Source organism: Dipodomys merriami, unplaced genomic scaffold (assembly GCF_024711535.1).
Source record: "Dipodomys merriami isolate MVZ:Mamm:240054 unplaced genomic scaffold, mDipMer1.0.p SCAF_441, whole genome shotgun sequence".
NCBI lineage: Eukaryota > Metazoa > Chordata > Mammalia > Rodentia > Heteromyidae > Dipodomys > Dipodomys merriami.
The window spans coordinates 844,718-907,460 of NW_027206004.1; the positions used below are offsets into that span (position 1 = coordinate 844,718).

General features: G+C 37.8%; 2 non-coding genes across 2 annotated transcripts; both read right to left on the reverse strand.

Moving 5' to 3' along the window:
* Nucleotides 1-50,546: 50,546 nt before the first annotated feature.
* On the reverse strand, nucleotides 50,547-50,650 carry LOC138808143 (U6 spliceosomal RNA). The gene has a single exon (XR_011366400.1). It is a non-coding gene; the product is annotated as a U6 spliceosomal RNA (small nuclear RNA).
* Nucleotides 50,651-55,006: 4,356 nt separating this feature from the next.
* LOC138808146 (U6 spliceosomal RNA) lies at nucleotides 55,007-55,110 on the reverse strand. The gene has a single exon (XR_011366401.1). It is a non-coding gene; the product is annotated as a U6 spliceosomal RNA (small nuclear RNA).
* Between the last annotated feature and the right edge of the window lie 7,633 nt (nucleotides 55,111-62,743).

The following is a 62,743-nucleotide window of genomic DNA, read 5'->3' on the forward strand; positions in this document are numbered from 1 at the left end:
CACAGAGCCATTTCTTAATGGAGATGTGGAAGAAATTAAGGAAAAATAGGTCTCCGAATATATTTTAGAGAAGATATTCTATGTATTTTAACAGTAGTAAAGAATTACATTTCTGTTTTTTATTGTGTAAATATTTACAGAGTATGTGCAAAGAACCAAAGTTCATTCCAGAGCATATCAACGAATAGAATGTAGCAAATTTTCTCTATATTGTTTGTATATTTATAGAATTCAGTCTGACTTCTCTCCCATTTTGATAAACAGAGCAACTCTTTGAAATAAGGAAAACAAACATTATTTTTCTACCTAGAGGATTCTACACACTTTGCGGCCTACAAAATATAGAAAAGATTCATGCACAACCCTCATCTTCAAGGAGCAATTGTCAGTATCCCAAGTAGCTTGTTTATATCTCCTACCCCTTTGCTCCCAGCTGTCAAACTAGGTGAGTGATGACTGAATTCTATAAGACAGAAAAGCTCAGATAATTCACAGGCATGTAGTTAGTATCCAATTGAACCTTCTTCACTTGGATTATGTTTTATCACCACTATTGTGAGAACTTCAACTTCCTTATTTGAAAACTACTCTACTACGCTGTCTAGTTAACACAGTAGATGAATGTCATTATTTCAAATTTCATTTAACTGAAATTGGAAGGATTAATTTCTCAGATACTATTCACATTTGAAATTCAGTAGCCACATATATCCAGTGGCTAGTCTGTTAGACAACGCATATATAGAATATTTGCATTATCATAGATGTTTTTGTTACAATTGTTTTAGAGTGTGTTTCTGCTTGTTAAGGAATGGTCCATGTTCATAAACTACATATGCTCCATAGTTGGTACTCAGATGGAAGATCAGACCAGAAAGACCAGGCACCCATGAGGTTAAGATATAGATATAAATTGTTCTACATGGCGCATTTATTTGTGAGGAGAAAGAGGATCAAACAGTCAATGTCAGTAAAATCAACCCTCTCAATTCTAGGAATGAATAGGTGAAAATTTTAGCAATTCTTTGCAGCTTTGCTTCTGTGATTGGAACTGGCTGTGGTATTCTCAATGGTGATTTTGTTGGAAAGTATAAATGTGTAATCATCACATTAGCTCACAGAAGAATTATGGTTTGTGCTTTGTAAATGTCATTTGGTATTTACAAATGACATTTTAATTTTTCCTGGTATCAATACACCACAAATACCTTTATATGGTTTCTGAGTTTTTTTTTTTTACATTTTTTATTGTGAAAATACCGTACAGAGGGTTTAAAATTATATGAGCAAGGTAATGAGTGCATTTCTTATCAAGCATTGCTGCCTCATCCTTTGTTTCCCCTTATGATCCTTTCTCATCTCCCCCCTCTCAGCCCCTTTGCCACCCCCCACGCCAAAACTGTAAAGTCGTTTTTCGACATAACGACTGTACATCTCATTGTTGCCTATTAAACATTTTTTCCCTTCCCCTCCACAGATTATACCAACATCAAATACATGAAAATAGGGATTATACCATGGGGAAGGAACATACAAAGCAACAAAGAAATCATCTTATACGTATGTCACAAACAATAGCATGAAAGCAAAAAGTATTTGAATACTTATTTTGGGTTCATTTCACCTAACATCAACTTATTTGAGCGTTTCAGCTTGTCTGAGACTTATACTAGTTATTGCAAATAAGGGAAACCATGGGACCTATGTTTCTTTGGTCCTGGCTTACTTCACTTAATATAATTTTTTTCCAAGTCTTTCCATTTACTAACAAATGGGACAATATTATTCAATCAACTCCAAATTTATCAAAGAACTTGGAGTCAAAGTAGACATTCTGAAAACATTACAGGACGGAATAGGGTATACCCTTGGTCTGAGTTGTTTCTTTCGTTAATTTTGATTCTTCTTACAGAAGACATTTTAAAAATTAGTAGAAAACTTATGACGTTCTCATGTTTTATAGTCCCATTAGTACTCACTAAGTTAGAATGAAAATCCAAGAGCTATGTAAAGAAATTGTATCTCCAAGCACCTGTACCCTTTCATTAATTTCTGGAACTAAGAGAACTGGCTCCCCAGAGTCTGACCTTCAGAATTCAAGAATGAGGTGGGAATAAGACAAGGAAAGAGAGACAAAGTAATTCGCACTGGTGTTGCTGTGCTGTCACAATGAACACCTGTTCTCAGGCAATCGTTTTGAATCTCACAGTTAGCTTTTTTTGTGCTTTTTTATTAGTATGACAAAGATAACTGGCTTAACCAGATTTAGAGGGGAAACAAAGGAGGAGGCTACAATGCTTGATAAGAAATGTACTCATTATGTTGCCCATGTAATTGCAACCCCTCTGTACAGTATTTTCACAATAAAAAAATAAAAAAAATGGGTGGGACACATTCTTTTATGTGTGGAATCTTCCTCAAAATTGTGTGTCATTAACTTTGGGTCTCGGTGCCTTTTCCATCCTTGTTGCAAGTATGTATTTCTACAAATGGAGAAGTTGATTCACCATTTGCCTTTAAATGATTAATTATTTGGATTTGGGGGATTGTGTGATTTGCTGTAGAAGTAAGGTATTATGGTTAGGACCCTTTGGTTCATGTTGACATTTATTTGTGGAATTTTTATTGGTGTCCTTGCTCATGGACTCATGTCTAAGTAATTCTTCCTATATTCCAGTATAATCCAGTAGAGTGGGACAATGCATTAGAAATTTAAAACATGATTATAATTTTTAAATATACTTTTAAATATAACATCATAAATAAAACCATTGTTTTCTGTAATTTTAATATTATTTTCCAGGTTATGTACAGAGGAGTTCCAGTTACATAAGTAAGGCAGTGATAACATTTCTTGTGTAACTTGTTACACCCTCCCTCATTTTTCTTCTTCTTTCCCTGGCTCTCCCAATCCAGCCGCCCAAGTTGTACAGATCATTTCCAACATATTTTCACTTTTGATTTCCTTTAAGTAAATGTTTGCGCAGTTCCCATCCTAGAGCTCCACAATGTGAATATTGAAACACCACGGTTTTATCCCTCTGCCTTGCATATATGCATATATATGCATATATATATATATATTTATATATATATTTGCCTACAATTTGGGTACATATATTTGTATGATTATTGATTTGTTTATTGCCAAAATTGGAGTTTGAATTCAGGGCTTGCACATTATTCTCTGCTTTTTGTCCTTCAATGCTATTAACATCTCCATTTCCGGCATTTTGGTGGTTAAATGGATTTTCCCCCAGGGGCTGACTTTGAACCATGATCCTCAAATCTCACCCTTGTGAGTAGGTATGATTACAGGTGTGAGCCTACTTTATACTTTGACTTTTCATCTCATTGCATCATACATATATTTTCTAACCAATATCATCTTTGAAATTTCATACTGTTCTAAGAACATCACTTATAATGATTATAGGGGAATCCAATGCTTATAAATTCCATAATTAATTGAACTATCTCTATCACTGAAAATATTTGTTGTCTTCAAAATATTAAATGTATCATCAAAGTTCTTTTGGATTTTTCATTATGGTATTCATTTTTTTATAAATAGATAAGTATCTGCTAGTTAGAACTAAATAAAAATTTCTTCTTACATAATGATCCATCTTAACGTGGCTCATCTAAAACAGTGTTACTCCTCCCTGTGAAGTTATTCTTTTTCCAGCATTCAGTTCCAGTTGTGAAACTTTTACACACCTTACCCACTATAATGCCTTTGTCAGAAATCCCTCTTGCTATCATACAGTTTTTGTAAAAACCTTTTCCATGGTATTTCATTAATAGGAAGGCATATGTAAATAATACTAACTTAATGACATCATTTCCACGGGTATTTGCATTTTAGCCTGGATCAGAACTTGATTCTAACAAGATTTTATTTTAATGGTAGAATCAGAGCATCAATCGGGAGGCTGCGATTACCCTTATGAACAAATTTTTTCTTTCATTGCTTATTTTTGTTTTGGAATTTGAAGACTAAAGATTACCAACTCATATATCCTCTGTTGTTACTGTATTTGATTCCAGGTTCCTGCATCTTCTAAAAACATTTTTCTAATTTGGGGAGGGGAAGGCTAACAAAAAGGTGAAACAACGATAGTAGTTGACCAACTGTAACAATGAAATGTACAATACACTATGTTGAAAATGAACTTCACAACTTTTGGGTATGGAGAAGAAAGAGTTGGGGAATTAAGGAGGGAAGGAAATGTAGTAGGAAAACCAAGGATGGGGTAACAATGCTCAACAGGAAATGTACTAATTACCTTCCTCATTTAACTGTAACCCCTTTATACAGTATTTTTACAATAAAATATTTTTTAATGATAACAAGCTCACACTACCACAGTGAACTTGCTATACACCTTAAATGTTTCATAGGGCTGAAAATGGGAGACCTAAAAGAAAGCAACTTTCAATATAGATTGTCTATTTTTGTAGCACCAAGGTTCCAAATGCAGTACCAAGTGCACAGGAACCCAGAGTACAGTCATTAACCTCTAGAATTCTGAGTTCTTTTCTTTGGCTGGAAATCTCTTGATTTTATTATACAAAATATGCAGAAATGTCCTGAAAATTATTCATGCAGAAAAAACAAGTCTACAAAATCTGGAAAATTTGAACCGAGTCCAAAAGAGTAAAATAAGACAAGAAAAAGTCTATTCCTGTTTATATGAAAGCTAGGATTGAACATGGATCTACTAATAGTCTGAAGAAGAGAAACAATTATTTAAGTGAATTGTTATTATAAATGTAATATTATAATGATATGCATGGTAAAATAAAACCTGTTGATGAACCATGAACTTTGCCTGGGGAGTTGAAAAAAATCCTTCTTGCACAGTGTCTTGATACATAGGAAGGGAGAAAACAAATATTCTGTAAAATGATGAAAAGCTTGGGAATTTCGGTAATCTCGAAATACTATGACTAAGGAATGTAAAGTATCAGGAACAAAGTAGAAGTGAGTTGGGGAGTGAAATTGAAGAGATGGAAATGGCCATATAGCTTGGTATTATGGCACTTTCTTAATATGCATAGGGCTCTCGGTTCATCCCCAGCACTAAAAATGAAGGAAGGAAAGAGACCAAGAAAGATTTGTTAGGTGGTCTTAGCATCATCATAGAAGTTTTATTCTCTCTCTCTCTCTTTTCTTTTTTGGTCGGTCATGGAGTTGAACTCTGGGCTTGGGCGCTGTCCCTGAGCTCTTGAGCTCAAGGCAAGTGCTGTACCGCTTGAGCCACAGTGCCACTTCTGTTTTCTAGTGGCTTATTGGAGATAAGAATCTCATGGACTTGCCTGCTCAGGCTGGCTTTGATTCATGATCCTCAGATCTCAGCCTCCTGAATAGCTAATATTACTGTCTTGAGCCACTGGTGCCCGGCTAGAAGTTTTATTTTCTAGCCCAGGATTTCATAATGTTAATTACACATTATAACTGCATGGGAGATTTTAAAAGTACATTTGCCAAAGTGTCAGCTGTTTTTAGTTGAGTGGGTACAGATGTATCAACTTCAGCTGATATGACTTGGAGGCAGCAGTAAAGTAATCAGGATAGAGATATCATGGTAGCATATAAGAGTCTAGAAATTTAAACAAAGTTCTGTGACCCTTTTATTGCTGCAGAAAAATAAATGCGCATGGTATGTTAGCCTAAGTATGGATATAGGTTACTCTGAATTTCAATGAACCAATATACCAGTTTTGCAATCTCTCTTTTATCCTCAGTTTCCTATTTTGGACATGGCATCCCATGAGACTACAGTGAAAGAATGTTCATAACGTGTTTTCTGGCTACGCATTTTCAAATTTATTTTAACTACCATTAGTTGATTTGTTTATATAGTGTAAATTTGCACTAGGTGCTGATGAGCAAAGTGTAAGATGATGAAATATCCTGTCTTAGTTCTCTAGGGTACTTGATGTCATTCCTTACACTCCAAAATTTGTGAAGTCACAGTTGGACAAAAGGGCAGTTTTAAAACATTTCTCTATGGAGCTTTAACGTTTTTCAATATCAGAGAAACTCTGGAAAGATGGAAAAATAAAATAGAAAAACTGGCGCTGGGAAGGTGGCTCAGTGGTAGAGTGCTTGCCCTGCATGCATGAGGCCCTGGGTTCGATTCCTCAGCACAACATAAGCAGAAAAAGCCGGAAGTGGGGCTTAGGCTCAAGTGTTAAAGCGTTGGTCTACAGATGAAGAACTGGGGGACAGTGTCCAGGTCCAGATTTTAGGCCCCAGAACAAAAGAAAGAAAGAAAGAAAGAAAGAAAGAAAGAAAAAAAGAAAGAAAGAAAGAAAGAAAGAAAGAAAGAAAGAAAGAAAGAAAGAAAGAAAGAAAGAAAGAAGGAAGGAAGGAAGGAAGGAAGGAAGGAAGGAAGGAAGGAAGGAAGGAAGGAAGGAAGGAAAAAAAGAAAGAAAGAAAGAAAGAAAGAAAGAAAGAAAGAAAGAAAGAAAGAAAGAAAGAAAGAAGGAAAGAAAGAAAGAAGGAAAGAAGGGAGGGAGGGAGAGAGGGAGGGAGGGAAGGAGGAAGGAAGGAAGGAAAGAAAGGAAGGAAGGAAGGAAGAAAAGAAAAGAAAAGAAAGAAGCCACAACAGTCCTTTTCAGCTGGCTTACTGTCAGTCCTTTTGACTATGTTGACAAATTTCCAGAAACTGAATTGCTTATAAACAACAAATTTATTTCTGCATTCTGGAGCCTGTAGGTCCAAGATTACAATGCCAGCATAGTCAGGATATTTTATTTCTGAGTAATGCCTTATATTAAAGATCAGGAGTGAAATTTATTTGGTTTTGTTTATTTAATTCCCATTCATGAAGTTTTGCTTCCATGACTTAATTACCATCCACGTACACACAACTTCTGTAACATTACATTTGAGATAGAATTTCGATATGTGAAACTGGATGAAGGGTGTAAATAAATGTATTGTACTTATACATTCTTTTTTCTTTTTCCATAAGATTGTGGATCTAAGAACAGTAAGATCCAGACATTGAATGATCGGAACGCTGACATCTTAGCCATTCTATGATTCTCGAGTTTTATATTGATCTGGCTTATTTAATTCTCTGCCTTCACTACAAGATTATTTGGAGAATACATATGATAATTACACTAAGTGAGTAGTTATTTTGAGAATTATTTCAGATTGTTTACTTTTATTTTTTTTGGTAAGTACTTGGATTCAAATTCAGACCCTGGCATTTGCCAGGGAGGCACCTTACCACTTGAATCACGGTACATCCAGCAATCTTTGCTTTGATTGTTTTTGAGACAGAATTTTGCATTGGTTTATTTCCAGGATACCTGGATAGTGAACTTCATAGTTTTATGTCCAACGTAGGTAGGATGACAGCCACACATTGGCACACCCAGCTTTTATTGATTGAAATGGAGGTCTCTTGTATGATTTCCAGCTTGACGTTGAACTGTGACTATGCACACTTTCATTTTCAGAGTAGCTAGGACTATAGGTATAAACCACTTCATTTGGCTTCTATTATTTATGTTTATGAAAAGTCTGAAAGTATGAGAAAATTCTCTAGAGTTTACTAATCATACCCAGATTCTAGGTGATATACTTATGTTTATTCTGTCACAAACTATGCTTTGTGACAAACTATTTTATATTAAGATATTTCATATCAAGAATACAACTATGTATTGCTAATGCCAATTCAAAGAGTTGTGATGATCTAATTTCTATGTGTGGATTTGTTTCCTGGCAAAGCATCATGAGTACCTAGGCCAAAAATTTGATAGTCCTAACAAGCAAAAATTTGCTTCTAGTATCATCGGCAGTTTGCAAACAGGGGTTCGATGCTGTAGAGGAGACAGGTCACAGGGCAATTCCATGCTGAGACCCTAAAATAAATCTACCCTTTTCAAAATAGCAGAATGGTAAAAATTTGTCAAAATTATTATATGGGAACTTTGTCGACCTGATAAAGAGTACTGCATAAGAATGAAAGTTATCCCAGTTGCTCTGAAATCAGGTAAAGATGTCATCCATTTGTATTCAAACATATAGCAGGCATATTTGCTAATATAATGAAAAAAATATAAAGTTCTTGAGAAATAGCTTTTATTCATAATATATAAAGAACTCTTTAACACACGAATATGCCAATAAATAACCCAATTAAGAAGAAACAGAGAGAAGGCAAATAAGCACATCCAAAACTCATACATTAAAAGACTGTTGTAGAAATTCTTCTCAAATGTGTTCAGATAATGCTTTCTGGAATGGAAGGAATGTAAATAATTTCACTATCATGATGCTTCCAATAATAATTTTAAGAAAAATGCATAATGAACTTCAGAATTCATGGAATTCTTGTTTCATGTTCTATTGAATAACACCTTACAAAAGGTATATTCTTTAATTCTAGAAAACACCAATATTATTAACTCTTCACAGAAAAAAAGCAACACATGACAACTCTAAAAAATATGTCCAATGTCACCTAGTTAGCACAAAAGTTTTAGGTATTAGTATAGTCACGGGCTTTGTAAGTCATGAATTGAATTTGAGCCATGGATTCTAGTTTCTGCTTAGTCTTAATTGTCATCTACACATCAGCCTTCAGAAACACATCAAGTCTCCTCTTGCCTTCATTTCTGTATTTGGAAAATGAAGATAATATTCTCCTAACCCTACATGATGAAATATGTAACACCATCAGATGATACAGAACATACATTGGCATTCTTGGGATTTATCCAACAATTGTTGAATAGCTTCTATAAAAAGCTATGAAACAGTTGTCTTATAGCTTTTATAAAAATCTCAACCATAATTTTATTTGCTTAAAACCTTGCTTAAAAGTATATCCCAAATACCAAAGTATTTTACCCTAATTTTAAAAATGAATATAAAATCAACAAAATCCTTCTTCACATTCTGACACAGCTATGAAGTGCATTTTCATGAAACCATTACCTCTCATTTTCAGGTCATTGAACTTGGATTTAGAGAGTTGTTCTGTTACAAAACTCGTTGCAAAGAATTTCCTGTGATTTCCCCAAATGATGGTATTCATTTGTGTAAATGACTTCACAAAAGCTTTAAGGCAATTGAAGAAGGAAATTGTAGCCCGAAAATTGCATAGAAAATATCTTGAAAATTGTATCATAATCTTTTTCCTTTTTCTTGTCTCTTTTTCTCAGGAGAAGGGATTGAACTCAGGACCTCAAACTTCCTGGATAATTGCTCTTGATCCATACACCTAGCACTTCGTTGAGTTTTAGATTGCTTTTCAGATAGTTTCATGTTAACTATCTAGACTGGCCTCAAACCTTGATCCCCCAACTTCTGTGGCACCAGTTTGTTTTAAATATTGAAGTCCCAGTATTATATTTTTACCATACCAACAGCAAACCTCTGATATTTTCCAGTTTCTAGCTCTTAAGTAGTTAAAATTGTAGGCATGTACCACTACATCAAGCTGAATTTTTTAAACGAAATCTTCCGCAGCTATGCTAACAAAGAAATATTCACTAACTTCTCTTTAGTCTCTGATTGTCTGCCTCTATAACTTCTTTCTCATTTTTCTCCTCACTGAAGCCGGCAAATTTGTAAGTTCAGCTTTGTTAATGTTTTCAAAATATTCCATTTTAGTCTACATTCTTCATGACTCATGTTCCATATCACAGTGATTTTCCTTACCAAAAACATTTGTCTCAGCCAGGAAAGGTGACTGATTCCTACAATCCTAGGTACTCTGGAGGCTGAGATGTAAAGATTTTAGTTGGAGGCCAGCCAAATATTTTCTATCTAAAAGGAAACTGGGTGCCTACTAGTAACCTAAAAATCATTATTTCATATTTGTTATAATAACATCTTACAAATTTAATCTATTCATTTAATAACCTTAATATAAACAAGAAATAAACATGAATTTCTCTCAGGAAATCCAAGTCATTCGTTACAACCCTAACTTATTTCGGGAGAGAGATGAAATCTCGTGCAGAAAAATAACTAGGTGCCATTGTAACATTCTCCTTTCTGTCATTATCAAAGATGCTTCAGAGGAAACAGACATAAACAGATATGAGTCCTGGAACATATTGTAAATGCCAGCATTGAATGATCTCTCCATGGTAAGAAAGACAATGTTCATAAATTTTCACGCACCTGAAGAACCCATCCTGTTGCTTTGCTCTGAGCCTGGATGAGTTTTCTCATTTGTCCTTCTGTGGCACTGCTTCTGTGGCAGATGTGTATCTTTTTCTTTATTTGGCCTATATGAAGTCATGTTTCCTCTTGCAAACAGTCTGAGAAGCTATTGCCAGGCCACAAGAAGTACAGATAAAATTTGTATCCCATATTCTCCCGTCACAGTTCTCCTGTCCTGAAAAACTGTTTACTAAACAAATGGAACAATAATTGCACAGTGATATAAACCTGAGTGAGCATTATCACACTAGTCATAACACCAGAGAGGAACAAGGCTGTTTTCTCATAAGATCAAAATATGCTAGTTTTATATGCATGTTTTATGTGTTCAAAATTCAATTAAGTAATTCACTATCTTGGAAATGATTGGCCAGACCTGAGAGCTAAGTGTCTTAGGAGCTAGAGACAGTGTTTTTGTAAGCTTTATCCAAAGGGAGGGAAGAAAGTTAAAATCTATTGTTTATTTTATAGAATCAAAGTGATATTACAAAATGAGAATCACAAAAACATCTCTGCCCAGTCTATATCTCCAGTCCTTCCCTCAGCATGGCACTTTCTGTCTTTTCTGGCTGTGGTTAGGTCCACCTTCCCAGTGGTTCAGGTGTCTTCAAGGCATCTTGTTCCTAAAATTGCACTTGGATTACCCAGTGGTGGTTGTGACCTGGCCAAAAACAGGACACAGGCCACTTGCATGGCATGACTTCTTTGTTGGCCGTGCAAGTAGGATTACAAGTGGAATTTCTGTGAATTTGACTCCAGAATGCAATCACTGAACCAAAAGGCCACCAAACTCTTTCTCCCCTCCTCCATTCCTACCTTCCTCCCTCCTTGAGAAAAAACAAAATAATTTTGCAGCTTTTGATACACACACAAACCACCCACCATCTCCCCTGGTAAACTAGGCTGCAAGTGACTAAACCATGTAATTGCATAATGCTGCACTCATTATTCTTGACAACATCTTCAGGTTGTTTGATACTTTCAGTTTTTTTTTCTTTTTATTGGTCGTTGGACTTGAACTTCAGCTCAAGCCAACCTCTCAACCACTTGAGCCACAGTGCCACTTTCCTGTTTTTTGGTGATTAGTTGGACATCAGTGTCTGAAAGACTTCCCTGCTAGGGCTTGCTTTGGAACATGAGTTATTTTTTGTAAGTTTTTTATTGCAAAAATGTTGTACATAGGGGGTACAGTTACATGAGCAAGGTAGTGACTACATTTCCTATTGAGCATTGTTGTCTCATCCTTTGTTTTCCCCCTACCACCTCTTCCCTCCAACCTTCACAACTACACCCCCTCCCCCATCAAAGTTGTGAGGTTCATTTTCTTTAATATATATATATATGAATATATATGCATATGCATATATATGGTAAAAATGTACAGAGGTGTTACAATTACATAAATAGGGTAATGTGTACATTCCCTAGCAAGCATTGTTACCTCCTCCTTTGTTTTCCCTCTACTATCACTTCCCTCCCCACCTCCCCAACACCTCTTGCCTACCCCCCCACACATTGTAAAGTTCATTTTTAACATATTGTCTTGTACAACTTGTCATCACAATGGGTCAGCCTGCATCCTCATTTCCGCATTCCCCAATATCACTTCCACTCCCCCAGAACACCAGCATCAAATCCAGTGAAAAAAGGGGTTATGCCATGGGGCAAGAACATACAAAAGAAACAAAAGTTTCACATAGTGCATTTTAAGTACATTAAAAAACACTAGCAAGAAAGATTTTAAAAAACACTGTGTTCCTGTCTTGGGGTACATTTTGCTTAACATTTTCTTATGTGGTCTTATGTACATAGCCTTTGAACTTCTCTGCTTTTAATGGACATGTACTAGTCATTGTAAACAAAGGAAAGCATGGGAACTATGTTTCATTGGGCCTGGCTTACTTCACTTGAGATAATTTTTTGCAAGTTTTTCCAGTTCGTAACAACTGAGACAATGTCATTCTATCTGAGGGAGGCATTGCATTCAATTATATATATTTATACGGCATTTTCTTTTTCTTTTTTTCTTTTTTGGGTCCGGCGTGGGGCCTGAACTCTGAGCCTGGGTGCTCTCCCTCAGCTCTTCAGCTCCAGGCTAGTGCTCGCTCTACTACTTGAGCCACAGCGCCACTTCTGGCTTTTTTTCTTTCTGCTTATGTGGGGCTGAGGAATCAAACCCAAGGCCTCATGCATGCAAGGCAAGCGCTCTACCACTGAGCCACCTTCCCAGCCCACCATATTTTCTTGATATATTCATCTACTGAGGGGCATCTGGGTTGGTTCCCTATTTTAGATGTGGTAAATAATGCTGTGATAAACATGATTGTGCTGGTAGATTTGGTATTATCTTGTCTGTGATCATTTGGGTAAATGCCCAAAAGTGGTATTTCTGGATCATAATAGAGCTCTAGGTGGAGTTGTTTTTTTGGTTTTTTTTTTTTGTTTGTTTTATTTTTTCGGTTGTGGGGCTTGAACTCTGGGCCTGGACGCTGTCCCTCAGCTCTTCAGCTCCAGGTGAGCGCTCTACCACTTGAGCTACAGTGCCACTTCCAGTTTTCTAATGGTTTATTGGAGGTAGGAGTCTCATGTTCTTTCCTGCCTAGTCTGGCTTTGAACCGCGATACTCAGATCTCAGCCTCCTGAGTAGCTAGTATTACAGGCGTGAGCCACCAGCTCGTGGCAATGTGGAGTCATTTGAGGAACCTCCATACTGCTTTCCAGCGTGGTTCAACAAGATTACACTCCCACCAATTATACATTAGGGTTCCCTTCAAGCCATATTGCCTCCAGCATCTGTGACTAGATTTTCTGATTATAGCCATTCTAACTGGTGTGAAGTGGAATCTCAGCTTTGTCTTGATTTGCAATTCATTTATGGCTAGGGAAGCTGAGCATTTCATCATGTGTCTATTGGCTATTCTTATTTCTTCTTCAGAGAAGTCTCTCTGTGAGTCTTTAGCCCATTTTTTAATTGGGCTAATTTGTTAATTGTTTGAGGATTTGTCATTAGGAGATTTATTTTTTTAGTTCTAAGTATATTTTAGACATGAGACCCTTGTCTATTGTTTGTTTAGTGAAGATTTTCCCCCAATCCATGGGCTTTCTGTTGATCTTGCTAGCTATGTCCTTTGCTTTGCAGAAGCTCTGCTGTTACATGCAATACCATTTTCCCAACCTTTCTTTGATTTGTTTTGCTTCTGGGTCTCTATTAAGAAACATTTGGCCTGTGCCAAGGAACCCTAGAGTTTCTCCTATTCCTTCCTGTCATGTTTCCATGGAATCTGCTTTTCTTTCCAGGTCTTTGATCCATTTGGAGTTGATTCTGGTGCAGGGTGTTATATACAGTCCTAGCTTTAGTTTTCTGCAAGTTTTTAAACAATTTTGCAAACACCATTTACTGAAGTCTCTTTTTTCTTTCCATTGCATTTCTTTAGCACCTTATCAAAAATTAGGTAGCCATCGGTATGTGGGTTCATTTCTGGGACTTTAGTCCTAAACTATACGTCCTCGGTTCTGTTCTTGTGCCAGTACCAAGCTGTTTTGATTACTATAGCTTTGTAGTAGAGTTTTGAAATTTGGAATTGATATTCCTCCAGTGCTGCTTTTTCAATTAAGGATTGTTTTTGCTATTCAGTGTCTTTTTTTTTTAGCTTAGAATTTATTTATTTTTTTTTAATTTAATTTAATTTTTTTGTGTGAACATACTGTACAGAGGGGTTACAATTACATGGGCAGGATAATGCGTACATTTCTTATCAAGCATTGCAGCCTCCTTTGTTTACCCTTCACATCCCTTCCCAGCCTCCCCCCTACCCCTCCACAAAATCCTCCCCTTCCCCTCCCCCCCACCAACGTTTTAAAGCTCATTTCGACATGACAACTTGTACTTCTCATTGTTGCAACAGGTCCACCTGTATCCTTAAACGACTTGTTTTTCCCCATCTCCTCCACTAGTTATACTGACATCAAATATAGTGAAAGCAGGGGTTATACTGTGGGAGAGGGACATACAAAGCAACAAAGAGATAATCTTATAAATGCATTAGAAACAAATGCATGAAATAAAAAAGCATTAAAATACATATCTAAGGGTTCATTTTCCTAATATCACATTATCTGACCTCTTCCGCTTGACTCATACATATACTAGATATTGCAAATAAGGGAAACAATTTTTGGGTTTCTTCTTCTATTTCATTGAAGAATAAAGCTGGGATATTGATAGGTATCGCATTGAATTTGTAGATAGCCTTTGGCAGTATTGCCATTTTCACGATGTTAATCCTCCCAATCCAGGAGCATGGGAGATTTTCCCACTTGCTTAGTTCTCATTTAATTTCTTTTTTCAGGTTTTTAAAGTTTTTCTCATACAGATCCTTCATCTCTTTTGTTAACTTAACTCCTAAGTATTTTTTTTGTGGGGCTATTGCAAAAGCGGTTGTTTACCTAATTTCAGCTGTGCTATTCTCATTATTGTAATACAGGAAAGCTATTGACTTCTGAGGGTTAATTTTATACCTTGCTTTTTTGCAAACATTTCCGATCAGCTCAAGTAATTGGAAGTTGAATCTATTAGTTTTTTTTCTATTAGTTTCTTTAAATAGAAGATCATGTCTTCTGCAAAGAGGGAGAGTTTTATTTCATTTTTCCCTATTTGGATCCCCTTTATATCAGCATCTTCTCTTATTGCCCTAGCTAAGCATTCTAATACTAGGTTGAAGATTACTGGAGAAAGTAGACATCCTTGTATTGTTCCCTGAATTTAGAGGAAATGGTTTTAACCTTTCACCATTAAGTGTAATTCTGGCTGTAGGTTTGTCAAATACAGCCTTTATTGTATTGAGGAATGTTCCATGAATTCCTAGTTTTACCAGAGCCTTCATCATAAATGTGTGTTGGATCTTGTCAAAGTATTTTCCTTATCTATTGAGATAATCATGTGGTTCTTATTCTTGCTCTTGTTGATATGATGAATTATATTAATTATTTTGTTTATATTGAACCAGCTTTGCATCACTGAAATGAATTCTGTTTGATCTTGGTGTATGACTTTTTGATGAGTTGTTGAAATCGATTGGCCAAGATTTTATTGAGAAGTTTTGCATTGAAATTCATCAAAGAAAGGGGTCTATAGTGCTCTTTCTTTGATGAGTCCCTGCCGGGTTTTGGGATGAGGATGATGCTGAATTCATAAAAAGAGTGTGATAGGGATGTTTTGCTTTTAATGTCATTGAAAAGATCGAGGAGTATTGGTGTGAGTTCTCCTTTGAAGGCCTTGTAGAATCCAGATGTAAATACATCCAGTCCTGGACTTTTCTTTGGTGGGAGGTCTTTTTCTTGTCGGTCATGGGGCTTGAACTCTGGGCCTGGGCGCTGTCCCTGCCCTCTTCAGCTCAAGGCAAGAGTTCTACCACTTGAGCCACAGTGCTACTTCTGTTTTTTTTCTAGTGTTTTATTGGAGATAAAAGTCTGACGGACTTTTATGGAGGGGCTGACTTTGAACTGTGATCCTCAGATCTCAGCCTCCTCAGTAGCTAGGATTATAGGTGTGAGCCACTGGTGCCTGGCAAAGGTTGGGGGTCTTTTATTGCTGCTTCTATTTCGATGCTTGATATGGGTCTGTTATGTTGGCTTAAATCATCTTGGTTTAGTTAGGGCATGTCAATATTTGCTAGAAATTTGTCCATACCTTTCAGATTCTCAAACTTACTAGCCTAAAATTTTGAGAAATATGCCCTTAGTATATTCTGAATCTTAGCTGTTTCTGTAGTGTTGTTTCCATTCTCATCTTTGAGTTTGTTTATTTGGGTGTGTGCTCCTTTTTTCTCATAAGATTTGCTAAGGGTCTGTCAATTCTCTTAATTTTTTCGAAGAACCAAATCTTTGTTTTGTCAATTCTTTCTATAGTTTTTAAAAATATAATTTATTTAATTTGGATTTAATTTTAATTATTTGTTCCCATCTACTGGATTTGGGTTTAGCTTCTTGTTTTTATTTTTCAAGGAGCTTTAGGTGCCTCATTAAGTTGTTAGTTTCAGATCTTTTCAATTTGTTAATGCAGGAACTCAGAGCTATAAACTTGCCTCTGAGTACTGCCTTTGCTGTGTCCCAGAGGAGCTGGTAATATGTGTGTTCATTTTTGTTGAATATCATGAACAGTTGAGTTACCTTTCTAATCTCTTCCAATACCCTCTGGTGGTTCAAGAGTGTGTCGTTCAGCCTTCAGTTTTTACTGTTTTTCCTTTGGTGGTTTTTGATGTTGAATTCTAATTTTATTCCCTTGTGGTCTGATAGAATGCAGGGCATAATTTCAATGTTTTTAAATTTGGACAGATTTGCTTTTTGGCCTAGAATATGGTCTATTTTGGAGAATGTCCCATGTGCTGCTGAGAAGAAGGTTTAATCTGATGCTGCTGGGTGACATATTTGTTAAATATCTGTTAAGTCTTGTTGATCTATACAGATTTTAAGATCCGATGTTCTTCTCTTGAGTTTTTGACGGGTTGATCTCTCTAGTGAGGAGAGATAAAGTCCCCCAAAATTAATGTCTTTGGATCTATGTGAGATTGGAATAAAAGTAGTGTTTCTTGGATAAGTTTTGGTGCTCTGTTATTTGGTGAGTAGATATTTAGGATCATAATATCCTCCTGAAGGAGAGATCCCTTAATTAGTATGTAGTGACCTTCTTTATCAGTTCTCATTGATTTTAATTTGAAGTCTATTTATCTGATATTAGGATTGCAAGTCCTGCCTGTTTATGGGGTCCATTTGCTTGATATATTTTATTCCAGCCTTTCAGTTTCTGAATATGTTTATTTTTGTGGGCCAGGTGTGTCTCTTGAAGACAGCAGATAGAAGGATCTTGCTTTTTAATCCAACTGGACAATATATGTTGCTTCATTAGAGTTAAGACCATTCATTAGTATTGAGGGTTAGGACTGAGAGGTGTTTGTCCTTACCATTTTATTCATTTGGTGGGGGGGAAGCTGTGCCTTGGCTGGTCTTGTTGTGATTTCATATTTCTCTGTGGACTGCTTCATTGCATATATTCTGTTCTTGTTGGTTTTCTATATTTAGAATGTCTTTGAGGATTTTTGAAGAGCTGGTTTGGTAGCTATATATTGGGTCAGATATTCCTTGCTGTGGAAGGTTTTTATTTGTCCTGTTGTGAATGAGAGGTTAGCTGTGTAGATTATTCTTGGTTGGTAGTTATTTGACTTTAACGCATGGCAGACCTCTTTCCAGGACATTCTTGCTTTTATAGTATCTTCTGTGAAATCTGAGGTAATTCTGATTGGGTTACCTTTATATGTGATTGTTCTCTTCTCCCTGGCAGCTTTAAGAATTCTTTCTTTAGTGGCTAATGAGCGGTTATGGATTATAATGTGGGGGTAGGATGACTTGTTCTGTTCTGGTCTATTTGGTTTTCTAAAAGCTTCTTGTATGTGGACAGGCCTGTCCTTTTTATATTTTGGAAGTTATCTGCTAGGATACTGCTGAATGCATTTCCTAATCCATTGGCCTCTCCAAGCCCTCTTGTAATCCTATTATTATCATATTAGGCTTTCTGAATGTATCCTGTATTTCCTGCAGTGATCTGTCATGATTCTTAATTTTGTTATGAATAATTGTGTGCTCTTTCTCTATGGAGTCCAAACTGTCTTCAGCTACTGATATTCTTTCTTTGTCCTCTTCCATTCTATGTTGAAGACATTTTACTTTGGTGTTTAACTACTTTCCTTCTTGCTGGTCTTTCTTAATGGTGCCCAGCTTCTAATTAAGATTTTCTTTCAAGCCTTGAATAGATTACCTTAACTCCTGGAGTTGATTATCTGACTTCTTTTTCCACTCCTTAATCTGAGTTCCTACCTTTTAATTAGATTCTTTCTCCCTCTGCTGGAGTTCCTCTATCTTTTTATTTGTGGAGGCCATGAAGTCATCTACTAACTTCTGTTTGGCCTCTTCGCATTCACTGATAACCCCATGTAGGGTGTCCAATTTTTTATTCAGCAGGTTTACCAGCCATGCATTTAATATATTTTGATCATTATCTTCTAAGTCATTCTGGGACTGCTATGTAGCTTGTTTATGTGGAGATGGTGGTGTGATTTGTTTATTTGCTCTTTTCCTTGTGTTTCTGCAGTTAGTTCTACCCATTTGGAGACAAGAACCACACTGGTACAACAGGACAGTCTTTTAGGACCAGAGCCAACCTGGTGTCGTGTAGATTTGTAGATCTTAGGGTTTCAGAGGTAAGGTTAGATGTTTTCCTGTTTAACTCTTTTTCCTTTCCTGCAGAGGGATATTTTAGCTTTGGGGTCGAGATTTCATATAGTTGTAACTTTTGAGACAATATAGGTTTGACTAATAAGTAGTTTGCTCCTTAAAGTTAACAAAATGGGCCCCTTGTACTCAAAGTTGGCAAATGGAACCAATTTTGTATTCAAATATAGAACCAACTGTAAGTTGGGTCAGATATAAATCATTAGGGATCAATGGGCTGGATCAGATGGAGAAGTGAAGGATTAGGATGGGAGAGATACAAATTTAAGTTCAGGAGAGAACTTGGGTATAATGATAGTAGAGGGGTAAGAACAGCTTTGGGAAGGGTATATGTACTAGGAGGAGAATAAATACTTGTTACTGAGTGTAAAAAGTTTAAATAATTCCAAGAAAGCTTATGTAGCAACTAGCTTAGAGATCAAGATGAAGATAAGAAAAAGAATATATATATATATATATATATATATATATATATATATATATATATATATATATATATATATTCTTTTTCTTATATATAGAGGAGACTTGCTGAGATAAGAAAAAGATCATCCAGATATTATTGGAAAGTGGCTTAATCTAAGTTAACTCCTGTAATTATTTTTTACTCTCATAGAAGGAGGCCTTATTTGTGTATAGAACTAGACAGGGTAGCCTTGATGGAGTAGTAGTATAAGGTAGAGAAAAAGAGGTGAAGTGGGAGTGAGAAGAAAAGAAAGGAAAAAAACTTAAAAATTAGCAAGATGGAAAGTTGAAGAGGAAACCAAATAATAATGAAAAATAGAAACTTTAAGTGGAATAGCAAATCCTAACTCACAATACACATAAGTAACACATAGAAATACAAATGAACAACAAATGATCAGGCATAACAACTAACAAAGCAAAACCAAAGCAAGAAGATAATACTAAAGAATGGATTTTTCAGGTTCTTTGGGGGAGCTCTAATCTCCATGTAGTCCTCAGAGCAGATTCCTGATGGAACCTCCTATGCCTTGCTGTAGTCCACTTTCATTGTGGCTTAGTTGGGACCAGATGTCTTTTTTCTTTTATTTAATTTTATTTTATTTGTGAACATATTGTACAGAGGAGTTACAATTACATGGGCAGGATAATGCATATATTTCTTACCAAGCATTGCAGCCTCCTCCTTTGTTTACCCTTCACATCCCTTCCCAGCCTCCCCCCTCCCCCCATCCCAATCTTTCTCCTTGCCCCCCCTTCTCCCCCCCCCCCGCACCGACTTTGTAAAGCTCTTTTTGGACATGACAACTTGTACTTCTCATTGTTGCAACAGGTTCACCTGTATCCTTAAACAACTGGTTTTTCCCCATCTCCTCCACAAGTTATACTGACATCAAATATATTGAAAGCAAGGGTTATACTGTGGGAGAGGGACATACAAAGCAACAAAGAGATAATCTTATAAGTGCGTTAGAAACACATGCATGAAAGAAAAAACATTAAAATACACATCTAAGGGTTCATTTTCCTGACATCACATTATCTGACCTTTTCCGATTGACTCATACATATACTAGATATTACAAATAAGGGAAACCATGGGACCTAGGTTTCTTTGGGCCTGGCTTACTTCACTTAATATAATTTTTCCAAGTATTTGAATTTCCTAACAAATGGGGCAATGTAATTATTTCTGATGGAGGCATAGAATTCCATTGTGTATATATACCACATTTTCTTGATCCATTCATCTACTGAGGGGCATCTGGGTTGGTTCCATATCTTAGCTATGGTAAATAATGCTTCAATAAACATAGTAGTGCTGGTAGCTTTAATGTGGTCTTGTTTGTAAACATTTGGGTAAATGCCCAAAAGTGGGATTGCTGTGTCATAGGGGAGTTCTATGTGAACTCTTTGGAGAAACCTCCATACTGCTGTCCAAAGTGGTTGAACAAGTTTACATTCCCACCAACAATGAAGTAAGGTTCCTTTCTGTCCACATCCCCTCCAGCAACTGTTGTTGTTAGAGTTCTTGATTTTTGCCGTTTAACTGGAGTGAGGTGATATCTCAATGTTGTTTTGATTTGCATTTCTTTTATGGCTAGCAATGTTGAACATTTCTTCATGTGTCTATTGGACATCCTTTTTTCTTCTTCATAGAAGTTTCTCTTTAAATCTTTCGCCCACTTATTTATTGGGCAGTTGTTTCTTTGAGGATTTGTTGTTGGGTGGTTTAATTTTTGAGTTCCAAGTATATTTTAGATAAGAGACCCTTGTCCGTTGTATGGCTAGTAAAGATCTTCTCCCAATCCATGGGCTTTCTATTGATCTTGCTAGCTATGTCATTTGCCATGCAGAAGCTCTGCAACGTTATGCAATCCCATTTGTCCAGCTTTTCTTTGATTTGTTGTGTTTCCGGGTCTCTATTCAGAAAATTTCGGCCTGAGCCAAGGAGACCTAGGGTTTCTCCTATTCCATCCCGTAATGTCTGCTTTGAATTCAAGGTCTTTGATCCATTTGGAGTTGATTCTGGTGCAGGGTGATATATAAGGATCTAGCTTAAGTTTTCTACATGTAGTTAACCAATTTTGCCAGCACCATTTAATGAAGAGGTTGTCTTTCTTCCATTTTATTGTTTTAGCTCCCTTATTGAAGATTAGATGGCTATAGGTCTGTAGGTTCATTTCTGGGTTTTCAATTCTATTCCATTGTTCCTGAGGTCTGTTCTTCTGCCAATACCAAGCTTTTTTGATTACTATGGCTTTATAGTAGAGTTTGAAATTTGGTATTGATATTCCTCCAGCAGTGTTCTTTCCATTGAGGAGCGTTTTGGATATTCCAGGTCTTTTATTGTTCCATAGGAATTTTTGGATTGCCTCTTCTATTTCCTTGAAGAATGAGGTTGGAATTTTGATAGGTATTGCCTTGAATTTGTAGATAGCCTTGGGAAGTATTGCCATTTTCACGATGTTAATCTTTCCAATCCAGGAGCATGGTCGGTTTTGACATTTTTTTAAGTTCTGTGTTGATTTCCTTTTTTAAGATTTTAAAGTTTTCATCATAGAGGTCCTTCACTTCTTTAGTTAAGTTAATTCCTAGGTATTTTATTTTTGGGGGGCTATTACAAATGGAGTTGCTTTCATAATTCAGCCACTCTTTCCTCATTGTTGGCATATAGAAAATCCATTGATTTTGGGGGGTTAATTTTTTAACCTGCTACTTTGCCAAAGTTTTGAATGAGCTTGAGTAATTTGGGAGTGGAGTCTATGGGATTCTTTAAATACAAGATCATGTCATCTCAAAGAGGAAGAGTTTTATTTCTTCTTTCCCTATTTGGATCCCCTTTATGTCTGCATCTTGTCTTATTTCTGTAGCTAGGTATTCTAATACTAGATTGAAGAGAAGTGAAGAGAGTGGGCATCCTTGTCTTCTTCCTGAGTTAAGAGGAAATGGCTTTAGTTTTTCACCATTGAGTATAATGCTGGCTGTAGGTTTGTCATATACAGCGTTTATTGTATTGAGGAATGTTCCATGGATTCCTAATTTTTCCAAAACCTTCAACATAAAGGGGTGTTGGATCTTGTCAAATGCTTTTTCTGCATCTATTGAGATAACCATGTGGTTCTTATTCTTGCTCCTGTTGATGTGATGAATAATATTAATTGATTTGCGTATATTGAACCAGCTTTGCATCCCTGAAATAAATCCTGTTTGATCATGGTGTATGATTTTTTGGATGAATTGTTGAAGTCGATTGGCCAAAATTTTGTTGAGAAGTTTTGCATCAATGTTCATCAAAGAAATGGGTCTATAGTTCTCTTTCTTTGATGAGTCCCTGCCTGGTTTTGGGATGAGGGTTATGATGGCTTCATAGAATGTGTTCGGTAGTGAGCTTTCTCTTTCAATTTCATTGAAGAGTTGGAGGAGTATTGGTGTAAGCTATGCTTTGAAGGCCTTATAAAATTCCGTTGTAAAACCATCTGGTCCTGGACTTTTCTTAGCTGGGAGGTCTCTTTCTTATTGCTGTTTCTATTTCAATGCTTGATATGGGCCTGTTAAGCTGGTTTAACTCATCTTGGTTTAGTTTTGGCATGTCAATGTTTGCTAGGAAAAGGTCCATTTCTGTCAAGTTCTCAAAGTTATTAGCATAAAGTTTTGAGAAGTATTCCCTTATAATGTTCTGAATCTTGGTTGTTTCCGTGGTAATGTTTCCATTCTCATCTCTGAGTTTATTAATTTGTGTGTTTTCTCTTCTTTTTCTGATGAGATTTGCTAAGGGTCTGTCAATTTTGTTAAGTTTTTCGAAGAACCAACTCTTTGTTTTGTTGATTCTTTCTATAGTTTTTTGCATTCTAATTCATTTAATTCTGATTTAATTTTGATTATTTCTTTCCATCTACTGGATTGGGGTTTATCTTGCTGCTCTTTTTCAAGGAGGTTTAGATGTGTCATTAAATTGTTAGTTTTAGATCTCTCCAATTTGTTGATGTAGGAGCTCAGAGCTATAAATTTGCCTCTGAGTACTGCCTTTGCTGTGTCCCAGATGAGCTGGTAATTTGTGTGTTCATTTTTGTTGAATAGCATGAACATTTGAATTTCCTTTCTAATCTCTTCCATGACCCACTCATGATTCAGCATTGTGTTGTTCAGCCTCCATGTGATACCGGAATTTCTTTGGTGGTTTTTGGTGTTGAGTTCTAATTTTATTCCCTTGTGGTCAGAGAGGATGCAAGGTATAACTTCAATGTTTCTGAATTTAGACAAGTTTGCTTTGTGGCCTAAAATGTGGTCTATTTTAGAATACGTTCCATGTGCTGCTGAGAAAAACGTGTATTCTGATGCTGCTGGGTGAAATGTTCGGTAGATGTCTGTTAAGTCTAGTTCATCTATGCAGCTGTTTAGATCTGCGGTTTCTCTGTTGAGTTTTTGCCGAGTTGGTCTATTTAGTGGGGAGAGTTGTGTGTTAAAATCCCCAACAATTAATGTCTTTATATCTATATGGGATTTGAGGGAAAGTAGTGTTTCTTTGATAAATTTGGGTGCTCCATTGTTTGGCGAATAGATATTTAGAATTGTAATATCCTCCTGAAGGAGAGATCCTTTAATTAGTGTGTAGAGACCTCTTTATCTCTTCTCACGAATTTGAATTTGAAGTATATTTTATCTGATATTAGGATTGTAACTCCCGCCTGTTTATGGGGGCCGTTTGCTGGGTACATTTTGTTCCAGCCTTCAACATTGAAAATGTTTTAGTTTTTACAGGCAAGATGTGACTCCTGCAGGCAGCAGATAGAAGGGTCTTGTTTTTTAATCCAACTAGACAGTCTATGTCGCTTAATTGGAGAGTTCAGTCCGATAACGTTAAGAGATAGTACTAAGAGGTATTTGGGAGTAACTGCCATGTTATCCACCTTCTTGGAGGCTGCGAAAACTGGGTTTTTCCAATTGTTCTTGGATTCTCAGTTTGGGTGCAGTTTCTTGGCCTTTGTTGCAGTCTTGTTGGTTTTCTATGTGTAGGACATCTTTAAGAATCTTTTTTAGGGCTGGTTTGGTGGAGATGTATTGTTTTAATTTTTCTTTGCTATGGAAGTTTTTCATTTGGCCTTCAGTTATGAAGGAGAGTTTAGCTGGGTACAGTATTCTTGGTTGATAATTGTTTGTTTTTAGGGCATGGCATACATCATTCCAGCCTCTTCTTGCTTTGATTGTCTCTGCTGAGAAATCTGAGGTGATTCTAATTGGTTTCCCTTTATAGGTGATTAACCTTTTCTCCTTGACAGCTTTAAGGATCTTTTCCTTGGTCTGAGTTGATCCTGGGTGGATTATAATGTGACGGTGTGATGTCCTATTCTGGTCTGGTCTATTTGGGGTTCTAAAAGCTTCTTGTATCTGAATAGGCCTATATTTTGTATGTTTGAGAAGTTCTCTGCAAGGATCCTGTTAAACAAATTTCCTATACCATTAACTTCTGTTTCTAGGTGCTCCTCTACAGCCATTGTCCTTAGATTAGGCCTTCTTATGATGTCTTCTAAGTGTTGGATATATCTATCATATTTCTTGGGCTTGTCTTGGATGGTTGTATGTTCTTTCTCTATAATATCTAGGCTTTCTTCAATCCCTGAGATTCAATCTTCTGCATGGTCTAACCTGCTGTCAAGGCTCTCTACTTTGTTTTTTATCTCTTTTCCTTCTAATTGGTCAGCTTTGATGGCTTCAAGTTCTTTGTTGAAGCTCTGTTTTAGGTCTTGTATGAATTTCTTTACTTCCTTAATTTGGTGTTCAGTGTTTGTTCTCAAATCACTTAGTTGATTGGTTATGGTTTCTTTGGACTCCCATTCCTTCTGTTGGGTTCCATTCAGCATTCCCTTTGTGGTCTCCCTGACTTCCTTCAGCTCTTTGTTAATGGATTCCATGAATGCCTTTAGTGATCTTTGTGTATTCTCTACCTGGTCTCTCAATTCGTGAATTACTCTTTGATTAGCTTCCTCCCATTTGTGGGATTCCTGCAGTTCTCTTTACTCCCGTTCGTGGGATTCCTGCAGTTCTCTTTGAGTGTTCTCAGCCTGCTCGCACCATTCCTCCCTTTTTCTTTGAGTATTCTCAAGTTGTTCACGCAAATCCTGTATCACTTTTTGAGTAGCTTCCTCATGCTTATGATATTCCTGTATGAATGTGTTGGATGCGTCCTCTCTCTCCCTATCACACTCATACAGAGTCCTTTGTAAGTTGTCTAACTTCTCATCTATCATGTTTGCCACCAGTGTTTGTAGAGTTATTTGGGAACTCTCCTCTAGATTGTTCATTATCTGATCTGACCCCTGATTATCAAGATTGGGAATGAGATACCCGGATTTGCCATTTTTCTTGTGTTTTTCCGGCTTACTCTGCCCATTTGAGATGAAAATAGCACCAGTTTTGTGGTAGGACACTATCTTAAGGCAACCATCAACCAACGTTTGCATTTATACAGTCTATAGTCCACAGATACAATCTAGTTCAACAGATATATCTATTCAACATCAAACAACTATATGTTAATGGGCTTCGAACCGCAGAGAAGAATTTGGAAAACCAGAAATTATTAGGGTTAGGGAGAGATGTGGGTAAAAAATAGGAATAGATTGGTGTGGGGAGGCACAGGGAGGGTTAACTATGTCCTAATCTCAATGCAGGAAATAGGTTGGGTAGGATGCAAGTAGAGAAAGAGAGAAAAAGAAGAAAGGGAAAGGGAAATGAAAAGAGACCAGAAAAAAATAGAAATGTAAAAATTAATATAGTTATGGAGATTGAAAGACCATCTATTTAGAGAGGAATGTGAATATATTGAGAAAACAGGAGGGAGATAGAGGAGATGTGAAAAACTTTAAAAAATGCTTAAAATATATAGGTATAAAGAGGTAGTACTGCTATTAAGGAATTTAAGTCTCAGAGGTTTTGGATTGAGTAATAAATTTGTGGATTAAGTGTGTACACAATGGAGGATAGGGTCTACTAGTTAACTATGGGTTTATCTGAGGATGTGCAGGACAAAAGTTAAGTCACTTACAGAGGTACAAAAGAGAGGAAAAGGTGAAAAGGATAAGAAAAGGAGAAAAAAAAGATCAGAAGTTCAGTAGAGCTAGACAAAACCAAAAAGATAGTTAAGAAAGAAAGAAAAAGAGAAAGAAGACAAGAAAGGAAAGGAAAACGCACATTCACGTATTCCTAAAATAAAAATTATAAGAGGGAAAAAAATTACTGGAAAACAATTATTTTTTCAAAAAAGACAAAAATTAAAGATTAATAAAAGTTTTAGAAAAGGAAAAAAAATTATATATATAGGGTACAAAAAAAAAGAAAAAAGAAAAGAATAAGAAGAAAAAAAAAGTTCTTTGATTTTTTTTTGATTTTTTTTGTGAGGGGTGGGAAGAATCCTGTATCTCCCTTTTGTCTGTAACCAGCCTCTTGTTGGAGTCTCTGGTCAGCTTGAGGTCCTGTGGCTTGATTGGTTTCTTAAGTCAGTTGGTTCGAACAGGCAGAAAAATGTTCTCCTTTACCCAAAATTTTGAGATCCCCCTCCCAGGTTAGGTTAATGGAAGGGTGATCTGCTTTGAGAATCACAAAAGAGGGGTGATGAGGCTAGGTTCTGGTAGATTTGAGGCCTTTCAAAAAACAGTAGCTTTTCCCTGGGTCTATTTTGTGAAAAACTCACAGAGCCCAGCCTGGAGCCATTCTCAGGGTTTCTGTTTTTCAATTGATTGTGGAGGCTGATAGAGGGAGGGGCAGCCTCTGGTTCTGGTTACCCAGTGCGGAAAGCCACTCCAATGGCTGGTGCCTGAGCTGGGTGACTTTTCCCTAGATGGAGCTGAGTCTGGCAGGTCTCTTTGCCGTTAAGTTCTTGTGACCTGCTAAATGACTCGTTTTATTCCAAGGCCTGAGTTGGAGCTAGCAGCTCCTCCGACCTTTGTCGGTATGGAAGATGGAGATCACCGGTGCTGGGGGGGTAGAGGTGGCCTTCCCTCCTCTGCTCCCTGAGAAGGAGTGAGGACGTCAGGCTTATACTCACGCCGAGTCTTGTATCCTGGGTCGTCTCTGGTCTGCAAACTGCAGGATAAAGATGTCCACTCCTTGTCGGTTCTTGCTGGTGTTGAGTAGAATCCTCTTGCCCGCTGCGTCTGGCTCCTTGGTCCCAAACTCTCTGTGAGCGCTCAGGTATGGCCGCGGCTGCGGTCGCCGCTGCAACCCTGCCGCCACCGCGGCGGCTGCTGGCAGGTGCTCAAATGTGTCCCCTTGTCTTGGCTTCCCCTCTCTTGTCTAACTCTCTGTCCTGTGATGGCACACTTGGTGTGATTCTCTGGCTTAGCAATGTTCACTGGAACTCTAAAACTGTTTTCTATGCGAGAGCCTGTTCAGATTCCAGCTTCTCCTCCGCCATCTTCCCGGAACCGCAGATGTCTTTTTGATTGGGGAGGGTGCCTGCTATCTAGATTTCCATTCTCAGGCCTGGTGGCAGGGAGTTTGGAGGGTTTCAGTGTTGTAGACTGCTATCATAAGCCTGGAGTTGGGTTCCTAGGCTTTGCCAGGTAGCCACAGGAGCCTTAGGAACAGAGCTTATGTCTGTGCTCAGTTTTGATGTGATCCATCCCTTTTGGAAGTGGGCTTATGTCAGGGGGCTTTGGGATCCCTCAGAAAATTACCACTCACAGAGCGTGGATCCAGTTGTGTTACTCACAAGATCTGTAGCTGGTGGTGTGCTGCACCACAGAGCCTGTGGTATGGTGAATAAGATGGTTTTCAATCAGAGGGTCTGGGTGTTAGCAGGTCCAGGTGGGGGATGGTTTTGCTGATGCTGAAGGGTCTCTCTCCTATGTGGTGGTGTGGGGAGCCCTGGCACTGGGAGGACTGGGTAGAGGTTGTTGCAGCAGGCTGATGTGGACTGCGGGGGTAGCCATGCTGGTCTGCGGCAGATGTAGTGGAAGGTGGCAGACACTGGAGGGCAGTCTTGGTGATTTCTGCCTGTGGCTGCTAGGTGTGTTGGCAGAGATGCATACAGAAGCTTGGTGGTGAAGCAGCTGAGAGCCTGGGGTCTGTGCAGGGTGACAGCAGCCAGGGAGCAGGTCTCAGCAGAAAGCCCAATAGCCAGAGCAGTTGGCCATTAGAGCATAGAACGATGGATTGGCTACAGCTCTGGTTTCCTGGAGGCCTTGTGCAGGGTTGCAGGGGGCCCACGGGAATCCTGCCAGTGCTGCAGGTTGGGCTGATTTGGGGGGCTTACCCGATGGTGCCAATTTCTGGCAATTGTAATGGTGGCAGTATTACTAAGTTAACTCCTTCCCCATAGCCCTTCTAGGTGGGGGACAGGTTAGAGGAGGCATTCACCAACTCGGAGATCTTCATCAGATTCCCTCCTAACATTCCATAGGTATAGTATTGAGCACTTTCTTCAGCTTTTGGGTGCTCCTCTGCTTAAAGGCTGCACTCCTCTGCTTAAAGTCTGCAGAAAGTCCCAAAGCATCATGGCATGTGGTGCAGGTGCTCCACAGTGGTCCCGTTCACTCTTTCTCTTTTGCCTTTTCTTATTTGCCTGCTAGGATAGTCCTCTTGTAGTAGAAAAAGCCTTTAGGTGTTTAGAGTTTGATTGGAGTGGATTTCTTGAGGTAAAGTGTGGCTGTAGCACTAGACCTTCTTTTGGTCAGAGACACTTAATGGGGTTACCTGTGAGAGCAACACCATCTTCCCACAACCGGCTGAATTTTTAAATTATATTTCATCTAGTTGTTTGTTGGAGCATTGCAATTTTTCTGGAATTTAAGGTTTTCTGTATAACTTTGTCTTCAAGTAATCCAACAGCATTAAATATTACATTTAAAAGCTATTCTGTAGCACACAGATTTTGGAATTATAATATGAAGATGAAATTCTTATTGTTTGTACAAAAAAAACCCTTTTAAGTCCAAATGGGAAATATGCTCATTTCAGCAGCCTTGGGTCTCCTTCTTCTTTTTGTTTCTCCAGTATCTTTCTTGTTTTGGAACAAGTGTCATGGGTTATCTGTCCATTCCAAAGTAAGACTACTCCATTAATTTAATAGCAAAGGAATATAACCTGCCTGTCTCTAAAGACAGCTTTGAGTATAATGATAATCTGACCATTCACATTAGTGAATTTTCAGTCATACTGATAATTTTTTGTAAGCCAATCATAAAAAAGTTTCCAAAAAGCAAAATAAAGATAATGTTCTGCTTTCTAAGGTTAAAACACTAGTATTTCAACAAAACACATTCTATTCTTCCCAGATTACATGGTGAAGAATTTCTCTTTCATCATAACCCTTACCACTGAACCCTCCCTTCAAACATGTAGCTTTATTCAATTTTCCTGTTCTAGCTTTCATTTTGGTACTAGCATCAGTAATCTCCTTCTAGTATTTGACAATGAGATTCCATTTATTGATAGAGAGCTCAATTCATATTGACAAAGGCAGATTGGTGAGCATATCATATAGCATAAAATATTGAATATTATTAACGTGATCTTATGTAACTATTCCATAAATTAATATAAGTACCACATAAATGTGCAATTTCATGTAATTTTTAAAATGCAAAACAATTGCATATCTATGTCATAAAATAATTCAGATAACTAGTAGAAGAGAATAAGCCAAATCCACTGCATCAGTCCCAAAATTCTTTGTAAAATTTTATTTTCCCATTAATATTCACCTCGGGCCCTTCTTTTTCTAACAACCAGTGACATGTTGATGTCTCTAGATTTTAGTCACCTCTGATTAACCTCTTTCATTTTCACCTCCAGTTAGTCCTTCATGAGGAATAACTTGTCCCAATATGCCTGTAAGAAGACAGTAGTACCCAAGTCGACTGGCTGTGCCCATTCTTCCCTTGCTTTGTTAGGGAAGGGGGTATCAGCAACAAGGTTGCCAGGGACGAGGTGGCTGGAACCATGGTGTTATGAATTATGAGTAACAGAGTAGAGTAGCAGAGAATAGGATACCAGGGAAAGGGGAACTGTGACTGTAATCACTGAGTGGCAGTGGCACCAACAGCTTTGCAAGGATTGGGATATCCAGACAGTTTAGTAGGGACAAGGAGGAAAAGAGAACGTGAAAGAGTAAAATTTTGAGGGATTAGGGTGGCACAATCAGGTTAAAAAGGTCGTGAGTGTGCAAACTGGGTAGCCAGTACTAGCATAAAGCAATTGGCATGGTAGACTGATGTGGTGCAGAGCTCAGTGTTTCCCTCTCCAGTTTGGCTGTTAGATCTTTAGGGAACTACTGCTAGCAGCTCACTATCGGCATGTTGGGTTCAGGCATGTTCCATCCATAAATGTCTACTCCAAATAGATTGCAATCTTTGACACTGGTTTTCGGATCTTTTCCCTGAGCATCCTGAGAGACCACACTCCACAATGCTGCAGAACAAGCTCCACATTGTGAGCCGCAATCAGCTTTTACAGATCTCACTGCTCATCTCCAAGGTCAATTATCATGGTAGCAAGGGATCTGTGTAGTGCTCAGCAGCAGTGCCCTGTGAAACTACCAGTTCTTACCCTAACATTCTGGGATCTCCCTTGAAATGGGCAAGAACACTTGCTTCTGCCCTTCCAACTTCTGTGGCTCTGGAAAGCCAGACTTTTCTACCTCAGATGTGTTACTTTGATCTACAGGTCCAAATGTTGCTTCAAACTTTCTCTGTCTCCTCTAGGTAATCATCACCTTTAACTATCTCTCCTTTTCCTACCAGGTAGCTTACTTCATCTCCACATCCTTTCATTTCTGCTTTGTATCAACCTGTGGCTTTCAAACCAAACCCTTCCAATTTCTCATCTGCCTATCTAGGTGTGAATCCGGCACAGCAAGCTACATGTAACTTCTGTATCTGTTTATCAACATTGATTCTGGAATCCAAGGTGTTACTAGGCAACTAAGAACATGGGGAGCATCCTAAATACTCCCCAGCCAATCACTGCTCATTGAGAAACATGCAAATGTGCTGTGGTCAGTCTCTCCATCTTCATTACTGGTTCAGTAGAATAAAGTGAAATCAAAATGGAGCCACCAGACAGCTGCTATGGCAGCAACCGAACCAATCATAGATAATTTAGTGAGGGGATATGAATCAAATGTAGTAAGGTAAATGCACAGATTTATAGGACAGTACACAGGGTTTCCATCAAACAAGTTAGTTTATGTCCAAAATGCCAGACCAATCTTGGGTTCTGTCCTAGATCTTCCTTTTCTGAAGGTACTGAGGACTCCTAGATACAACTCAGACCTAATGACATGGGTGAATAGAAATGTAGGTGAGTATTGCTTAGTGTTCTGAAGTTGCGCTAAGGTGTTGTCTTGTCATGGCTGACAAGGTCCTTTCCTGACCTCCACCACATCTCTTTATTTGGCATAAGTGGCATGTGGGAAGATCTAACAAGGTCACCTAGAGTTTGGGCCTGGGGTTAAAAACTCCATTTTGTGATCATAAATATTCCACCACTTCCTGAAACAAAATGTAAGGATCAGCAAGGAAGTTGGGTTAGCAATTCAAAAACTTATAATTACTTTATAGTGCAATATCTGAAATCTTCCCTTCCCACCCCTCAGAATCTGATTCCCCAATTGTGTAGACACTCATACACTCTGTTCTCCTGGAGCATTTGAGTGTGGGGCATCATCTACTTCTTATGTGTACTGCTATACAAAGGGAGATTTTTCTCCTAGGCTCAAGATGACTTCAGTGATTGGTGTACTGTGCAATACCCTAAGGGCATGGTCATTTGTTCACACCCCTAAGTACAACTGTCAAGGACTAATGACTAGTCAGGGCTTACTTTCTGTCAGTGGTATTGCTCTGAGGAATTGCTGTCAATGTTGCCTACAGTGCCTAGGCTAAGGTCTCTCAGAAAGGCTCCAAACTCAACCTGCCTGTGTCTCTGAGTTGATTATCATTGAGCAACTATGTTCCACATTCTGTGAGTCACTCACTTCTGTGGACCTATGCATATGAAGGCACAAGAAGAGAGTTCCCTGGAAGGAAGGTCCTGGAATGTAAAACATCTACTAGGACAATGGAAACCCATGGTTGGGTGTGCTTAATATGCAATGAAGTAACAAGAAAGAAAGAGACACTGTCAAACCCTAAACAAAGGGTCAGAAGGACTGAGGGGAAAGGAGCCCCATGATCAGGAATATAAATGGAGCTTACAAGCCCTTTCAGGCTCTGACTTTTTGGGTTGAAAGTAAGATAACAGATAGCCTGAGTTCCTAAGAGCTCAATGTTTAGGCTATATGACTTTTTCAGAACTTCTTTTCCTTCCTCCTGTGTTCTGAGCGGAACAGTTAGTACAGTGCTTCTGTCTCCTAGAGGCAATCTTTCTCATCACACAATGCTTAAAGTAGACAATATATGGAAGCTTCTCTTAAATAAAAAATATGAAGTAGAACACAGTGCTTCTCCTGAATTACTGCCCCTAAGAAGTTCCCAATTCTGAGCACAGAGTGATCATGGGTGAGTGCTAATAACCTGAATGGTGAACTTTGAACACTCCCCAAGGCAGATACCGTCCAGTACAGTAGTTGCCACCTATGATCCTGGTTATTGAAAACCTTTATGTTAGGTTTTAAAAAGAGGTAGCCGAGTAAGAACAGCACCAGCACGCACGTGGTATTCAGGTAAGGGGTAGGTTTATTCAGTAGACCTGCTGGGACCAGGCAAAGTTGGCACTCCACGTGGCTGGGAAAGAGAGAGAGCTGGGAAAGAGAGGAAAGAGCTAGAAAAGGGAGAGAGAGCAGAGAGCTAGAAACGAACAGAGAGAGAGCTAGAAATGAACAGAGAGAGAAAAAGCTGATCCTGGTTATTAAGCCTGAAAATTCTAAGATATTGAGTCCCAAAAGAGGAAACTGGGCCAAAGAGAGACAACTTATCATTGCTGGAAAAGGAGGAAGACAAATTGGAGAATATTTCTCTGAGCATGGACATGCTAGTCATTTAAACAGTTTTCAAATTGTGGCCCATCAGTAGAGAAAACCAAGTCAAATCTCACTAAAGCAATACTAAAACATATATAAAAAACTATATGGATTTCGTTACTAACTTTTTTTTCAAGTGTGTGTGTGTGTGTGTGTGTGTGTGTGTGTGTGTGTGTGTGTGGGTGTGTGTGTGTGTGTTTGTGGTGTCAGATTTTGTATGGGACCACATTGGTTCTTTAAAAACAACATATTGGCACTATCCTTTAGGTTTCCCATTCAAGACTCGTGGCATTCTAACTCTACCACTTGAAACACACAATTCTGCTGGTTAAATGGAGATAAACATGTAATGGATATGCCAATCTAGGTTGGTTTCAAAGTATGATTTTCAGATCTCACTCTCTGAAGTATATAAGCTATAAGAGTGAGCTTCAATGTTCAGCCCAGTATTTCCAGTAAGTTACTTAATCTTTCTGAATCTCAGAAAGTGAAAAGAACTACTTTGTAGAACATAGAATCTGGTGGGAGTTATGACTGGTTGCATGAAGTACAAGTGTTTGGGATGTGTGGACAGAGATTGAAACTCTCATAATACTACTGATGTTTATATTGAAATGAATCCCAGCGATTGGAAACAAGATGGATTTTTCTGTTCTTATTTATCCATTTATGGGTAGTGAGGGGGCCACAGAAACTCAAGGAGGACAGGGGAGCAAATGCAGCAGTGGTTCTCTGTAGATATTATGTTGACAATGAACTTATACCACTTGTGGACAGGGACAGGGGAAAAAACAGAGAGAGAGAGAGAGTGCAAAGGAAGTGATGAGACTGTCCAAAAAGAAATGAACTCATTACCTGATTTACAAAATGGTGACCCATGTGTACACTTCCTTAACAATAACAATTTTTAAAATCCAGGTTGATAATTTTCTTCTCCAGTTTTCGATAGAGGCCCTTAAGACTCAGATCCACCTATGGAGCTTTTAAAGGTTACTTTATATGATAATTAATATACAGCCAGAATCTCTTAAGAAATATTATAAAAAGTATTCCATTCTTAGTAACTTTCTGTTTGAGTGCAGATTATCTATGTTCTTGGCAGAGCTATTTTTTACTTTTTGTTTTCAGTACTTGTCAGGTGTTGAATTCCTTCTTAAAGCTTTGTGACAGAGGTCCAATATGTCTTGGCACCCTGCCACTAGGTATTATGATAATGAACCTTTGAAATTAATGTCCTTGATTATGAGTTTTATTTATTTATTTTTTGTTTTTGTTGGTGAACTCTGGGCCTAGTCACTGTCTCTCAGCATTTCAGCTAAAGGCTAGTGCTCTACTACTTGAGTCACAGCACAACTTGTGGCTTTTTCTGCTTACATGGTGCTGAGGAATCCAACCCAGGGCCTCATGCTTGCAAGGTAAGCAGTCTACCACTGAGTCACCTTCTCAGCCGCTATGAGTGGTACTTTTGTGCATTGATTTATTAAGCAAATCTATTGAGCAAGTACATTCATTTTGCCACTAGACATATTCAAAATTATGAATTATCTGATATTTTAACGAATAAAACTTTTGGAATTGTTTGTCTCCTCATGCCAAAATCACAAAGGAGGGTATTTTATACTAAAACCACAAAAGAAATTCAAGATCTTGGTGCTAACAAGAGAATTCAAAATGGTTTTTCATTATGAATACTGAGCTCAAAACTCTTCTAATACTTATTTATAAATGCAAGTTAGAGGGGAAAATCAACCAGGAAGTAAAATGTATATTGATTGTTAATTTTTAAAGCGGAAAATATGATCATTGATGGCAGACTAAAGACAATCTAGTACCACAGCCCTGTATGCTCAATAAGAAATAAGAAACTTTTATTGAAAAATTGAGGTGGAAAGTGAACATCAGGCAAAGGCAAGTAGTCAGAGCCTACCAACAACAAAGAAACACCACAATGTATATCTCAGAAAAAGGAAACAATTTCAGAACAGCACTCATCATCTGTATCCCTTTCAATAATACATGTACACTTCCCTACACATACACACACACACACACACACAATGTATGTAACAGCTCAACCTACTCACAAACATCCACTCATCATGAACCAAGTTCTTCCTGTAATATTTGAAATTTTAAAAGTTTTAAGTATTGTAAATAATTAATAACAGATGCATAAGCAATCATTTTCTTAATAGCACTCTGCTATGGAAGTGAGAGTTCATGATTATTATAACTACCTAAAACATCTCTGAATCTGGAAATAATTTAAAAAAAGACAATCTGAATTTTGGGACTATATTTCTACAGCTATTCTGCAAAGGATTAATGAAATGATATAAGATCCAAAAATTAAGTACTAAATTAATACAATGAATACATGAGTAAGTAAAGTGAAAGACACTGATCAGAGAGACCTATGCTGCCTCCAGCTCTCAGCCAGCTGCACACGGTGGCACCCTTTATGCCACATGGGCCACGTGGTTGTGTTCCCCAGAGCACTGGCCATATTGGAGTTGGAGTTGGGGTTGGGGGTTGGGAGAGGAGGGTAGGACATTGGGGATACTGCACTAGGGTTGGAGCTGGGGGTGATGGGGAGGGGAATATAGGTTGCAGGTGAGGCTGCACTGGGGTTGGGACTGGGGGTGGTGGGGAGTGGAAGGTAGGCCCTGGCAGAGGCTGGTGAGGGGAGGAAGGAAGGGGGAAGGTCAGCTTCTCTGACAGCAGCCACCCCTATGTTGGCTAGCTTCTCGGGAGTGTCTGTGAATTGGGATGGTTGGGGCAGATCCCCTGGGGCCTGGAAACCTCATGAGGAGAGGAAGGAGTCTCAAGTCCTGCCAAAGTAGACAATGAGAAATGAGAGAACCAGTGGATGAAGAATTTCAACAATAAAGGGGAGGACTTGGAGGCAAACTCTGGGGGTGTGAAGGGTGGAGGCCACAGGACTCAAGCTGCAGTGATGACTCTCTCGATGCCCCTGGCAGTTTGTGAGGGCCAGCTCCACTGCTGTGGGCTCAGCCTATGACTGGTTTTGCACTGGGCACCAGGAACGGCCTGCCCAGCTTCAGCCTGCCCTCATGGAGCAGCAGCAGGGAGGTCATGCACAGTGGGGTGAAGGAAACATGCCTTGCCAATGCTGTTTCAGCCCACTCAGGACAAGGGCCACCGGGGATGTTCCAGCTGTAGATCAGGACTGAACCATGGACAAGACCAGGTGAGTCCTCTGGGGACCAGCATGGTGGCTGTCACATGTGGGCGGGGAACTTCCTTAGCTTGCTCTAGGGGTTTCCACAGAAAGGCTCATTCACTCTGGTGCCTCTAACACCTTCTGGATTCCAGCTGTCCTCTGGTCTCCTGCCATATCCAAGTACAGTGTCAACTCCATGCCATTGAGAGGTCATTACATAGATGCTCATGTGGCTTCTCAAACCTGGTTCACCATGCATGCAAGGCTTATGGTGTGCCATCCTCCAGGTCAAGTGTACCCCTGTTTCAGCTTGACCACCCATGCCTACAGGACCATGAACTGCATTCTTACACACAAAGCCTGGGATTCACAAGGCTATGCTGCAGTCTAAGGTATCCTATCCCTCATCGTGCTCAAGTGTGGGGTGGCTGTGGAGCCAACTGCATCATCACATTTGATTATCTCAGTGGAAGAAGAAAAAATCTTCATTGTCCAAGATACAGCTGCGCCTAGGTTTCTATGTGTACAAGAGGTGTGTGTGTGTGTGTGTGTGTGTGTGTGTGTGTGTGTGTGTGTGTGTGTGTGTGTGTGTGTGTGTGTGTGACGTGAGAGAGTCAGACAGAGCAGAGGTTAGGAATAAAACACTTCTTTCCTTCAGCACTGAGTTTTGGTATCTAGAGGTTTTTTCCCCCCTCCACCAAACCTTAGTAAACGTTCTAAAGTTGTCCCTTTGTATACTTTTGTCCCTTGATCTTCCTGATGATCAGATTCCTATGGTCTGCGTGTGAACTTCAGCATTTGCTTCATGAAAGTGGTGACTTTTTAAACATCTTTTATGAAGCTCTTTGATCTCTTTAAATGCAATTTGTGCTGTGTTAATGTGTTACTTAGCCAAACTGTTTGGTCTTAGTCTGTGACTGTTAATTTTGAGGTTATCTTAGCACTAATATGAGATACTATCCTTTCAATCTACATTTCTAGTGAAAGAAGTTCAACATCTTTATTGAAATAATTGCCTGGGTGTAAACAAAGACAAAACCAGTGTTATAAATGTACAATCACTAGATTTTAGTAAATTGTGGACCACTGAAATAAATTTTTTAACTAATGTTAATAATTGGAATAGGAAAAAAATCACAAATTATAAAACTTAAAAATTGATCAAATACCAAAAAAGACACTGATCAGGAATGAAGTACAAATGTTAATGTTTAATAAATAAATAAAATATTTGAAATTCTTATCCACATAGGAAATACATACCCAAAAGTCACTGAGATCCCATCTTACACATTAAAATACTTATAGCCACTCAAACAAATAAACACAAATGCTGGAGAGGTTGTGTGGCATTGTAACCGAATACAACTCATATGTAGCTCAGAGTGGAAGTTTACACAATACCAAAAACAACCCCACATATTTTAATGACCTTTACAGTAACTTGGATACATATGAAGGAATATGATTCAACATGAACATCCATGTTAATGGCAGCAGTATTCATAACAACCAAGATCTGCAATCAACCTAGGTGTACCAGTAAAAGGAATAAACAGAATGGGCTATTCATAGCTATAAACATATTCTGGAATATAAGAGAAGTTAATGCTTCTACTGTTACATTGCAAAGTATTTTTGGATATGCACCTAATACTATTTTCATGGGCTTTTCTGGCATTGTGTTTTTTTCTTTTGTGAGGAACGTCAATATTGATTTTCAAAGTAGTTACTACAGGTTAAAGATATCCTGTAAGGGGCTAGGAAGGTGGCTGAGTGGTAGAGCGCTTGTCTTACATGCCTGAGGCCCTGGGTTCGATTCCTCAGCACCACATAAGCAAAAAGTAAAAAGCCGGAAGTGGCGCTGTGGCACAAGTGGTAGAGCGCTAGCCTTGAGCTGAAGAGCTGAAGGACAGCGCCCAGGTCCAGAGTTCAGGCCCCACGACCGCACCCCCCCCAAAAAAAAGATATCCTGTAATAGGTGAATATTAGACCAAAAGTTAAATATATCAGTGAACACATACAGGACCATCATATGTAGTTTATAATTTGAAGCAATTTTAAGAAGGCAACAATTGAGAAAAAAAGATAATGCTAGAAGTTTAATAACAAATTATTTTGAAAAGTTGAATGAAGAAGTTATAAAATAAGACTCATCAAAAACTGTTGAATAATAGAAGGTGGATGAAGGTTATAAAAACATTCATCTGCATGGCCAATTTGAATGAAGTAAATTCATATTGGTGTACAATGAAGACACATTCCAATTCATAAAATACACTTAAAATGTTTATGAGAAGACAAATCAGTATCTGTCTTTTGTATATGTAATAGTAAAAATTCACAGAAGGATCAGAAATGTGAAAAAGAGAGAGTATGGCCAAAATTGTTGATGTGATTGATTGAATATATCTGAGTTTGTGTGGAAAAGGAGGAAAGAAAATGAAGAAAACATATGGGGTGCTGATCAAGATATATTTTCACATTTATAAACAAGGAAAAATACGAAAAATGTGCAACTAATTAGTGTTAATTTAACAAAACATTTTGCTCAAGGTTTAAAAATGAAACTATAAAAAATAACAATAACATCAAATAAATAGGGCATTGAAGAAAATGTCCCATAGAAAGATTTTCCCCATAATTTGTTATATTTCATAACAAATGTATTAAAATAAAATGTAATTACATCTGAAGATGTTAACACTTTCAAAGGTCATTTTTAGAATCCAGCAAAGAAAAGTATCAGAGAAGTAGAAAGTAAGAACAATCTGTGCTATGGATGAAGATATTTACTAGAACTTAGTGATGAAACAATTTGCTCTCTTTTCCTAATCAACATAGTCCAGGTCACCTACCTTTTTACAGAACACTTGTAGTCAGTGAAGTAGAGTTACTAATTAGGTAGTAATTTATTACTTTTATTCCCTAATCTTATTATGTGATTCCTGAATGATATGAGTGATCCTAGGAGATTTTCTGACCTCATTTTCACGGTGTCTAATTCCTCCCCCTGCCCAGGATTCTTCTGCTAGTCTCATTTTTCCTTGTTTCTGAACTCAACTCCTGTGATCTTTCGGGTCATGAAAAAGAGCTGGAGAAATGTGAGTATGACTTGGAGTCTGTGCTAACTTTCACTCCAGCTCAGAGGAACTATTGAAGGACCTCCACCTGAGCTTCAGAATCAGATATTAATTGACCTCTTTGGAAATGTAGAAATTCAGGCAGAATCTGTCATTCCTTGACTTTCTCTGAAGAGATTTTGTATTAGAGCACATTTCAGAGGATGAGCTTTCCAACCAACCACCACAGCTTTGACAGAAGGAACAGATTTAAAATTGAAAGTGGTCTCAGTTCCCAAAGAGCCAATGGGAATCCAGGAGATCACACATTCCTCCTGATTAGGGACCTTGTAGTAAGAATAGAAACTGGACAAAGTCTAATGTGGAGATTAACTGAGACTGGGCCTAAGAGCAACACAAAAGAATTTCCCTTTCTTTGACTACAATTGTGTTGTTTAGTGAGACATGACACCTTCCTTCATATCAGATAATGCACTAGGTGAATTATGTCACTGCCACTATGTGGGAGGTCAGTTCCTTGGAGGAGAAGGGGTTAAATGTTGTGACCACCAGTTTTTTCTCTAGGCCTTTATCTCTCCCATGCCTTCCCCTGCAGGGAATATGTTGCTTCTTTCCTGCATTCAACTACTTGTGTACCATAGGGTATTCTTTTTCTAGTCTCTTACATTTGAAGTAGCATAGGCCCAGACTCTGCTCCTTCCAAGAGGTGACAACAAGATCATATTTGTACTGAAGGTCAATCAGATTGAAAAAAAAAACTGAAATTAGTAGCACCCTTTCATACTTGCATCTTTACTAACAGACAACTTCCTGGTTGCTCATTCTGTAGTTTTAATTCTTTAGTGTCAAGCACCATTCTAGGAGGTCTTTCCTGGCCACTGAAAATTGAACTCACAAGAAGCTGAAAAGTTTCATTTTGTGGGGTGGTGGATACTGGTGGCTCACATCTATAATCCTAGCTAGTCATGAAGCTGAGATCTGAGAATTGTGGTTCTAAGCTAGCTTGGGAAGAAAGTCTATGAGATTTGTCTCTAGTTAATCAACAAAAAAACAGAAGTGGTACTCTGTCCCAAAGTGGTAGAGGGCTGAGTGACAGTACTCAGGCCCTTAGTTCATGCCTCGTGACCAACAAAAAGGAAGTTTCATTTTTCTACCATGGTGTCTTCTTCTAACACACTATGTGCTTTATCTGCAAGTCTTCTTAAGGTTCCTGTGTCTCACTCTAGTAGATTTTTTCTTTCAAAAATAAGAAAGTCTACAAAGTCTACCTATTGTACAATCACTAAGTTTGGAATAAACATTTGTTAACTGTTGGTGTGCAGACATTAGACTAATTCTTAATTTAAAGAAACTATGTTGGCCTTCATTCCACTTGAACAATTCTGTGGAAAATAGATATATCTTTGGATTCCTTTGGTTCTTTCTAGAATCTATATTATCCAGATTGTTTTTCCATTGATGCAGAAAAGTTCCAAATTGTGGCAACTATTATTTATTGTATTGCTAGTTTTAAGCATGGAAAAACCGATCAAAGATATTTCAAATTTAATTTTGTGAAAAATGTTGATTCATTATCTAAATTCAAAAAACATAAATTACTAAAGGAACTGTTTCTTTGGTAAAAAAAAAAAATAAGAGCATTGAGTCAGAAATAGTCTCTTCCATGTAGAAGTCTTGGAGGGTCTGCCTATATAGTGATCTCACTTTGAGAAGTAGTTTGCCATATGGGTCTTTTCAACACTTCGTGTTTGGCACTAGAAGCCTGGTAAAACAAACAGATTTGTCTATGATTCTCTTTCAGGAAGTCCATGGCTGACATTGATTGTGTTAGATAATAATTGTCCTCCTACCATTTCCTTCTAAGTAATTTTACTTATATTTGTGATTTTGGGACTTGTATCAGGTTATATGTAACCATATCCTGTGGAGCAATTTAAAGAAGGAAACTTCAGTATCTGTGTTATAATGTAGTGGTATCATAAAAGTTCCTTATATTTTACAATATAAGATAAGTAACAATGATTATCTTATCAACTCTAGCTAAATTATGTATCATTAGGCATTATGATAATAGTGTCTGAAAGTTCACAGATCACTTTATTTTCAAAAAAATCAAAATAATCAGAATATTGATATTTTGAAAAGTATATTATGAGGCACGGATATTTCCAAAGACAATGTTACCCACAAGACATTTCGTTTCTTATTTTGTCATGTAGCTAATTTAACTTTACTTTTTATCCAAATTATAACTTACGATTTACTACTTGTGCTACAAAAAATGAAGCACAAATTTATTTTTTGTCTTTTTTACTCATTTGTATTTATCATTGTGCAAAGTGGTTTCAATTCAATGAGTTTGTTTATAAGTACAATGCATCTTGATTAGTGTTCCATGAATCTACCCATCTTTCCCCAAACTACCCATCTTCCAAGTTACATGGTTCAATTTTTACATTGATATCATTAATATAATGATTATATTTGACATCCCTTCCTCTTTTCATTAATCTGCCCCCTCTTTTCTTAAACTTCTTCTCCAGCCGAACATCATTTCCCTTTCTGCTACTCATTTGCTTGAACTCTTTATTGTTTGTTAGTTATTCAGAGAATCATCATCACTGAAATACTTTCATGAGCATACTGAGTATTGGATTTTTTAATTTCATTTTGATTTCAACTTGTACACAGGAGTTGACATTCATTATGAGTACATGAGTACAATCTCACCTCTTTCATAATTTTCCCCAGCACTCTCACTCCCACCTTTTCCTCAAGTTTCTTCATTTGGTAGGATATGCATTAAGTTAGAGCACTGCATTTCACTCCACTTTATTGCTTCATTTATCTATTTCTTCCCACCTTGACTCCATCCGTACCTCTGAGTACTTGATTCATAGTGTTTATTTTATTGGAATGTGAGTTAGCTATTCTAAGGAATTACATTATTTGAATTATTCTCTGAACTAACCATATTTCAGTTCATACCTAGGTGTATAGTTGCATTCCACCACAAAGTGTGCATATTGTATTGATCTATATTACGCTTAACTTCCTATATAACAGAAAACATATCTCATTTGTCTATCTGGGTTTGGCTTTCTTCCCTTACTTCATTTAGCATGATTTTCCCCAATTTATTTCCTTTCTTTGCAAATGATTCATTATCATTCTTTTGAATGGATAAATAAAATTCTGTTGTGCATGTACGTGTGTACATATGTATGTATATATATGCATATATATATGAATGTATACGCATACATGTATATCTATATGCATATTGCTATCATATTTTCCTGATCTACCTGTCCACTGAGAGGCATAGTCCATGTCTAAATGTGATTTCTTGTACTATTATGCTTTTGCTTTCAATGTTTTGGAAAATGACTAAATATCATTTGCCCAATCTTGTGCATACAGGCTATTCTATAACAAAAATCATTCTATTAATATCCTAATCTGTTGGTTTACGTTTCTTTTTATGTTGGCTCCTATAAATCACAGGGGTTCATAATTGCATATGAATCTGTTTTTAAGAGCAACACTAAATGTTTGCTTGTATATAGTTGACACTTGCTAATAATTTATTTAAAAATTATATATACATACATATGCATATACAATTTATATATATTGACACACATATATGCCTATATATGCATGCATATAGAATATATGTGCATATATATGCATATATATATAATATACACACACACAAACATATATGTGCTAGTACTAGGAATTAAATTCAGGGCCTAGTTTCTTTTGGTTTTCCTTTTTGCTCAAGGTTGACATTCTTCCATTTGAGCCACAGCTCCTTGTTTAGCTTTTTGATTTTTAGTTGTAGATAAGAGTATCATGGTCCATTTTACCTTGTCTGTCGTGAAACTACGATCCTCAGATTTCAGCCTTCTAAACAGTTAGGTTTAAAGGCATGCAGCATTAAAACTAGCCCTATTATATTTGAATTAAAATATATTTAAAGAATGATAACTTGTAGTATTTTCAAATAAATCTTTTCATTTAAATAAAACATACTGCATAATTTTTTTCTTATTCCAACTCACCTACCAAGAAAGGAAAGAAAAATGTGAAACTGAAGAACCTCTGAATGTAACCATTCTCAAGCCTGCTAGCCACAGTTTCTTTGCTGAAAAATAGAACAGGATGCTATCATATACAAGCAAAATGGAAGAACATGCTCTTCACTAAAGTTTCTGAAAGACTGATGACAATGAGGACAAGCAACTTTATCCATGAAATGTCACAAAGGATACGCTGTGTTCGATGACTCTAGTGGATAAGTGTAGCCAACGTTAGAGGATGGTCATAGTGATGAGAATAATCAAAGGTGTATATGGGATTACAGAGGTGTGTTTTCTTGAAGATGAATGCTCTTGATTTTGTTGCTAAGCTTGTCATCCCTCTTGAAGTCTCTTGTCTTGCTGCTGGCCCTTTTTAACTGTTTACTCATTTGCTTCAACTGGGCCTTCTTTTCACTTAAAAGGATTATTAATTCCATGTGGTCCTGGTAAGTTATGAAAATAGGAAGATCCATTATTATTCCATTTTTCTTTTCTACTTTTTATTTGTTCCAATATGAGAATATGAACTCAAGGCCTAGACACTGTGTTTTAGCTTTTTCTGTTAAGGCAGGTACTCTATAACTTGAGGTAAAGCTACATTTCCATGGTTTTGGAGAACTAAAGGGAGATTTTTGTCTGGACTGGATTTGAACTTCAATCTTCAGTTTGCAGACTTCTGAATAGTTAAGATTATAGGATTGAGCCGTTAGTGCCTGGCCCCCAAAGCATTTATTTCTTAGCCACAAACATGGGATGCGTCTTATAGAGTTTTGTCATTGAGAAATTCTTATCATATGTGAGAGTTAATGCAATTTCACAGGGAAAGGTTGGAAAGTCAAGAAGTGCTCACTAAACAAATTCAAAATATGGTTTGTTCTTACTTTCTTGATACAACACCCCCACTGATTTCTCTCATGGATATCCTCTAATCTACTTCTAATTTTACTTCTAATTCACAAGTGGATATAACTCAGTTTCATTTAACTACATGAATTCTTGTTACATATGTTACTGACCTACATTACATCTGAGGCCGAGTGACTACCTGAAATCATCAATTTAATCATAAATGACCTCTATTCTTTTGCAATAACTAGACTCCTTCAGGGGCCTGAGGACACCAAGATACTTCAGGAGACACAAGCCCCTTCTCCTATCAGACTTGCCAATGCAGAAGAATCAACGGTTCCCCTCAACCCTTATAGGAAACTTGCCTGTAACATGAGATTCTCAGCAGTGAGAAGGGTGTTCAAACTACACCTGCCTGGACACTGCTGGCTCACCATCTGAAACTTCTTAAGCCTTTCTTCAATAATGCTGTCTGTTGTATGTAGAATTGTTGTTCGTCTGCACCAGCCATCCAGACATCTCCTTATTCTCTTCATTGAATAGGATCTACGAATTGAGTCTGTCTACAATCTCCTCTTTGCTGATAATCACCTACAGAGAAAAATGCATTTGGCTGTTGAAGACAGCAAACAAAATGGTGCCCTCCCCTCCTATTAATGCAGTGTGAATTTCATTCATTTTAGTCAGCATCTTAGAGGACTTATATCTGTGTTTTTCCTCTCAGAAACCTAGGGTTCAACATCATCAGACATTCTCATACATTTGCTGAAGTAACAACTCTAAGTGACCAACAACACTTTTACCCATTGCAAATCTATTACCATCAGGTCACAACAAACCTTATAAAGAAGAAAGGCAGAATATATTAAGCACCCCATAAATTCTTCTGCTTTATATCCTTTCAATATTTATTTTTGAATGATGATAACTTAATTTAATTCTGATGATATTTTTTCCTCTTAAAATTAATCAAATTATTACATGATTAAGGCCAAATGTCCTGCTTATTTAATTTAAAAAACTATAATTCACATCATGTAAAACCAAATGTTTATAAAACAACATATCAGGAAGATTCAAGCCATATATATATATATGATGGAAGATTCATACATAGTAAAATAAAAGAAACCTTAAACCAATACCCATCACTCATTTGATCCTGCACCTCTAGTGGAAGAGGGTGATTTTACCTATAAATCATGGAAATGTCATCTCAATCCAGTCTACTCTACACAGGCTAAATCCAAAATACTCAATGCTTCATTACTTACAAACAACTCTAGCAAGTAGACTTTATTTAGCATAGGATTCTCCTCCCTACAATGATAAATGGATTATGTTAATAAATTTGAAAGTAAATAGTTCAAAACAGCCTGGCTGAGAGTACAAAAGGATTTTGAGGTCTTAAAAATCTTGAAATACTTCCAGTTAAAAAGGGGCCACAGAAGGTCCATTGCTAAAGTTTTAACATGAAGTTCATAAATACGAAACAAAGGGATTTTCTTCTTACACACAAAAACCTCACCAAGAATTTTTGAGTGAAGCAAAATTACCAACTGTAGCACCATCTACCCAGCCAAATGTATTGAAAGGGTTTGAAAGTCTATCCCTAGAAACCCAAGTTTTGTTTCTAACTCTCTGACATGTATTTATTTCAACTTTTAAAACTTTAGTTTTTCATGGCTCAGAATTCCTAGTTAATCTCAAAATGGCCCTACATACTGCTCTACATTAACTTTTGGAGAACTTTCCTAGAACAACAAACACATTTTTTTTTGTATAAAATTTGAATAGAAAATTTAAATTGACTTTTAAAAATGAGACGAGTAAATGCTCATTCTGATATAAAATATAGGTCAACACTTCAATTTAGAGGACAATGAAGTTTATATTTAGTTGAAATGTATTTACTAATTATATATATATATATATATATATATATATATATATATATATATATTTATATGGTGATAAATCCGTGACATCCGTGACATCTCCTTTTAAAAAACTAAAAAATATATTATTTCTGAAGTAGTCATCACATACAATTTCTCTTCAACTGGCATTATTTTGGGGCTAATTTTCTAAATTAAAGAGTGTAAGAAATGTTTTTTAAAATATAATTAGTGCAGATTTCTAAGCAAAAGTTTCATCTGGCTATGGATACATATTTTGTTGGTTTGTCCAGTTATCTTTGTGGTGACTATCAAACTAAGAATTTTAGGAAAACTAGGCAAACTGTCACTAGCCATACCTAGGATTATTTTATGTTCTATTTATTTTAATTTTTGTGCTGATCTTGGGATTTGCATGCATTGCCTGAACAATGTCCCTAAAATTTTTCTGCTCAAGGTTATGACTTTAAAACTTGTGCCACAGTTCTACATCCAACCTTTTGGTTGTTAATTAGAGATAAGACTCATAGACATTCTATCATTAGGCCCAACATCACATCAAGGTTCTCAGTATCCATAATATCAAGGACTATAACCATGAGCCACTGTTAGCTACATGATGTGTTTTTTAAAGCATCTGTAAATAATAATAGAAAACTATCACCATTACTAAAGGCTCAAACCTGTAAATCTAGCAATTTCAGAGGCTGAGATCTATAAGATCATGTTTTAAAACTTGACTTGTCAGACAATTCAGAGTTTATTTGTTTAATCTGCAGGACCCAGGGTTTAAGTCAGGCCTAGGCACTGTATATGAGTTACTTTTCATTAAGGCTAGTGCTCTACCTCTTGAGCCACAGTGACACTTCCAGCTTTTCCTAAGTAGATATTAGAGGGAAGTGGTAAGGAGACCTCACAGTTTGGCTCTTAACTGTCATCCAAAAACTAAGCCTTCAAAGTAGCAAATCAGAGATTCTTACCTTCAACTAAGCAGCAATAAAAATACTGAAGGTGTGATTCAAGTGGTATAGTATCAGCCTTGCTTGGAAAAAGTTATAGCAATTCAAGCCTCAGTATTGGCACATATGTACACAGAAGCATGCACATACATACATATAAAGGGTCCTATACTCAATTCCCTGGGATTAAAAAAATAAAGTATTAAATTAAATTAGGACAAAAATAAGAAATTCAAATTCCTAAAAAACAAAAAGAAAAACAAAAAAAACTACCATAGCCGGGTGGTGGTGGCTCACACATAAAATCCTAACTAATCAGGAGGCTGAGATCTGAGGATCACAATTCAAAGCTAGCCCAGGAAGAAAAAGTCGATGAGACTCTTATCTCCACGGAACCACACAGAAAACTGGAAGTGGCACTGTAGCTAAAGTGGTAGAGCATTAGCCTTGAGCTGAAGATCTTAGGGATAGCAACCAGGCCCAGAAGTCAATCCCCAAGACCAAGAAAAACAAACAAACAAACAAAAAACTGCCATAACTGAATTGTGACTTAGGTGGTAGATTTCTTTCTTCCCATAAATGAGGTATGAGTTCAATCCCGAGTTGTTCATACCAAAGCAATCCAATAAAAGCACACTAAGAACTATCTAACAAAAAATATGTCATTCGTTGTAAAGAAAATTAAAAGTTATGAAAATAATTGAAAGAGAGCTAAAAGGAGAACCATGGCTCAATAGTGAACAGCAACTTAAGCCATATTACCATTTCCAGGTTTTAGATATTTATTGGCAAAATGAATATCACAGACATTGCTGCTTGGGATCCCTTTGAATCTGGATCCTCAGATTTCAGCCTCCTATGTAGCTGGGATTACAGGTGTAAGGCACCAGCATTCTGAGATATGCATTTATTTTGTCATGTTATGTGGCAAATTTCACAAATTTATTTGTTTGGCCACTGAATACAAACTATTGTAGGATATAAGATTGGGCTGGTAACGTGGGTGTGGTTTGTCTATAGTAGCTGCTCAGTTTCTAGCAGGGGCCACTACCCTATAGTCTCTCACAGAATGTGGGGATCTCTTACAAGCTTACGGGATGCCTAGTAGGGTTTAGGTTCTGTGGCGGTGAGACTGTGGTTTCTGCTTTCTGGTCTCCTATCATACAGCCACTGTTGTCAGCTCCTAGGCACCTCCATACTTTCTTGATAAACATATTCTCCTTAATGTTTGCTTCATTCTGTTTGCATCACTGACTTCTAGAAAGGCCTTAATTTGCACTCACACCTTGGAAGTAACTCATACCAACTCTTGTGGGAACTAATTACATTTGTAGATTCTGTTTAATTTTGTTATTTACCGGAGCATATAGTGGGATTACATCCTGCCAGACTGGAAGATAAAAGACTTCCTAAGGGTCTGAGTTGTTGTGTATCACCTGATACACATAAAAAGCTATTTATTGGGGCTGGGAAGGTGGCTCAGTGGTAGAGCGCTGGCCTTGCATGCATGAGGCCCTGGGTTCGATTCCTCAGCACCACATAAGCAGAAAAAAAGCCGGAAGTGGCATTGTGGCTCAAGTGGTACAGTGCTAGCCTTGAGCTGAAGAGATGAGGGACAGCGCCCAGGCCCAGAATTTAGGTCCATGACCGGACCCCCTCCCACCCCAAAAAAAGCTATTTATTATCTGCGCACTGGTGGCTCATTCCTGTAATCCTAGCTATCTGGAGGATGAGATCTGAGGCTCCCAGTTCAAAGGCAGCCTGGGAATGAAAGGTTTATCTCCAATTAACCACTCAGAAAGATGGAAGTAGTACTGTAGCTCAACTGGTAGAGCACTCACTTTTAGCTGAAGAGCTGAAGGATTGCCACGCCGACTCCAGTGGAGTCTGCTTAGCATGGGAAACCATCTATCAGACCTAAGACAGGGGCTTCAGAGACCTATCTCTGAGTTTTGGGACTTCACCGAAGTCTACCTCAGAGAATAGGGCTTCTAAGAGGCCTACTCCTGGAAAAAGGCTGGCAAGCCCCTGGGAAAGATGTGTTTCTGCCTTTCTTTTCCTCACTGTATAGGAGTGCCTATTAATCTTTTACTGTTTCTGCTGTTCATTGTACTTACTCATTGTCAACGTTCCCCTATTCAAAGCTCTTTCTTAAGAGTGCTGACGACTCAAATATCTCATGAGTGTCTTAAAAATATGACTAACTCACCAGAGTTAAGTGCTACCCTGAAACCCCTCTTATGGAGTTTAGTAGACAAGTCATAATTAAATATAAAAGTATTGGGGGTTTCACGATGTCATCTCAGCAGAAGGAATTGTTTGTAAGAGATTTACAAGAAGCTGTAGGTGCGGCTAGAACAGAAAGAATGTATGGCAATTGCTGAGATAACTACTTAGGAGAAAGAACTTCTTATTACTCTCTTTCATTTACTAAGATACTTGCTAAATCTAAGTCTCCTTGGTGTTTACTATTAAAGAAAGAACAGAAAAGATCTTATGGGACAGTTAAGGCCTCTATAGAAATAAGGTAATGGTTAGTTGGTGACAAACATCAAAACCCATTATATTTCTTAGAGATAAGCCGGAAACAAGTGCCTATCAGGCAACCAGCTGGTGACCACCCAAGAATGAAGCCCTGAAGCAAGGTTGTGTAACCTTTTGCCCTTTCAGGCGACCAGCTGGTGACCGCCCAAGAATGAAGCCCTGCAGCAAGATTATGTAACCTTTTGCCCTTTCTTATGGAGATTTTTGCTATAAAAGTCTGTTATTCTCTGCATTAAATCGCAGTCAGCATCCACTCCTCTTGTGTGTGAGTTGTCTGTTTGCCATTTCCCCACCTATTCCAGTTCCTCCCCTAGGTGTCCTCTGTCGTCCCGACAGAACCCCATCCGCGGCAAAGGATTGCACAGAGACCAGAGTTGAATCCCCAGAGTTGAAAAAAAAAAGAAAAACATTGGAAAAAGCTATTTATTATTCTAAGTGTCCTCAATTTCAGACACTGGTAATGTTGAGTTATTGTTTGACATTAACCAATGAAGTGTGAAATTTAAGAAAATGAAAGATAGTTCCTTGGGTGGAGTGGAAAATATTTCGGCAGTTATAGGAAATGAAACACAATTAGGAGTTAAATTGAGGATACATTCAAGAGCAGTAGCCGTGGCTTCAGAGATGGGACAGAGCTAAATATGTTAGACATATGTTAAAAAGGAGAACATGGGGCTTGGAATGTAGTTTAGTGGTACAGTGCTTGCCTAGCATGCATGTAGCCCTGGGTTCAATTACTCAGTACCACATAAACAGAAAAAGCCAGAAGTTGCCCTGTGGCTCAGGTCAAAGGGTGCAAGACTTGTGCAAAAAAGAAGCTCAGTGACACTGTGCAGGCCCTGAGTTCATGCTCCAGGACTGCCAAAAAATAAAAAGAGAGAACATGTCAATAATGAATGAGGGAGGGATCCAGAAACCAAATTCCTCACTGAATATTTTCTCTATTTCAATATCATTCCAGAGAGAAAAATTAGGCATAAAGATGGTCCAGAAAGAACATACCTCATGAAGTAATACAAGATTTAAAAAAAAAATATGGAACGCTTCACATATTTGCATGTCATCCTTGTGCAGGGACCATGCTAATCTCTGTACTGTTCCAATTTTAGTATATGTGCTGCCAAAGCGAGCACTACAAAAAAATTTTTTTTTACTGCAACTGGCCTGTAGAGAGAATCCATCAGACTTAATTGTGACTTGCAATAGCACAAGAGCTCATTGTAATAGCACAAGTGCTATCTGGATATTATGTATGGGTCCTGAGCATTGATAAGAGCCTAGGTGCTATTCCTATTTTTTTCCTCAAGAATATTACTCTATTACTTAAACCACAGCCCCATTTCTGACTTTTCTGGTGAGGAAATGGAGATAAGAGTCTCATGGACTTTTCCTGGCTCACCTGGCATAACATTGGGATAACATTGGGATAACACCTGGGATAATATTAATAATGTTATCCCAAAATCTCAGCATTCTGAAGAGCTAGACTTATAGTTATGAGCCATTAGTACACAGAGAAATATTTCTTTTTCAGTGGAATGAATTAAGAATACAGATTCTTAAGGAAAATTCACCCTCAGTACTAAGTAAATCATCAAGAACAGTTCACGTGGATACACACACACACACACACACACACACACAAGCACACAAGCAGACACACAAACCCACATAAACGTCTCAGGAATCTGTATCTCTTTCCCCTAAAGAGTAGTATGGTCTAATGGGCAAACTGTGGTGTCACAGTCATGTAATCCCAGATATCAAGAGGTAGAGTTATAGGAGTATGGGGTACTGAGGATGACTTGGGTGAAGTTAGCACAAGATCCTATATTAAAAGCAAACTGAAAAAGAAAGAAAAAGAGTTGGGTGCATGTAGGCACAAGTGGCAATTTATGTGCCTAGTAAGTTTAAGGCCCTCAGTTTAATCCTCACTTCCATGAAAAAGACAAAAAGAATAAAATCTCAGTCCATTTTGTCATTGTTTAAAATCAATTAAGCTGTATACTTCATGAGGAATATAAGGTCTATTTCAAGCCTAATAGTAGTAGCTGGATAGTCTATATAGCATGGTAGCACATGGGACAAGGCCCTGTAGGTGCATCATATCACAGAGGATCTCAGCATCATGGTATGTGCTAGAATGACAGGGAGTAAGGGGCATAGGTTGCTTTTAACAACTCATAACAGTGATAACGTTAGTCCCTTGAGAGTTGATGAGATAATATTTATCCATTTATGACTGAAACATCTTTTAAAGGTTCTACTTCCTGACACTGCTACATTGAATAGTTAAACTTCAGTATGAGCTTTGATGGTGACAGACCACTAACAGGCTTCTGACAGAGGCAGGTGAGACCATTGGAAGCCAAGGACGTTAATACAACTAGGCACCTTGGACAACTGCTTCGATCTCATTGATTCTGATATTTCCTGTATTTGGCGCCATCTCATAGTCAAGATCCATCAAGTCCATGTCTGTTCCATGTGCCAGTTTCAGTTATGCTGAGTGTTATATAAACCACTAGACAATAGGGAGAAATAGGATGGAGATAGGCACAAAAATGTAAGTTTGGCATTCTTCTTGGCCCTTAAATAACATTAAAAGATTTATGTAGGTAAGTCACGAGAAAGCTCTATGTCATTATAAAATACATATAGCCATATAATAACTACTCTATCACCCTGAAAGATACCTTGTAGAACAGCTTGTTTACACATAACACAGACACTCCTATGAACACAAAAGATGGAAAAAAACAAACAAGTTCCGGTTTACAAAAGTAATTGTCAACCTCAGAGTCAAAGCAGACACCCTGAAAACAGTACTGGAAAGAATAGGAGAAACACTAGGTCTCCTTGGCACAGGTCAAAATTTCCTTAATAGAGACCCAGAAACACAACAAATCATAGAAAGGTTGCACAAATGGGATTTCATGAAACTGCAGAGCTTGTGCATGGCAAAGGACATAACTTGCAAAATCCATAGAAAGCCCACCGATTAGGAGAAGATTAGCAATACAACAGACAAGGACCTCATATCTAAAATGTGCTTGGAACTCACAAAAATAAATCCTCCAACAACAAATCCTCAAAAAAACAACTGCACAATAAATAAGTGGGCTAAAGACTTAAAGAGAAACTTCTCTGAAGAGGAAAGAAGATGGCCAATAGACACATGAAGAAATGCTCAACATTTCTAGCTATAAAAGAAAAGCAAATCACCAAAATTACTCAAGCTGATTTAAAATTTGGCAAAGGAGCAGGGTATAAAAATAACCATCAAAAATTAATGGCTTTTCTGTATGCCAATAATGAGAAAAGCGTGGTTGAAATCAGGAAAGCAACTACATTCATAACAGCACCCCCAAAAAATATCTAGGAATTAATTTAACCAAAGAAGGGCAGGACCTCTATAATGAAAACTTTAAAAACCTGAAAAGGGAAATCAAAACAGAACTTACAAAGTGGTAAAACCCCCCATGTTCCTGGATTGGAAAGATCAACATCGTGAAAATGGCAATACTTTCCAAGGCTTTCTACCAATTTAATGCAATACCTATAAATATTCCAACCCCTTTCTTCAACGAATTAAAGAGGCTATCCAAAAATTCATATAGAACAATAAAAAACCCAGAATAGAAAAAAATATCCTTATCATAAAGAACAGTGATGAAGGAATATCAATATCAAATTTCAAACTCTACTACAAAGCCATCGTAATTAAAACAGCTTGGTACTGGCACAAGAACGGACATCAGGAACAATGGAATAGAGTTGAAAAGGCAGAAATGAACGTACAGACATATAGCTACCTAATCTTCGATAAGGGAGCTAAAAAAATAGAATGGAAGCAAGCCTCTTAAGTAAATTGTGCTGGCAAAATTGGTTAATCACTTGTAGAAAATTAAGCTAGATCCTTATATATCAATCTGCACCAGAATCAACTCCAAATGGATCAAAGCCATCTGAGTCAAAGCAGACACTCTGATGGAATAGGATGGAATAGGAGAAACCCTAGGTCTCCTTGGCACAGGCCGAATTTTTTTTTAATGGAGACCCAGAAACACAACAAATCAAAGAAAGGTTGGACAAATGGGATTGCATGAAATTGCAGAGCTTCTACATGGCAAAGGACATAGTTAACAAGATCAATAGAAAGCCTATGGATTGGGAAAAGATCTTCACTAGCCATTAAACAGACAGGGTCTCATATCTAAAATATACCTGTAACTCAAAAAATTAAATCTCCCAACAACCAATCCTCAAAGAAACCACTTCTCCATAAATAAGTGGGCTAAAGACTCAAAAAGAAACTTCTCTGAAGAGAAAAGAAGGATGGCCAATAGACACATGAAGAAATGCTCAACCTCCCTAGCCATAAAAGAAATGCAAATAAAAAGAACAGAAATACCATCTCACCACAGTTAGAATGGCTATAATCAAGAACTCTAATAACAACAGATGCTGGAGGGGATGTGGATAGAAGGAAAACTTACTGTATTGTTGTGGGAGTGTAAACGTGTTCAACCACTTTGGAAAGATTATGGAGGTTCTCAGAAGACTCCACATAGAGCTGCCCTATGACCCAGAACTACCACTTTTGGGCATTTACCCAAATGTTCACAAACAAGATCATACTAATGCTACCAGCAAGACTATGTTTATTGCAGAATTATTTACCATAACTATGATACGGAACCAACCCAGATACCCTTCAGTTGATGAATGGATCAAGGAAACGTGGTATATATACACAATTCCATGCCTCCATAGAATTTCTTTGTCCCATTTGTTAGGAAATGGAAAGACTTGGAACAAATTATATTAAGTGAAATAAGCCATACCCAAAGAAACATAGATCCCATGGTTTCTCTTATTTGCAATAACTAGTATATGTCTGAGAAAAGCAGAAATTTTTAGACAAGTTGATGTTAGGCGAAATGAACCCCAAGATATTTTTTTTCTTTCTTGTGATAGTTTCCAACATATTTATAAATTGATTTCTTTGTTGCTTTGTATGTACCTCCCCCATGGTATAACTCCTGTTTTCACTGCATTTGATTCTGGTATCCTGCATCTTGTATATACATTTTTCTAATTTGGAGAGGGTAAGGGAAAACACAAAATGCTTAAATAGGGATACAGGTTGACCCATTGTAAAAATGCAATGTACAAGACCCTACGTTGAAAACAAACATTAGAACTTCGGAGGTGGGGAGAATACTCGTGGAGGTGGGAGAGAAGGAATGGTAGTGGAAAAACAAAGGAGGAGGCAACAATGCTTGATAGGAAATATACTTGATAGGAAATTACCTTACTCATTTAATTGTAACCCCTCTGCACAGTATTTTTTTTATAATAAAAGACATACAAAAATTAATTCAATGTATGATTATGGGCCAGTACTAGGATTTGAATTTATGGGCCTTCCACTTACTTTCACACTTCAAACTGGGATCTCTATTTGTCTTTATTTATTTAGTTTTTAAAATCAGGAATGCTTCACAAATATTCAAGTCATCCTTGCACAAGGGCCATGCTAATCTCTGTATCGTTCCAATTTTTGTATATGTGCTGCCAAAGTGAGCAATCTTTAATTTTTTGTTAATCTTTTTTTCAAGGATAAATCTAATAACACTGTCCCCTAATTTTGTATAAAATAAGTTTTAGACATATATTTAATATGTAATATATTTGTGAGATATATACATACTATTTATCTGCAGGAGTTGGGCACACTGCAACAATTGAAGGCACTGATTTAATTTCACTGCTGTCATTCTATTTTAAGACTTTTTAAAATCAAAACATAGATGACCATGATATCATCGAATGTCCTGTCCAATATAGATTTGTGTGTATCAGGCAGGCTGTACCTCATGTCACACAAGAGTGCAAGAATAATAGGGTTTAGCTCATTACATAGTGGCTTATCAGGACATAGGAAATATCCCTCAATTTGGTTGAGCTGATCTCCATTGTTTGTTCTATACTATGCCTCTGCTTTGGCTCTGCAGTTTACCATTTCAAGATGATATTTTGTTCTTTTGGAGACAGATGAATGGAGAAATGTACGTGGCCTCCATGACAATTACCTGTATCTGGTTAAAATTCATACTTTCAAATGGGATATTTGTCATCCCTGTAGAATATAAATGAGGACTCCCAAGCACCAGCTATCTACTTTGCAGCCATTGTAATTTTCATGGAAGCACTATTTTATAGGGACAAAATTATGGTACCAAATACGTCCTTCAGCAACTACCCTTGGGAAATCCTTATGCTCATGCCAAAATCATTGAACTTCACATTGCCTTTGTCATCCAACACGATGTTATTGGATTTAATGTTTCAGTCATTTTCAGTTTCATTAAAGTAATGCACAGTCCTCACAATCTGTTTGAATAAACTCCTGACTTCATTCTTGAATAGGCGGTATGATTTTCACATTTGTCTAAGGAGGTCTCTGGATGGCCAGTTCCACTACCAAGTATTTGTGCTCATACATTTCCCTCACCTGATATGACCTGATCATGTGTGGGTGATGGAAAATCTTAATAATGTCCATCTCATTTAAACATTTTTTTGTGGGTCCTGGGGCTTGATCTCTGGGCCTGGGCACTGTCACTGAACTCTTCAGGTTATGTCTACTGCTCTACCACTTGAGCTACAGCACCACTTCCAACTCTTTCTGTTTATGTGGTGCTGAGGAATCGAACCCAGGGCCTCATTTATGTAAGGCAAACATCTACCACTGAGCCACCTTCCCTGCCTGTCCATCTTATTTTTGATTTAACAATTGTTGAAATCTCATCTTCAGGATTATTTTCACTACAACCTTATTGACTACGAGGTGGTGCTAGGCCAAATTTACATATCCATAGCTTCCATAGTCAATGATTTCCTCCTTCATGGTATATTGTTCAGGGAAAATCTCCTCCTGCCATAGCTAATGATCACCTTCAAACTGTCTTGTTCAGTGAAAATCTCCTTCTCTGAAGAGCTTGAGGATAATTCATTATGTTCTTCCATCTTTCTGCGAAGATGCCAAGGAGTAAATCTACCTAAACTTAGCTAAGAAAATAAAAACCCCAGAGCAATAACCTAAAGGAAACTGTCAATGTAGCACTCAGTCCAGCAGGTCACTAGGAACTCTCAGCAATGTAATGGACTACAGAGACCACTCACAATGGTTGCAATGGACCAATCACAGCTTGGAATGAACCCACTGGATCTTCTTGTCTTGTGCCTGGAGGACTGTTGCCAAGGTTTCCACAGGGATGTGAGGTGCAGAGAGTGATGCCACTGGTGCTGCCATGGCAGAGTTGCAGGAACTTCAAGTCTATCAGAAAGTGCATTCTGTCCTTGTTGGCTTCAAGGTCCTAGGGTTGCTCCCAAATATTTTGTCCTTGAGTAGTATCCATGTCCTTATATCTGCTCCTGCCAGAACAGTGGGCATGTGCAGGAGCATACATCAACCAGTGGCTTCTATTCACTATATGTGCAAGTCTTGGAACTTGCTCCAACAATCTAAAAACAAAGTGGAATCCTATGTATTCCTAGATGCAGGGGACACATAACGAAGAGTTCAATTGGAAACTTTTCTTGACAATAAAGAGAAAATTCAAAGAAGTTGTTAAAGTATAAGAGGTGTCCCTCTTATACTTATCATCATTTCTCATAATAGTTTCCTGTGAGATAGTTTACTTCAGAATCCTTGAAATCCATAAGGCAATGTGTTGATAAGTTCAAAGTGAAGAACAAGGGCTGGAGTAGGGAACTTAGGTGGTAGAACCCCTACCTAGACAATTGGAGGTCCTCCGTTTGAACTCTCCTACTGCCAAATCCATGAGTCTTCCTTTAGAGAAAGAGGTATAGCTGTTTATTTCAATTCCATTGTGATGCTATAACAAAACTCCTTAAGACAAGGTCCCAATAGCTTAGAGAAACTTATGTGTACTCAACAGAAATTCTGAAGGACATGATCTAGAACCAAGAAAATTCAATGCGCTGAGAGGTCAGTTTCACCAGGCCTTTAATGTGTTCCCTTGTTGCTGCATTCTCACATGGTCAAAAGGCTAGAAACTTACTTAAAAGAAAATAACAGAGCTGAGAGACTTCTTCCCACCATCCAAATGAAGTTTAATTTATTTCAGATTATTATTTCTTCTGTCATGTCCCTCTTCCTCGTTTTTTGTTGTGCTTTTTTTTTAGCTGACTAGCCTTGAACACGTGAACCACGAAAGAAAGCATGTTTGGATTTCAAATATGTACCCCCAAAATTATCTGTTGCTACTTCTTCTTTGGAAGTAAACCACTTACTAGCCCCAACCCCTGTGCTTTATTTTCCTTCCTGTATCATTTTTTAAAGTTTTTGGTCTATTTTGTATTTTGCAGGTGATATAACAAGGACACTTCACAGATATTAGGTGAATACTCGACCACTAAGTTTCAAATTCCCTGCATAGATTTTTTTTATTTTTTATTTTATTATTTTTAAACAAATTTTTATTATAAAAAACTTTATGGAGGGGTTCCAGTTACAAGAGCAAGGTAATGAGTACATTTCTTATCAAGCATTGTTGCCTCCTCCTTTGTTTTTCCCCTACAATTCCTTTCCTCCCATCTCCACAACTACACTCTAACCACTTAAATTTGAAGTTTGTTTGAGATGTACAAGATGTTTTTATTTCTTCATTATTAGACTTCGTGTGTAACCAACTAATTGAAAGAATGTAAAAGTGTAAAACTGTAAACATGTTTGAATTTTTATGTAGACTACCATGCCATCTTGCTCACAAATCACAATATTTTCCTTCCATTGCAAACTTATGCAATTTTCTGTGATCTTGTTGTTGTTGTTGTTGTTGTTGTTGTTGTTGTTGTTGTTGTTGTTGTTGTTGTTGTTGTTGTTCTTCTTCTTCTTCTTCTTCTTCTTCTTCTTCTTCTTCTTCTTCTTCTTCTTCTTCTTCTTCTTCTTCTTCTTCTCCTCCTCTTCTCCTCCTCCTTCTCCTCCTCCTTCTCTGCCTCCTTCTCCTCCTCCTTCTCCTCCTCCTTCTCCTCCTCCTTCTCCTCCTCGTTCTCCTCCTTCTCTCCTTCTCCTCCTCCTTCTCCTCCTTCTCTCCTTCTCCTCCTCCTTCTCCTCCTCCTCCTCCTTCTCCTCCTCCTTCTCCTCCTCCTCCTCCTCCTCCTCCTCCTCCTCCTCCTCCTCCTCCTCCTCCTCCTCCTCCTCCTCCTCCTCCTCCTCCTCCTCCTCCTCCTCCTGCTTCTTCTTCTGCTTCTTCTTCTGCTTCTTCTTCTGCTTCTTCTTCTGCTTCTTCATCTTCTTCTTCTTCTTCTTCTTCTTCTTCTTCTTCTTCTTCTTCTTCTTCTTCTTCTTCTTCTTCTTCTTCTTCTTCTTCTTCTTCTTCTTCTTCTTCTTCTTCTTCTTCTTCTGTTTCTGCTTCTGCTTCTGCTTCTGCTTCTGCTTCTGCTTCTGCTTCTGCTTCTTCTTCTGCTTCTTCTGCTTCTTCTGCTTCTGCTTCTGCTTCTGCTTCTGCTTCTGCTTCTTCTTCTGCTTCTTCTGCTTCTTCTGTTTCTTCTTCTTCTTCTTCTTCTTCTTCTTCTTCTTCTTCTTCTTCTTCTTCTTCTTCTTCTTCTTCTTCTTCTTCTTCTTCTTCTTCTTCTTCTTCTTCTTCTTTCTTCTTCTCCTTCTCCTTCTCCTTCTCCTTCTTCTCCTTCTCCTTCTTCTTTTTCTCCTTCTCCTTCTCCTTCTCCTTCTCCTTCTCCTTCTCCTTCTTCTTCTCCTTCTTCTTCTCCTTCTTCTTCTTCTTCTTCTTCTTCTTCTTCTTCTTCTTCTTCTTCTTCTTCTTCTTCTTCTTCTTCTTCTTCTTCTTCTTCTTCTTCTTCTTCTTCTTCTTCTTCTTCTTCTTCTTCTTCTTCTGCTTCTGCTTCTTCATCTTCTTCTTCTTCTTCTTCTTCTTCTTCTTCTTCTTCTTCTTCTTCTTCTTCTTCTTCTTCTTCTTCTTCTTCTTCTTCTTCCTCCTCCTCCTCCTCCTCCTCCTCCTCCTCCTCCTCCTCCTCCTCCTCCTCCTCCTCCTCCTGTATAAATGGGGAAACCATACATGTCCATCACTGACCTCTAGAAAGAAGTGTTTCAAGAATATAAGTCTTGCTAACCTTGTCTCCCACTGAGCATGAATATAGAGTTCACCATCAATAATGGTTGGACTCAAAGAGATAATTCACAAATGGGATTGTGCCAAACTAAGAAGTTTCTGCATGGCAAAGCACATCATTAGCAAGCTAAAGAGAGCCTGTGGATGGAGAGATCTTTGCCAGGTGTATGTCAGAATATACAAAGAGCTCAATAATTATACTAGCAAAGAATTAACAACTCAATTACAGATGGGCAAACAAGCTAAGTAGAGACGTCTCAGAAGAAATAAACTTGTCCAGTAGTCATAAAAATGTTCAATATCTCTGGCCATAAAGGAAATGCGAACCAATACACTTGAGATGGGCTAGGAAGGCGGCTCAGTGATAGAGTGCTTGCCTTGCAAGCACGAGGCCCTGGGTTTGATTCCTCAGCACCACATAAACAGAAAAAGCTGGAAGTGGTGGTGTGGCTCAAGTGGTAGTGAGCTGTATCCTTGAGCTGAGGAGCTGAGGGTCAGTGCCCTGGCCCAGAGTTCAGGTCCCACAACCGAACAGAAACAATAACAACACTAAAAACAGAATCTCTTGACTTGCTTCTCTTTTTCCATTTCATTTAAGATTGATTATAAAATATTGTTGGTGGGAATGTAATCTTGTTTAACTACACTGAAAAAACCCACAAAACAACTATACCTACCTTGTGGTTCAGTACTACCATTCTTGGGCATTTATCCAAAAGACTAAAAATCAGGATAAAGTAAGGCCACCTACATATCTATGTTCATTGTCAAGTTATTTATATTGCACAAATAGCTTCAATAGATGAATGAATCAAGAAAAAAATATATATACAGAGTAACGTTACTCATCAATTAGAATATTGCACATTTATAAAGAAATTGATGAACTGGAAAAATTTTTGTGAAGTCAGGATGCATGTTTTCTCTCAATTGTGGAAGCTTGGTCTATATGAAAATATACAAAGTATTGTATGCACGTACACCTAAATATATTTCATGAAGTACAGTATATGTTGGAAAGAATTTAAATGGTGTAATTCTTTAGAAAATCCAACAGTACAATAAAATGTAAATGAGGAAACTGGCACTTGAAAGATGGGTAGGAGGTGAATGAAGTCACAATTTTCAATGCATATCCAATGAAACTAGGAAAATTGAGGGGAAGGAGCTGTTTCTGAGATGGGGGAGATGATGAAAAAAGTGTCACAGATTAGGATTCATTGTACTTACAATTAAAAATGTAATTAAAAATAATTATGCCTGAGCCTACCTCCTGTGATTTCCATATTCACACTGCTGAGTAGACATCCCCTTTCCAAACCATCATGAAACACCTCATCTTACTTAGAAAGGGTACAACTTTGCTGTGTCTGTGAACCAAGGAATTGTAGGCAGATTAAATTAATGCTGTCCACATATGCCAAGCCATCAATATAAGGCCAGAAACCATGAAAATATTACAAGAACTGGCAGGGGAAACACTATGACTCCTACAACACAGGTCGAAATTTTCTAACTAAAGATCCAGGATCACAAGAAATCCAAGAAAGACTGGATAAACGGGATTGCATGAAACTTAAGTTTCTGCCTGACAAAGAACATACCAAGCTAAATACAAAACCCATGGAATGGGAGAAGAATTTCATGAGCTATTCATCAAACGAGATCCTAATAGGAAAAAATATATAGATAGCACAAAAATTGCCCCCAGTAAACCCTGAAATAACATCCCAATTAATAAATGAGGTAATGACCTAAAGACAAACTTCTTAGAATAAGTAATTAAGGCCAATCAACACAAGAAGAAATGTTCAATATCTCTGAACATAAAGGAAATGTAAACAAAAACAACACTGTAATTCCACCTCACTGCAGTAAGGAAGGAAAATAAAAACATTTTAATGTGATTAGTAACAAATGCTGTCATGGATGTGGCAAAAGGAGCTCTATCACTGCTGGTGAGAATGTAAGTTGTTCAATCAGTCTGGAGACTGAGATGTGCGTATTAAGGTTTGGAGTCAACTTGTGTAGAAAGTCCATGTGATTTTTTTTATCTCCAATTGGCAACCAAAAAGTCACAAGTAGAGCTGTGGTGCAAATGAGTAAAATGGTATCTTTCATTACAAAATCTCAGGGATATTACCCACATTTGCGTTCAAGCTCCAGTACTGGCAGTGTGGGGGGGTGTCTGTGTGTGTGTGGGTCTGTGTGTGTCTATGTCTGTGTATCTGTGTGTGTATGTGTGTGTGGTGCATGTGTGGGGGGAGCTAGTGATTTCCTGACGGCATCAAATGTTTTGGTGTATTTAAAGTATTAAAAAAAAACAAGGTTTAAATGTGCTGTGATTTTTTTGTGTTTCTGTATGTATGTGTCTATCTGGTATAGGTGTGGGTGTGGTGTGTGCATCTGTACGTGCATTTACAGATTTTCTTGCTTGTTCTCAACTTGTGTTAACAAAATGGCCAGACATGAAGGGTGGATACTATGGTTTAATGTTATGACAATTTTCCAAGGTTTTGTTCAAGAAATGATTATTTGAATTGTTTATTGAATGATAGAGAGGGAGGAGGAAGAGGGGGGGGAGAAAGACTGGAGTTCTAAATCTAAGACTGAAACAGACATATTCAAGAACAAGTCTGCAGAACTAGTTCCAGTGTTGTGCCTTCAGTCAGCTAGCTGTAAGAAAGCCTCTATTTGGCCATAGGTGTGGATTGTATGCAAAAAGACAATTCCGTAAAAACAAATTCAAATAGTCTGAGACACTCGCACAAGTTCTGGACATCACTTCCTCATGGGCTGCTGTTGTGCAGGCCCAATATTTGATCTGAAAAGAAACTTGGAATTACAAAATTTAAAACCCAGTCTAGTAACCACTAACAGGCCTGTGTAACTCCTTGGTCCTCATATCTGATACTGTGACTTAGTGGCAAAGGCAAAGGGCAGATTTTTAGCTATTTCAGACTTCTCCCTTAGTCCTCCCTTCTCCTTCAGTCCTGGTTCCACGACAGACTTGGTTCAGGTCTGTGACCCTGAGTGTAGATGTTTGAATCTACATGGTGTGAATGG